Below are 60,129 nucleotides of genomic sequence, written 5' to 3'. Positions count from 1 at the left end.
AAAAAATCAAGTCACTGCAGCAACGTAGGCACACTGGATTTTAGATTTGGCTCAAGCTAAACAAATTCTCAAACCTTAAAGTGCTTGGGAGGGTTAATATTTCATACTGTCTCTGATTTTTACAGAAGCAGAAGAGCTTAGTCACACAATAGAGTTCTTTTACTGATGTTCCAGTGAGGACCTGCTTAAATTTCTCAGCCCTACTTGCCAGGTAGCTCCAAAGTGTGGTGGATGAGTATATCCATGTGGTTCCTGCCACAAAACTCTAGCTGTCAAAAGCATCATGTCTTTTCCTAAACACGGACTGTATGTCTGAACAAAGGGAGCACTCCGATGGACTGGAATGGATATCAGACTCTTGAATGGTATCTTGAATGGATATTGGGCTCACTGTATGAAATGCTGAGTCCAAATAAAGGATTAATCACTATAAATTGACAAAGCCATTATTTATTTTTCACCATGAAAGTGCAAATACTGCTCCTGTAAAAGAAAGATTGAGGGAGATCCATTGTCTTTCAGTAATCACTCAAGGACCAGAGCCCTTTGGCTGAAATTCATGCCTCCCAGTGCTCAAGGGCTGTGATGATCTCATGGTATCTGTACTTTAATGTTTACTGCTTCTGCATTGTTTAATAAGCGGCAGAGATACATTCCAAGACTTTTTCTATACCCCATGAACAATGCTTAGATACTACAGGCCAGGTTCTCAGCTGGTATATTACCTTACAGTCTTCTGTAGGACCATACTGATTCATATTTCCTGAGGATACAGCCTGCTTATCAGAAATACTTTGCAGAGAAGAGACTTGTTTCCTTAAGTTTTTCAGTTTGAAACACTCAGCCAGAAGAATGCTTTGGCTGGACTGTATTTTCTTATAAAAAGGTCTACTCTTATAAAAATGATACACAGTCTTTTCAAAAGTTATCCTCTGTAGCTCCATCCCGCTGGGATATGCATCCTCAGAGGAACTGGGGAACCACTGTCAGTATCTACCAAAGCCACAAACAAAGTAACTTAAAAAAAGACTTGATGAAAATGTACAAAGAATTGTCAACCACCTGTAGAGCAATATTCAAAGCTACAAATTGTGTAACTTGGCATCGTGCATGCATGTCTTTTTCATGGTCAAACTCTTCTCATTCCAATTACTCTCAGAATTTTTGCCTATGGAACTGCAAAAATTAAAGCCTGATGTGCGTGTTTAGTTTTGGTAAATGCTAACCACAATCATTTCACCAAAAGACAATGGGCAATATTTGACACATTTGCACGGTGTGATCTGACTGGAAAATTATTAAACATAGATTATATTCATGGAAGAATGATGGCATCCTGGAGGAAGGATGCCAAAATTTGGTTTATGACTCTTACTCTGGCAATAGCTACCTGTAACTGTCTACAAAGTGTCTACAAAGTATTTTGCAAATAAATATGAGCTCTTTCTCCCTGTCCTCTCACCAGTCACTGAACCCCAGCTAACAGACAGGTATTCTAGTGTTGGTTTAGGAATGCATTTAGCACAGCCACGTAATTCTTGGTCATTAAGAAGTGTGAGCTCATGCTTGTCCTCAAATGATTGTGCAAATATTCTTTCTGGTGCATTTTTGCAAGGTTGAGAAAAAAGTTGAATGATGACCATCATTTACTACATGAACAAGCTTTGAGATATTAGAGGCTAATATTATCCCTCCTGGTATGAACCAAATCCTTTTTAAGGCAACATCTGTTTACAAAGAATGCTATTCTCATAGCTTGTTCAGCTTATGTGACTTTGTCAAATAACATGTTTCTTTTCCATCCTTCATCTGCATTCTTCATGTGATGTGAACCAAATGGCTATATGTTTGGACAGCAAGGGACTCCTATTTATTACAAATGAGATACAATGGAATGAAGGTGCCCCAGTTCAGCAGCATTTAATCTCCTCTCAACATACCACTGTGGCCTCCTACTTTTTCCTGTAGCTCTGATCTTTCATTGCTTGGTTTTCCATTCACAGAGGTATAAATCCATTGGTGAAGTAGACCAACTCTTACTATACCCAAAGTCAATAGTTTTGCTTCATTATAAGCAATTTTGAATACAAGACATAAAAATACGTTTGCTTGAATGCATTCAAAAGGTTTATTTGAGCAATAAAAATAAAAATACAGACATATTTCAATGCCTTTTGTATCAAATTGTTTTGGATTTGTTTTTCTCTTCACTCTCAGTATAGGCTGCTTTGTCTCAGCAGTCTCCCAGTAATTCTCTTTTTGGCCCAAGAGCTAGTTGTCTGCTCTTCCTGGAAGTTAAATAAACTTCGTATTTCAGGGCAACTTTCAAGCACCTTTTAATTGGATGATACCAAACCCTTTAATTTGCTGACCCATATTCTAGCTGAAGACAACTGGGAGGTCCATTTCAGATAAGCATTTTGGCAGTTAATGTTGTATGGAAGTACTTTTATTAGCACTGAATGAATTGCTCAAAACACTTCAACAAGTGAATAAGAAAGAAATCATTAAATTATCCATGCAATTAGCTACCTTAGTAAATTACAAACAAAACTATTTCATGAGTTGCTGAAAAAATGAAGCCCAGTTTCCTATGGATTTGTGTTACATGCTTTCATTAACTCAATATCTTCACTGCAGTTTAATCATCTCCTTTGCTATCTGCTTTCTGTTTGATTGAACAAAAAGTAGCAGGGTGCATTGGTCAAATGGATGCTGCATCATAGAATAGAAACACAGCTATGTTAAAGTCGCCTTTCCTTCATAGGGGAACTACTTCGGTCTTTCTATACACATGGTGTTCCTAAAGCTTCAGGGAATAAATGTGTTGAAGGTTTCTCTCTCTCTCTCTGTCAAACATAATGAGATCTGTAATATCTTTTAAAAAATATGTATAAAATCTCCACCACTTTGTCAAAATAATGGAAAAAAAAAACCAAAAAACCAACAAACCAAAACCAAGAATCATAGATTCATAGAATCATAGAATAGTTAGGGTTGGAAAGGATCTTAAGATCCAACCCCCCTGCTATGGACAGGGACCCCTCTCACTAAACCATGTCACCCAAGGCTCTGTCTAACCTGGCCTTGAACACTGCCAGGGATGGAGCATTCACAGCTTCCTTGGGCAACCCATTCCAGTGCCTCACCACCCTTACAGTAAAGAACTTCCTCCTTATATCTAACCTAAACTTCCCCTGTGTAAGTTTGAGCCCATTCCCCCTTTTCCTGTCACTACAAAGAAGAGAGACAGAGAGGCTTGGTGTGTAAGTGTTGCTTCCTTGCAAAGACTGGCAAAAAATACTCACAGGAGACTACATGAACATTTCTCCAAAGTTCTCTTAGGAACACAGAATGGTTTGGGTTGGAAGGGACTTTAAAGCTCATCCAGTTTCAACCTCCTGCTGTGGGAATGGACACCTTTCACTAGACTAAGCATCTCAAAACCCCAGTCAGACTGCCCTTGAACACTGCCAGGGATGTGGCAGCCACAGCTTCTCTGGGCAAACTGTGCCAGCATCTTCCCAAAATATACCTTGAAGTTGCCAGAAATTTCTTCTCAGTTATTTGTGTAACTGCGTAATGCTGGACACATTTCAACGTTTAACATCTCTGTCTGAAACATTTGGGAGACTTCTGCCCACTTTTTATTTCAAAATCAAAATTGGCATAAATACGTTCCTATTCTTCAACGTAAAAAAAAAAAGGTAATTAAATACAGTCTCAATGCAACATATTCAAGAATTTATGACAAAGAAATTCTTTACTAATGTCTTTGGGCACTGTCTTGTGATTATGTCAGTTTCAGCCTGGCCAAAGTCCTGCAGGACTCCCTCATAAAAGTTGGTCCAGAACTGCAGCTGGAAAGGCTCCTGTGATTCTATGTTGCTTTCAAACATTAAATTAAGAAGTTTGTACTGCCACTTTTCTAGTAAACTTCCCATACTGATTTTCCAGATATTAGGGGGAGCCTTTTGCTGCTGGCAGAGCCATACAGAAATGGACATATTTTGAGGAGGAAGAAGCCATTGGTCCACTGTGCTGCTCTGGGAAGGAGTAGGGCTGTGGAACACTTGCCAGAAACCTGCTGAGAAGAAAGTGGGCTATTGCTACATCTATTCTTAACTGGACTGAGCACTTCTTTCTGAAGGTCTGCTGTGCTGTTAGAATAAAACTCAGTAAGAATGTTTTGGCCATTTCCAATCCTTACAGGGACCATTCACTGTTGCTGGAAATATTTGCCTCTGGGCTAAGAGCATTTGTGCATGTCAACTGGATCCAGCACACTTTGGCACAAAAAAAAAATGTGCCAGAATAAGGTTGAAGAAAAGATGTTAATTGCTATCCAGCAGAGAAAAAGTGACATTATTGGCACAAGAAAACATATTTCAAGAGGTGGTCTGGAATCTCATTTGCAGCCTACTTGAATTCCACTTCTTTATGAGAAGAGATCATGTTGGATTTTTTATTTCATATGAAGCACATATGTTAAATACAACATGAACTCTCAGCTTCAAATTCCTTTACACTAATGGAAGTCTAGAGTTGACTCCACAGCCTTCTGAATCTGGTTTATAGAGCTTAATCAAAATTGCTGCATAGCTCTTCTCATATATTTAAGAGGACTGCCATATAAATGAAGTGAAGGGAAAAGTGGATCACATCTTTGGCAACCTATTTTCTTTTCCTCTATTTTTTGTCTCAGAGTCAGTGCCTTCAACATTTCCTTGTATAGACAAAACAATTAATAAAAAAACAAACCTTACAGTGGAGTCAATCATGCAACTAAAATGGCCTCACTTTACTAGTGAGGAAAATAGGTAAAAATGGGCAAGAGCCTGTAAAAACCTCAAATATCTTACCACATATGGTGTGAACTGATAAAATTAGAGTAGGTGATCTGTAGATAATGTCTGGGAAATGTTAACAATAAAACTGTGTGTGCTGAAGGCCTCTGAAGTTTAAATAAATATTCCAAGTAAAGGTTACTAAAACTTCTACTCCCTTCATGAGCACCTGTTCCAAGACAGCTGAACATGGTAGAGTTTATTTACATGAACCCCGTTCCGATCTTCAGTAAAAATAAAGTACAGGCTGTGTTGGATAGGATAGTATCACACACCCAGCAGGATAGGGCACAAATCCCGATCACCTCAGAGATATGCCCAGCCTGTGGAAACAGAAGATATTGTTCCCCTAAGAAAGCAAGCAAAATTTTGTTCTATGAATGCTCCAGTTTTGTGTCCTCCAGAGTGCTTAAATATTACAGGTTTGACTGATCCTCCTGTAAGAGGGAATTCAGTTCAGTTCAGGAAAGCTATAAAAACCTAAAGGGAGGGGACCATGTTCTGTAATGCTGTGTCCACACACAAAACCAAAAAGGCCCCCTGGGCAGCAGGGAGAGCGTTCCCCTGAGCCTGGCCCAGCAGGACACTGCTCTTTGCTTTGCAGACCTAATGCTTGCCTTGAGTTAAGCACAGCCTGGCTTGGAAGCAAGAGAGGAGGTTTAGTGAGATGAAAGGAAGGTGGAGTTGGGACACTGAAGCAGGTCTGTAATATTTCTGGATCTGGTGGACCTAGCAAAGTTGGGGATGGGGACAGGAGGAGGTTTCAGGTACTACAAAATGGGAAATCATTTCCTGAGAGACCACAGGAACAAGGTTTCTTTCTTCATCACCCTTCTCCCCAAGAACTCTCTTCCTCATACAAAATTCCCAGATGCTCTGCTGTACCTCCCCACTTGTGCAGCATGTAAAGCCTAAGCAAGAGGACAGAGGAAGGAAAAAGGTAAGGTAGAGGACCATTTCCTCTGAGATCCTGGACACTGAGCTTGTCTCAAACACCACCTACATTCCAGTCAGAGACAGGAAATTGAGAGTGTCTCAGGCACCATTTGCATTTGACCATGGGAGGCCTTGAGCTTAAATGAAGCAAATAACAAGGATGTTAGCTCTCAATACTGCATAGATAGGATTGTTCTGACCTTTTGTTTGAAGCTAAAAAGCCTCCACAGGAATGTGAAAAATGCTTAACTCAGCGGATGAAGTTGAATAGCAGACACCACAGTATGAGGGCAATGACCCTGAGGACCCTCAGGGAACTCCAGCTTTGGAACTGCGCAAGTGCTCACTAAACTACGCCCATCATTACAGTAGTAATGCTCCTATTTGCTTCAAATGCAAATAACGGATAACACCCCAAAGAACATGATCATAAAAGCACAGAGCTCAGGTCAGAGGGTGATCTGTCACCACTGCCTATACCCTGGGTGAAGGGGACCAACAAAACGTCGCTGGATCCATGGGTGGTGATACTTGTTCTCTCTTTCTCTCCCTTTCTCTCTCTCTTCTCGTTTTTATTGAATATTGACGAGATCTATGTAAAACCATATGGCACTGGACTCGCTTATCCAGTTAATGGTTGTTTAGTTATATCTAACCACATGTGTAGTATTTTGTATTAATAAATCATAAAACTGGTTGGTTGGCATCATTTCACCTTGATGCAATGCAAGAGTATCACGAACTTGATCACTGGTCCCAGGGGGAGGAGGTAGTCCTAAATGACTCCTTTCTGGATGTGATATTTCCTCTCATCAAGGGAGAGACAGAAATGCAGCTGGGCTAGAGATCCAGCAGAAGAGCGCAGGGGTTTGTACTCAATGCTCACTCTGCGCTGATGAACCTTGACAGAGATCAAAACCAGCTGGAGGAGGGAAAGGCAAAGGAGGAGGCTTTTGCCAGCCTGGGGTGGACTGGCTGGGATTGGGGTGGCAGTGCCTCCACAAGCATGGTTCCATGGCCACCCTTGCTGGTTAAGGGCCAGGAGAAGGCCCCAGTGGGATGAACACAAAGAATGGCTAAAACCAGCTTTCTTATCATTGCTTACCTCCACCCGTATTGCTCCAGACTTCATTTATGATTTATTTGAAGTCCCACTGTTTTATTTAAGAATTAACAAATTCCTTAAAAAAAATTAACAAAGGTCCTTAATAGACCTAAGTTTCCATAACCCCTGACTTTCAGGTGGAAATGATCCTTTCAGCATGGTCAATCACCAGCGCACATTGCGGCTCAGGCAGTGGAATCAGATCTTGATACTGTAATTTCAAGACATTTTGACGTGAAATAGTGGTGGAGACAATGTAGAAAGCAAAAGCACATTCTGGGGCAGAGCTGCCTGTCTCAGGGCCAGCTTATGCCATTAACCGTCTGAGAGAACTAAGCCATTTAATTCACCTGAAAAAATCACTTTCTTATAGATACAAACCATAGCCCAACAAAGCAGGTAGAATCAAACCTAAGTGACAAGAATTTTCAGTTCTTGGTTTTTAAAGGCTAAGAAACTGAAATCCCAACTGAATCATATTTGTCAGGGTTTAGTTTAAATGAACGTCTTCAGTTTCATAAACCAGTTTGCTTTTGGCCTGATAGTGTGTCAGGTTTCATATTTATGACTGAGTTACAGACTCCAAATTAAATAAATAATATGGAACCGTAAGCATGTTCTACATTTGTAGCAATTTTTATTTTGTAGAAATATAAAAAGAAATACTTGCATTTGATTAATAAGTTTTAGCTTGGTTGCATAACTGCCATTAACTTTTCTTTGTGTTCATTTAGTATAAATTAAATGGCAAAGAGTGTCTCATTGCAACATGTAAATTACTCCAGCAAGAGTTCCTCCATTTACTGGATAAGCAAATTGCTCCTGTGCTGCAAAACTTCTGGGGAATACTGAAGGACAAGAAATACAGAAACTTTTAGTCTTTGCCAGGTTGTGGGTCTATCTATAAACAGGTGAAATTGATAGGGGAAGTAACAGTGAAGAATGGTCAAAATACCAGTTTTTCACACTCTCAAGCCTATTTTGTGCACAATACAGTTTTAAACTGGATGCTAAAGAGGATGTGAACAGTACGTTCTATCTGCGAACACCATAATACAATAAAATAATATCTGAGGATTTTTTTCCCCAATATAAACAATTCAATGGCTATATTTTCCACAGGTAGGGTAGGATTTTCTTTTATTTATCTGCATCATTACATATGACATTCCCAGATCATTTACTAAATACAGAAATTTTACTATCAGATGTGGTATCTTTTATAGAAATAACAGATTCATTTAACTTTTTGGGAAGCTGGTAGTAGGAAAAACTCCTTTGTTGTACTTACAAATTGCCAACCTCGATGACCCAGGGTTAAAAAAATATTAAGTTGAAATAAACTAAAAATACCTACAACTTGGGTATTACTGAAACATGCTTCCCTTGGCGCAAAAGCAATTTCAGTCATCTGCACCACTTCCTTTCATTTTTATTAGCTGTCCAAATCTTGCAGTCAGCTCTGCAAATCACAGCCCTACTTTTTTCAGTTTGATAGGTCACACTGAAAACTGATAAAAGATGCTTATGTTTTTCCCTGCTACATTTGCAGTGCTGCCAACCGCAAATTTAAAGAAAACAAGAATATAATCCCCATAGCATTGAAATGGAGTAGAAGCCATGAAGAAGAAAAAGAAGAGTGAGTTATTCATATCTGACTTGGGACTTCTCAGTTCTGAAACAATAATTGTCTCACATTCTTCATACTTTGCAAGTAAAAAAGACAGAAGCTTTGCTTTTAATGTGAGGGGAGATTCTTATGAAATAGAAAAGTTTTACCTTTCTCTCAGCCAGAATCTTGAGGCTTTAAGAAAAAACGTAAGTAGTGAGGCTTGTGATGAAATTGTGAGAGCTGGCAACACCTCAATCAAGCTTGTTCTTCATTTCCATTGAAGTTGAAAGGAAAAATGCCAAAACCATACTTCTGGTGCAAAAAGTGATAAACCAGCAGGAAATAGTCTTGCCCAGTCAGCCTTTTTTTTTTTTCCTGAAATGAAAGACAAGACAAGCATCTTATAAAAGGTCTGCTCAAAGTTCTAACGAAGTCAAATTGCAAAACTCACTCTCACTGACTCTGGCATTACAATAGTGTACTCATTTAAGGGGTTGTTCAAGGGAAGAGAAAGAAATCTGCAATCAAATTGAAATTTGGGTATTCTTGAACATGATAAGACTGTAGCTCTTTAGAAGCTGGCTGATGGAGACAAATCTTTTTCTTAATGCCTCCTCACCAATATGAGCTTCTGTTACTGGCTTTGTTGTGAAATATTCAAAAGCTATACTGAAAACTGTTCTTCTGTTTACGTTTAAGAGAAGATGAATTTACCCAACTAAATTAAATGTTTACTAGGAGTTGAATTTAGCAGGCTAAAGTTTTGTAGTCTGTAAAAAGGAAGCGAGTTGATTGAGTAAGTGGTAGAGACCTAATCGAATCGTAGAATCATAGAATAGTTAGTGTTGGAAAGGACCTTAAGATCATCTAGTTTCAACCCCACTGCCATGGGCAGGGACACCTCACACAAAAACATGCCACCCACGGTTCTGTCCAACCTGGCCTTAAATACTGTCAGGGGTAGAGCATTCACAGCTTCCTTGGGCAACCCATTCCAGTGCCTCACCACCCTTACAGTAAAGAACTTCCTCCTATATCCAATCTAAACTTCCCCTGTTTAAGTTTAAACCCGTTACCCCTTGTCCTGTCACTACAGTCCCTAATGAAAAGTCCCTCCCCAGCATCCCTATAGGTCCCCTTCAAATACTGGAAGGCTGCTATGAGGTCTCCACACAGCCTTCTCTTCTCCAGGCTGAACAGCCCCAACCTTCTCAGCCTATCTTCATACGGGAGGTGCTCCAGTCCCCTGATCATCCTCGTGGCCCTCCTCTGGACTTTTTCCAACAGTTCCATGTCCTTTTTATGCTGAGGACACAGAACTGCACACAATACTTCAGGTGAGGTCTCACAAGAGCAGAGTAGAGGGGCAGGATCACCTCCTTCCACCTGCTGGTCACACTCCTTTTGATGCAGCCCAGGATATGGCTGGCTTTCTGGGCTGCAAGCACACACTGAAGCCAGCTCATGTTCATTTTCTCATCGACCAACACCCCCAAGTCCTTCTTCACAGGGCTGCTCTGAATCTCTTCTCTGCCCAACCTGTAGCTGTGCCTGGGATTGCTCCGACCCAGGTGTAGGACCTTGCACTTGACATGGTTAAACTTCATGAGGTTGGCATCATAGGATGAGATAAGTTAAAACAGCATAGGTTTAAGGGTAAATACGACACCATGATAAAAAGCATACAATGCTGTGTACTCATTATCTTTAAAACATGATGGAAATCCTGGTGTCACGTTGTATTCCACATCACAATATGCTATCCACAGGTAGGGTCTTAAACAATGCAAGGTCAAATTACCATGAAAAATGCTTGTGCAATCACCTGTACTCCAGTTGTGTGTGCCCACCACATCTTTCTCATTAGCATTGTCAATTATACAGGCTCAGAGCTCTAGGATCTGCTTGTAAAACTGTGAACAAAGCGTGAAAGGGATAATCCTCAATTCCTGTAAGTGCAGACATATTGCATTAGGAAAGCTGTAGCTAACATGATAAAATAATACTAGTCTAACAGGACAGCCACAGGTAATCTAGCCCAAAGAGGGCCAGCTCCAAAGTTACATCAGGTTGCCCGAGGTCTTGCCCATTCTAATTTTGGGTATCTCTAAAGATGGTGGTGATGCCACAGCCTCTTTGGACAACCACTTCCAGTGCTTGACCACTCTCACTGTGAAGAATGTGTCTGTTCTTTCCCAGTGATTCAGTGACTCAGTTCAGGAAAAGAGGGGGTTATACCAAGCATTAGAGCAGAAGAAGAGGGGCAGCATGTGTGCTAGGTAGACGCTAGGTCAGGTGGCACCAAGGCACAGAGAAGATGTCTCCCAGAGCTGTGAGGTCATTTAGGTCACATGCTGGGTGGTAGCAGTGGGAATGTTAGGGATGACGCCTGGATCTGTAAGTAACAGAGTTACACTGGTAGGTTTTGCTTCTATTTGTTTTGAAGGTAAAGATATTCTATTTAAGGCCACTTCATCTTGAGGTCAAGATCGTATTCAAGGACTTCTGTAGCTTACACTATGTTGACGCATATGTAAAGGGTTTGCATAGCCAGTTGCAGCCTTTGTAAAACCCCTTGTAAACTTGGACTGACTATCACAAAAGGCCATTTACAGTTTCTTCCCTAGCCTGGGGGAGATTACTGGGTATTAGTGATCTGCTGAGCCACCCAAAGTGTGATGTGGCTTGGCAAATTGCTCTGGGGAGCTGTGTTGCTTACTTGGGGTCAGACTTCAAACACAGCATCAGTTGTTGAAGAAACTGATTCCTGACGCTGTGTTGCAGCAGCAGGGTTACAAGCCTGAGGCTCTCTCCTTGTTGTCTGCTTGCTTTTTTTTCTGCCAATAATTCAATCATATTAACGAACATGCTTTCGGTACTACATAGGTGCCTTAGGGCACAACCATAAGTTGGGACTGCCTTGTGCCATGTTTTCTGTGTGCACTGCCGAGACATACGCTACTCATTCAGGGGATCAGCTTTAGACCTGCTGCTTTAACTGAACTGTGCAGGGGAGTACTGATTTTACACGTTTAAATCTGATGATGTATAAAGAAGTAGAACCCTATTTTTGTCATTTTTTTTGATCCAGTTTCTAACAGAGAGAGCCCATTGTTTTCAGTGGAGTCATACAAGTAATTAATCTGCTTTTTCTGTAGAGTAAGTCCTATTCTGTAGACAAATGAAAACCCATTTAAGGGAAATGTTCACCACTTATTTTACCATGACAGTTCCAGAGAGGATGTGAGTTGATTTGTAAGGTCAAGAAACCAAGTAACACAACAAAGTAACATTCTTTTTTTTACTTTAGGTGTTTGCAGAAAAGATGATAGAGGCTCTTTTATGCATGCCAGACCAAAAATACCCATTTTAAGAAACCATTTTTTCCTACGGAAAAACTGTAGAAAAATCTGCTTAAAGCCTCATGGTTTGCAATACTATCAGCTGTTGCCTGTGGCACCACTTCCAAACTGTTTTTCTTTCCCCCATAAATAATCAAGTCCATTTTGTCTGAAGTATTTTACATTACTTGACTCATGGACACATATAAACCTGCACACAGAGGAATACACTGAGACAATTTTTTCCTTTGAGGCCACGACAAGGAAATGGGAGACCAAGTCTGAAGACTCTTGATGTCAGTGATGGAGATTCAAAGGTTACTGGATAAAGCTCTAAGCCTGTGATAAGCTTTGATGTGTGAATATATTAGATCAAGGGAGAATGTGTCGAGGTCTATAATGTTACCTAGAAACTTCAAAACCCTGTGGATTAGGAAAACCATTTCCATGGCTTACTTTGCCCCTTGGGCAAACACTGTTCTCTCAAAATTGGATAGCTATGGGACATTACAAGTCTAGAGGCTCTAGGTTATTTCCTTCTGACAGTGTAGTTTGGTCCTTATGGGGTATTAGATAATAATTTTTTTTATTTCATTTCTAGCTTCACCTTCATCGTCAGTCTTTGCAAAATCAGAAAATTAGACAAATCAGTTTTGTTGTACCTCTTGGTGCCCCCATGATTCTAGAAAATAGAGTTAATTTTGGCAGAAGACATACTTTCTTATCAGTTGCACTCCAGTGATGAAATGTGGATTTCTGTTAAGCCTGAACAGAAATAAATACAGGTGGTGGAGGTGGGGGTGGGAGTGGGGATGGGAGATGTAATTCTGCTAATAGTTTTTGTTTCCTTAGTAGTTAGAAGGGGAGAAGAGAAAGTGGGAATTGGGAATCCTGATACAATAATGATTGCAAACTTAACCCAGCACTGACCTTCAGGTCAAGTAGGATTACAGAAATTAAAGAAAAAACAAGTAGTCTAAGAAACATAAAACGAAACATACCAACTAGAATTATACCTACACAGAAAAAGCCTTTGTGTATGAGCTGTAAGGCTGATGCACCAAACATCTCAGGGAAACTGCTGATTATTCTTTAATTCCAAATTTTCTGATCACTTACCCTGAGATAAAACGTTTGTTGGAACTTGTTGTATTTCTACCAGACTTTTCATTATCCTACTGGGATGCTATTTACAGCCAGCATTTTAGGGCAAGTCTTGGAGGTGCAGTTGCCATTAACATTAATGATGTATGCATGCTGTGAAGATAACTATAATCCCTCTGAAGATTAAATACTTGGTGCTGTCAAACCTTTTCCTAATGCTGTAAATCTGAAGGCATTCAAAATGGGTGTAGGGGTTGTTTTGGGTTTTTTCTCCATATGAGTGGTTGCAGTATTTTTATTGCTTTGGACGGACGAAAAGATCTCTCCGAGACTGATGTCTGCAAAAAAGCACGGTTATGAATGGGTGACCTGGTTAGTGTAGGTGTTCAAGATCTTTGAAAGCCACACCAAAGAGTCTTTACACTATATTCTTGTTGGAGCTAATGTAGTTAAAATGCATAAAACCCTAGAAATTTTAATTCTTCAATTTAATTTAAACCCACTGTCAGATCGCTGGCAGCCCATTCTGTACTGATATTCATTTAACTCTGTGAGTTTTGTGAGTTGTTGATAAAACCAGAGTGTGATCCCATGAAAAAAATTGCCACTGTCCTTTCTGAATATAAGCTTCTCCATGCACTAAGTGCAGTAGTTTTGTTCTTGATGAATGGGTTCTATCTGTAGCTGAACACAAAACTAATGTAAAGAATTTCAGCATCAGACTTCTAAACATGCTGTGCTGGTCTATAATGAAATTAAAGTGCAGATAATTGCATGAGGAATTGATAAACATGTTTCAGATAGAGGGACCTAACTGGGTAGGTATCCTCTGCTCTGGTGACCTCTGCTTTGAAACTAACCCAATATGGGAATCCAGAGAGAGAGAAATACTGCTGAAATACTCACATCTTCAAGCTAGATAGTAAACCAAGGCATTTAAGAGAAAGATGTCTCCAGATGTCACTCTCAGTCCTTCGCTTGCAGCTACCATCTGCAAAGAAGGCTCTTCTTTAATATTATTTGAAAATGCCTTTTGAAAACGCCTTTTGAAAAGGGGAGAGGAAACGCACGTAGTGCATCAGGAAAAAACACCAGGAAGAAACCCAGGTTAATCCAGGGCCATTCTATGAAGTGCAGAGCACTCAAAAACTTTCTGAGTACATGAATTAGGCAAAACACAGAAGAGCAGATCCCCATGTAAAATAGCATATTCCCATGTAAGTCACACAGAGTGATGCCAGCTGAGACCGCAGATTGATCTTAAAGTTTATATTATTTATCTTTAAAACAATACACAGGTTTTGCAAGTGGAACTGCAAAGCACTCAAGAATATTTATATTGCAGCAGGAGGGCCTTTTGATTCTGTGATCATGGCTCTTGCCTGCACTTCTAGATAGCGTTTCTATAAATTAGGAAGTATCCACTACTGGTAGCCCAGAAAAGGAAGCACATAATAGTCCTCCCAGTGGGGTAAGTGTCAAGAAAACATCAATGCACTCCCAGCCCCTTCACGCGCACTCCTCAAGGAGAGGCCATGTACCTCCACAAGGAAAGCCTCTGAAGCTGGAGATGAGGGTATATTGGGTAATAAGTCATTCAGGTTTCCTGCAGAGAATTTCTCCCAGACCAGCCCACATGTCTCAAATCCATCGCATGCTGCAAGTACAGTGAGTGCAAAGGGTCCTTGGGCAGTGCCTAGCCATGCTGCGGCAGGAAGTGGCAAAGTGGGGGAAGTGGCAGGAGGGAGAAGCAAGTCACGTCTGGTGGGTGATGCAGTCCTGAAGGCACCTGAAGAGAATCTCCTGAGTGAAGCCTTGAAGGTCATGGGGGCAATGGAGGGACCTTCCTAAACTAGATCCTCCACTTGATACAAGGCTACTTGTTTTTTCAGCTTTATACAATGAGGCTCATTTTCTACCACGTGTATGTACTGTGGTTCCCTGGTAGCTGAGTCAAAGGATACTGCTATTAAGACAATTGTGAACACAAGAAGGAACAAGTGGTAACAACTGGACTAATTGCATATTTCTGAGCTTCCATCCCCTGCAGAGATGCCTACACATCCCCTGAGCACCTTCAAGTCCTGACCCTGGTACTTGCAGGTAGAAGAGTATACTCAAATCCCATGGTGTTCACATCTTGCCTCTCAGCTAAGACTTACATATGGAAAACCTTTTCCTATTTTTTTCCTTCAGACTGAATTAGGGCTCACAAAATCTTTCTGAACCTTTACCTTCATGGTGCACACACTTGTGCAGACATGGATAGAACTGAGGGTAGCGTACAGTCTGCCTACAATGCAGGGACTCTAAGATCTCTTAGAGTTGAACAGATGAGTTGCAAAGCGGTGCTTTATCAAAAATCGCATTTGCCTAAGCCCATCATCATCTGACTGAAAAGCTTTGTTTGCTGTTCTGCTTTTAAATAGCAAGATATGCATGGAATTTGGATGAACAAAATAATTCAGAATATTCTAGATGCTGCAGATGCTAGCTGTATGCTGTTCAGAATACATCTCTGCAGCCTGAGAGCCAAAATCTGCTCTGTAGACTGGCACAATTACAGACACTTACGTGAAGTGACAAGGCTGTAACTAATTGGACTAAGCATGCAAACTTTCACTGCACGCAGCCAAAGACAAAGTCTGGCTCCAAATGTTTTTCCCTGAATAGTTTTCACGGTACCTGGTCTCATTTAGCGCAAACAATGCATTTTTTGTCTACAGGCACTAAAAATAGTTCACGTACTAATTAAAAAAAAAACAAGCTGTGACAGAAAACAATAAAGGCAAGGAAATGGAAAAGCATTTTTACATAACCAGCAGCTTCCCTGGCACCATTTCTAGCTATGAAGAGGGTTATTAGCAAGCCCAGAATTATATAAACAGTTTCCTCTGCCAGCCAGTGTACAACAGAATCATCATTTACTTTCAAATAATTTAAGTCAGCAAAATCCACCCTTTCACCAGAGCAGTGGAAAGGTTGGCAGAAGTTCTTAAAAGTGGGATTATGATCAGAAAAAATACTCTCTTTCTCAACAGTTCAGTGCCCTAATTTCATAAACTCACTGTTATTCCTGATTTCTTCATTGACAAAAAAAGGAGTGCTTATTCCCACTTGCAGAGCACGCTCATCGGCTGCAGGAGGAGGAGCTGCATTCTTCTCTGCAAAATGCACCATCATCAAAATCATCCAATAAATCCAAGATGCTGAATTGTTGCCACTGGACTTGGTAACTGAGAAAGAAATAAACAGATTGAGTTTTGGACTATGCTAATACTGCTTGCAGTTTAAAGCAGGAGGGCAAATTTGTTCTGGAGTTAATGAGAAATAAACAGTCTTAGCCACTTTTTACATGAATTTAAATAACAATTTGAGGGTAAGCTCTTCATCTCTTCACCTTGATATCCTGTTGAACAAAGAGCTGACAGGGCCTAAATCAGAGATGATGTTTGCTCTAGATCTGGCAGAAACCCGTGGATGCTCCGAAGCAATGCAAGGAGGGGCTGGTGGCTGCAATGTGTGGCTAAGGGTGAGGGATCTGCATCTCAGGGAGCCCTTGGGCACACCAGGAGGTCCCGGTTCAGTAAATCTTCCATGATTGCATAACTTGGAACGGGTGAACAGTCCTACAGTGGGGTTATTATGTGCCTCAGGTTATGCAAGTGCTTAAGTGTTTTGCTGGATGGGAGCCCTAATCTCTCAGTGTCATTTTCTCCTATATTGAAAATGGTAATAATGATGTCCCCATAAGGAAGGGACGTAATTGACTTAGTCATGATTACAGAAAAGAGAGGATGTCTCACTACCAAAGAAAATAACCCAAATGCAGGAGAAATAGGGAAGTATTTGGAACAATATTCTGGGATGCTTATTTTGTAAGAAGCACATCCGTTCTGGAAAGTTTATGTTAAACTGCCACCTTCTCTTACTCTGGCTGATCATGTGCAACTAAAAAGGAAAGCTACCCAGCAAGCCTTGCAAGGAAGCTACCTTACAGACAGGCTGTCTGAATAATAAACTGACTTTCCAGGACCAGGAGATAGAAAACTTTATGCATCAGTGGTTATGCTACAAATTCTCTTCTTCAAACACAGCCAGGTACTCAGAATGCTCCCCTGTGGGTGATCCTTGGGGAATATTGTTCTCAACATCATCAAGACAAATGACAATTGGAATGACATAAAGATGACACTTTTAGATTATAACAGCATTTATAATTAAAATAAAGTAAGATCTAACATGAGAAACTGCAACACTATTATGCCATAAGCCATAGGCTGTTTAGACAGACAGAAGATGTAGCTGTATCCTGCTAGAGTAAGGGGAATGTTGTACCATGTGCACCAGCTGACCCAGTCTCATCATTAATTGCTGCTGGTGGAGGCAGTCCTGCTCTGCCCACTCTCCCTTTCCACATGCTGAGTCGGGTGCTTCATTTCAGTTCAGAAACCCTGAACCTGTAAAAAGAGGAACTTGGGGAATAAATAATAGGAAAATGAAGTTTTCCAGCCCTGATCCACTTAGGTTGGGCATACAGATTTGCCTTGTTCTGCATGGAAACTCAACAGCAGCACTGTGTTCACCTCAGTAGTAGGACATTTCTTCAGTAACTTATAGTGACTTACATATGAAGGCCTTTATATATACTTCAGTAACTTATATATGAAGGCCTTTAAAAATCATCTACAAATAACCTGAAACATAGATCTGCTATGCTACCACTAACCTCTAGAATTCAAGCAACTTCATGCGTCATTACCAACCCCAACCAAAATCAGTGGTTGTAATTGAGACACAGCAAGCCAATGTGTCTCCCATGGCAAGGCTGCACCCAACAGGACTGCCTGGGCAAAGTGAGTGGAAGTGTGCACAGTGAAAGTGCCAGGTATTTAAATATAGCCAGATACTCAACATGCTCTTTCAGGAGCGATTCAAGGTAGAGCAGCTCAAACTCGTCACTGAAACAGCATTGTGCTTTCTGTGTAACAGCACAGGCTATGAAACGATGCAAACCTTCTTTTATATATCATCTGCTGTGGTCTTATACAGGCTGATTGTTACTGAAGACAAATTACTCCTCATTTTTCTTACATACAAAATGTTGCTATTGCTTTAAGCTGTCAGCTACACTAGCAAACACCATGATTCAGTTACTCCCCTTAGTAGGGATTATATCTTATCAGGAGAAAGTCTACTTTTTCAGAACAAAAGGGCCTCTTATGTCAAACTCAAGTTGTAGCTGACTGTGGTGCTCTCAGGAAGCATGATCCTGCATGGCAGGATGGAGACAGCCTGTAGCCTTTGTAGTCAGATCAGTCACCGTGTTGTCTCAATACAAAATGTGAGCACGTTGCTTTTTGGAAGGTATTTCTGTAAAATAAATAGAGCTGTATGCAAACATGGGTCTAAAAGAAAAAGAAATGCCCCGCAGGATCTTTGAAGTCTTGGCATTTTGTTGCCATCAGATTAACCTCCCAGAAGCAAAGAAAAATGAGATCTATTTGTGCAAGTTAGAACCTTCCAGAGAGTTTGCTCATGAGGAGGTGTGGGCATATGGAATGCTGCGGGCTGACAGATAATGTATTTGAAAAGGACTTTGAAGTTGAGCTGAATAGTCCTTATATCAGGTTCTCAAAGTCACTGTGGCTGTAAGTTAAACTTGAAAAATAAGAGAGGTATTTTGCTATCAAACGCGTATTTTGTTCCCAGGCTGAAACTTTTCCCAGTTGCAGGTATTTTCAGTCATCTGCTTAATATTATGGGTAGATGTGCACCATAGGAATGGACAGAACAAGAGCTTGGCTCTGCTGTACATGCTTTATAGAGAGAGAGCATAAATAACCATGGTAGATAGAAGAGTTGGTAAGCATGGTAAATAACAGAAAGTAGTTCTCTTTCTAGTTTACTGTTGGAGCTCATCTGGCTTAGTTTTGTCTTTGTGGTATTGCAAACCAAGGAGAACTCCATGTAAGGCATTGAGAACACTTTGGTTGGAAACAGGGAAACAATGGAACAAGACTCAGTGGAACCGTTTATGTGTTGGAGAAATTAGTTGAAAAACATATTTTACAGTCTTGTTTTCCTTCTCCTTTCTTAACATATAATACTGCAGTTATATTTGAGCTTGGGAATTGGAGTTCTGAGTACTCAAAGCTAAAATAGGGCAGAAATGTCAGAAAAGTACAAAAATGTCCGGCAACTGGAGCTAGACCCCGGGTTTCAAAATCTGAGAGCCAGAAGTAACACCTGCTTTTGAGAAGACTGCAATAGTCCTGAGATTTCCCCTTACCTCTGGGATTAAGCAGTATTTTGGCATAGAGGGCACATGTGAAACAGATGACTCTTTCTCATGTAATGCTCCTCCGTGGATTATGAGGAAGATGCAGCAAGTGCTCTGCCCATTCCCTAAACTTACCTACACATGTAAGGCCTTTTGTATCAGCCTTGCCCAAAACTGCTTTCCCTCATAAAGACATCTGCATGACAAAAAGATGACCAATAGCAAGGCATGAGCAGCACCTACTTTCTGTGGACCATCTCATGTAAAATTAGGAAGAAATCTCTGCCTATTTGTCTGTAGTTGCCTGTAAGGGTTTCAATGCCCGAGAACACACCATTGTGTTTCTTTGTCCTTACTCATGAGTTACCTAAGGCTACTCCTAATAGCAAGGATCTACACTGAAAGGGAAAAAAACAAAGTATTTGCTGGAACAAACTGGGTGAGCTTGTTCTCTATTTTAATGAAGAGTCTTTTTTTTTTCCGGTTGCTCTGAGGAATCTGTTTGACTGCATCTAGTAGAAACCTGAACATTTTTCCATTTGCATTCTGGGCTTTTTTTACTAGACCATTGCAGACATAGTTTCTTGGTTTTCTGTAAACATGCCCACTAAGAGAAAGACATTCTTCATTCTGTTCCAAACTGGTGCAAGTTTTACTGATTTATCCTTCAGCATAAGTTCTCCACACACAATTTATCTACTTACAAAGGTAGTTTCTACATTGATTTGGTAATATTTTGCATTTCAGGTGATCCAAAGGAATCCAGCAAAGCAAAGGAAAACATAAGGAAGCATTCCTGCTCTCACGTTGCCTCTTACTGAGGCAGGCTGCAAGCCTTGTTCTGCTCTTACCCACCGCAGGAACTCCCCCAGCAGTCATTGTTCACGGGTTCAAGTTTTAGGCTGGCGACAAGCCAGTGAGTTCATTAGTAGCACACTGGATAACAGTGCAGGCCCAACCCATCGGGATTTAAACAGCACTTTAACAGCAGTGCTGTGATGGCTCGGAGAAATTAAACTCTGGCTGGCCTGAGCTGTCTCGGGGGGTCCAAGCACCCGCATGTAGCAGGTAATATAACAGGCTGTTACCTCCCATCTGTAGGCAGCTCTGGGAGACCAGATGGCTCTTGCCTTAGTAGCTAACTATCTGCAAACTGAAGTGTGCAAAAGCGACATATTTTTGCAGTCACCTCACTATGTACTTTTAGGATTTGATTTCTTTGGTTAACCGATCATATCCCATTAATCCTGAAAACCTCTTAGGACTGAAGATAACTGAAAACTAGAATCCAAATCTTTGCGTTTAGGATCCATCCCACTTTCCTTGTGCACCTGCAAGTACAGCTTCTTTTGTTTGTTCTGGAAACACATCTTAACAAAAAATAGGAAGAAAAGGAAAAACATAACACGAGCAAATGCTCTTGGCTGTGTGGGATGTGTCCTGAAATGAGAAAGAGCCTGTACCAATAAACCATGTCCGGTGGCCCCAGGCCATCCCCATGCGCTGGGCTGTGTGGAGGTGGATGGGGGTGCTCTGAGATAGCTGTGTGGGTCACTGCTAACAGAATATGGCTGCATAGGTCACAGTTCTGCGTGTCACTTGTGTAGGGCACCGCTGGGTGGGATGTGGCCGTGATCAGTCCTGTGAAGGCCACTGCTGTGCAGGGCATGGATGTGTGACAATGCCATGCAGGACGTTGCTCTGTGGCTCACCACTGTATGGGACATTGCTGTGAGGATCATCACCATGGGAGACATTAAGGTGAGGGACATCACTGTGGGAGACACTGCTGAGGGGATATTGCAGGTCACCACCATGTGGGTCCCTGCAGTGTGGAACACTACTGTGGGCTATAGCTGTGTGGGACACGGCTGGGTGGGTCATTGCTATGTGAGACATCCTTGCATGGTGGTGTGGGACACGGCAGTATGGGAAACGGCAGTGCAGGATATATCTGTATAGGACATCACCGCAAGGGCCATCGCTGTTCAGGACATGGTTGTGTGCGATGTGCTGCGTGGGTCACTGCTGTGCAGGACATCCCTGTGCAGCAAGCACATCGCTGTATGGGACATCACCGGGTGCGTCACTGCCACACGGATCCTGTGGGAACATCCTGGCCGGACACCCCCGAGGACACGCACCCTCCGCATCTCCCGCTCGCTACACCCCAAAACTACGCTGCTGCCCGGAGCCGCCCGGGGCCAGGAGCGGGAGCTGCCGGGCAGGGCCCAGCGGGACCGCGCCGCCCCCCCCACTTCCTCCGCTCCCTGCCCGCCCATCCCGCACCGCTCCGTCGGGTGCCTGCGGCTGCCGGAGCGCGCAGCGGTGTCAGGATCCTCCCGTCGGGGCAGCACGGTGATGGGCGGCGCGGCGCTGTCGGGAGCGCTGTGGCTTGGGCTGCTGTGGGCAGGCAGCGGGGTAGGGGGCAGCTGCTCGGGAAGGTGCTGCGAGGGTCGGGACGCCGCCTGTGTCGGCGAGGGATGGAGGGAGGGAGGGGGGTACGGGACCTGCTACTGCGACGGAGGATGCCGGCGAGCCGGAGACTGCTGCCAAGACCACGGCCAGGCGTGCCCGGGTAGGTGCGTCCGACCCCAGCGCCGGGGGTCGGGTTGGGCTGTAGCCTGGTGCGAGCCCACTGAAAGGCGAATGGGGGTGATGTTGACCGAGGGCCCCCAGCGCCCCCGGCCCTTTCTTCAGGGCTGGGTGCCTGCTGCGGGTGTTCCTGGGGCTTGGAAATGGGGCTCAGCTGTGAAGGAGCTTTGCGCGGCTCAACTCCCCCCCTTCCCTCAGCATCACCAGCTCTGGGGTGAGGGCATGAGCAGGGGCCAGGCTGGGGCTGGGCGAGGGTAGCAGCAGACAGAGAAATGTGAAGAGCAGCTTCTTCCGCACTAGGCATGTGCGAGGCGTCTGGGTCAGCTGTAGCACAGTGCCAGGGGCTTGCCAGCCTGAAGTTATTTTGCCTCTGAAATGTGTTATTTACTTTTCACTCATGCTCCTGTCAAATACACACCTATTACAGTGGGGGTGCAGGATTACAGGCGCAGCAGGAAGATTGGTTTAGACACTGTCTGTGTCCCTGAGCAGATTCCTCCTGTCTTGCCAAAGAAATACGAATGAAAACATTGAGGAAAGCATCAGGGTGAGGTTTCTGTGCTCACTCCTTGGGGCAGGAACCAGCAAGTGTTCACCATGAAGGCAAGGACTTCAAAACGAACGTAGGGGAATGAGTGAGAGGGTCCTCTGCCAGCCTGGCTCCCAGGGGAGCAGTGGCAAGGAGGGGAATGTGGCCCAGGTTGTCCAAACTGGACCTGGCAGCCTTGTAGGCATTGACACCCTTTTTTTTTCCATGGTACGTCTACCCTTTGTGGTCTTACAGTTTGTCCTCCCTCCCTCCCTCCCTGCACCTGCACTGCAGGACACAGCCCTTGCTTTACAGGTGCAGCACTGGCACTGGGGCAACCTGATGTCTCTTCTCAGGTGCCTGGATGCACATCGGCCTGAGCCAAAAATCGCGAGTCTCCCTGCACAGTCCTGCTAACCAGGGAGTATTTACAGGCTCAGTGCTGTGCTGACAGAGCCATGTACCTTTGGGACTCAAGTTGTCTGCGTCTGCCGGGTTTGAGGAGTATGACTGAGGGACAGCGTGGACCCGTCCCAGGTGATGTAAAGCTGCTCAGAAAGACTCAACAGAGCAGAACTCTGACCCCAGGTCTCCAGAAGAAACATGTTCAGTTCTCTGCTAAAGAATCTCTGCAGAATAACAGAATGGGAAAGACGTGCACCATGTGGTCTGACAGGAAGTAGCATCTTTAAAATGAGCATTTTTTTAATGCAGGGATCTTTCATTCAGGGAGGTCAGTAGGGGGAGAATTGACAAGATGCTTGTCATAGAGTCACAGCATATTGTATCTTTTCAGTAAATCTAGTAATTTTTAGTGTTCATAGAAGGGAAGAGAGCTAGCAGAGATGTGTAGTGTTAGCATTAAAATGGAGATGTAAAAATTACTATGGTTTTCAAAAAGAAGCTCAAAGTTGGGCTTGAAAAGTTCTAGTTTAGGTACTTTTCTTGCCATGAATTCTGGCACCTATTGCTGTCAAGATGGTATTTTTTGTGTCAGGCTCAGTGGTGGTTGCCTCAAAAGGCAATGTCTGAGCTGCCTCTCTCTTGTGCCCTGCATAGACAGTGGGTGCCCTAGATCCAGGCAGGAAGATGTAGTCTCAGCTCAGTGTCTCTCTCTCTCCATCTCCTGCACCAGAGCTGGGATCTGGCAGTGTGTCTGGTGGCCCAGCACAGGGAACTAAACCCACAGGAAACTGCTTCTGCTCTCTGATTGCCCCTTTCTGCCTGGTTTGACACCCTGCAGAGCCTCACTGACTGCTTGTGTGAGCACCAATGCTAGTGCAAGTAAAGGGAGTAGAATGATTTATGTGGTTTGGCATGGGAGGGCAGGATTTTGGCAGCTCGGTCCTAGAACTCTTGCACCTAAACCCTACAAAACTGATCACAAGAAGTCATTCTTTTGAGAGCAAATGATCATCTATCCTCTCTTGCAAGCAGCCAGTCAATGTTTTGTATAAGCAGAAATTCCAAATAGTTCCAGCGGGAGTTTTTATCAACTTAGAGAAGTGTGGCTGGAAATTCTGAAGTATTTTTGTTCCTGTTGGATGTTGAGGTCTCACCATCGAGTGTTTCTAAATTCTGTCCACCTGTTCAATGACATCAGGGGTGTTTATTGGCATAGTGCATTCTGAAATACTGTTCTGAATGTAGAGTTCAAAAAACTAAACCAGAAATGTGAAGGTGACCAATGGTTCTCATGCTGTAGCTTGTTTGTTGGGCTGCTCAGTGCTCATGACTCTAGCACCTGCCGAAATGACATTTCATCCTTTTGCAAATATTTAACAGGATGAAGTACTTGGGGGAAGCATAAAGTGCCCCAAGTATATGTAATCAAGAAATGTGCTAGGAGCAATAAAAAACCAGTGCTCCCAAATAATATAAACCAGTGAAAGGAGGAGCATCCTACAGCTCCAGTGCCATGGTTAGATTCTGTTGTGCCTAAAAATCATAGTGGCTCTGGTACTTTACACATGGATGGGTCAGCAGAAGTCCACAGGTTGCTGAACCTAAGGATTTTAAAATGAATTACCTTATAGTTCTAACAATGGAGAAAGAATATTTTTGTACACAGAGAGCATTTTAGACAGGAACTACTGTACCATGGGAAAGCCTGGGAAAGGAATGATCTTGTCATTTGAATGGAAATAGTTACTCTGAGAGAATCCACAGAGCCTTATACATGACAATGTATGTTGTGCAGTGTTTCAGTGGAGATACTGTAATCCTTTTTTTTTTTTTTTCCCAAGAGATAGGGAAAAAGTAAAAAGTGTGACTCAGAAAAAAAAGAATAAAAATCTATGATTCACAGTGCTGCAAATGGAAGAAAAAAATTCTGAGCACCAAGCTGTGTTCACTGGAATGCAATGTAATTTTTCTGTGTGCTTTTGAACTTGCAAGAGTCCTGTTAGCTTCCACATCTTGGTAGGTACTTGAGCACATATCCTGTTCTTCAGGTTCCTTTGGCTTGCATCTTTCTCATTGTTTCAATGAACCATCATTCACCATCACTGTTAACTAAGCTGGAGCAATAGCAAAATAGACAGAGACCATGAAGTTGTAGCTACGGGTCCCTGATACTTTTTGTATTTCAAGAGATGTACCCATTCATTCCTTTTATGTCAGCTGTGGGACCCATTCTTTGTTAGGCTGGGGAATTTGACATCTTTCCAATGAGGCACAAAACTGTCCCTTAATAGTTGCTGGGTACTGACTGCAAGAGTGATGTTATCATCCCACTGGCTAACTTGGATTCAAGCAACCCAATATTCTTATTTTTCCACATCACTAAGGACATTCATAATTCTTGTTCTAAATCCTAATGGCCATGAAATTGCCATGTTTTGCTGCAGATGACCAATACTTAACTGTCAGCTTCGTTTAATTCCAGTAAGATGTGAAGTCATCATTTTGTTATGCAGCTACTCAGTCCCTTTGGGAGTTTTCTGCATGGAAAATGTGATGTTAGACCTGATGTTATCTGCATATCAAAGCATAAATATGGGCTTAAAATTAGGTGAAAATCCTTGCTTCTGCAGGTCATTCATACAGACAGCTTGGAAGAGAAGCAATAGCTAAGGAAACAGGGTTAGATAACACTGTCCTTTAGTACTCTGGCTAGACCTAAGATGTGTGATCAGGCATTGATATCTACCCTTGTACTATTAAAACAACTGGGGCCAAGAACTGTCTTCTGGTCCTGTGGACAGGTAGCAAAGATTGTGAGGCCCATACATTTAGTACTTGTCCTGGGTGTCCCACGGCAGGGTCCAAGACATTTTTACTGTCACTAGTTTTCTGGTTTTCTAGTTCAAAATGCTTGAAACATATGTCTGAGGGTTGTGCTGCAACATGTTAGAGCAGTGCCTTCATAGCCAGAAGACTACCTCATGCCTTGAGGTACTTAGATGCATCTGAGGGCAGTGCCTGGTGCTGCAATGTCAGGTATCTGCATGTGGCAAAGGCACCCATATGCTGTTTTGAGAGCAATCAGGGTAAAACAGAAGTCTTGACTACCAGTAATGCTTCAATACTGCTTTGCAGCTCTTCCCTGTGCTGTGGGGGAGTGGAGTCACTGGAGTGGCTGTGCAGCACAATGTCAACCTGACCTGCGGATACGTAGGCGCTATGTACAACAGGAACCTAGAAATGGTGGGGAACCTTGTCCTGCTCTAGAGGAGAAGGCTGGCTGCCTGGAATACCTGACTTACCAGGGAGAGGACTGCGGCCATGAGCATGGTATTCTTATTTGATTTCATAAATTTACTGATCATAGAATCACAGTATGGTTTAGGTTGGAATGGACCTTAAAGATCATCTAGCTCCAACCCCCTGCCATCAGCAGGGCACACCTTCCACTAGACCAGGTTGCTCAATGTCCCATCCGACCTGCCTTTGAACACAGCCAGGGATGGGGCAGCCTCAGCTTCCCTGGGCAGCCTGGGCCAGTGTCTCACCATCCTCATGAACAGAAAAAAAAGCATCCATCTGCATCTAACTGCTTAACAGTACAATTTAAAATCTTACTTTCTACTGTCATATTGCACTTTATTATATTCTTATATTTTTTTTCCTACTCAGGCTTTTCTTAATTTCTATTAAGTAAACAGCAAAGCTGCATGCATTCCTTCAGTTTCTTGATTTAAGCCCCTCAGGAAGTATCAAATGATCTCTGCGCAAAGTTACAACAGGAAACATCTCGCTGCAGGATCCCATCACATTCTGTTTCTACAGAAACTAGATGGCATGTGTTTCTAGATATAGTTCTTTTGAATAAGGAGAGAGCTTAGCTGGAGAGAATGGGGTTGAGGTCTGATGTTGCCAACATTTTGCCACTTTTTCAATACAGTCAGTCACCATCACCATCCACAAACTCCTGATTCATTCACCCACTGTTCCAGTAATTGAAACATGACTCAGTTGCCTTGCTGCCTTACTGTAACTGTTTTCTTTCTCAGTCCCTGCTTTCATAACTACCTCTGAATATGGTAAAGAAAGAAAACAACGAGCAGCATCTTCTCTCTGGCCATCAGACAAAGAAGAAGCTGGGTAATCTATTTATTATATTCATGTGGGTCATCTTGCTCAGTAGAAAATAGCTGGCTACAGATAAAAATGTAACTGAAAGCACAGTAATTAAACAGTAATTTATAGCTTTCACTGATTCCCTCTCCTGCAGTTCATTTGCACTTTCCAGATGTTGCTTTTGATTACACTCTTAATTGTCCTGGATTAGACATTGGGGTCACAGCAAATCAGGATAGCTGCTTTTGAAAGCAAACAGTAATTAATGCTAAACCAAAACTGAATGTACCCATAAGTGTCTTAGAAATTCCATATAGTTCTTTCAACAAATGAAATGGGCGGAATCTAATCAGTAATGAGAGACCATTTTAAAATTGACACAGAACAAAAAAAATTGTTTACCAGTAGAAATGTTGATTTAAATTAGGTTGTTACTGGGTCTGTGATGCTCTTAATGCTTTGCTCTGTGCTACTTCCCCCAGAACAATAAAGCCATCAGTATTCAAGTTTCTTTTCCACTTTTAGCAGCATAAAAGAAAATATATGGGTTACCGAGATCTCTTTTCAACATAATTAGAGAATATAAAACACAACCAGAAACTGAGATCATACAAAAAGCACTGGACTGGGGCATGGAATGAAAAATATTCTTTTTTTGCAATGTTTTTAAGAATTCACTGATTAGGTGAGGGTCAGAAACAGATTTGTTAGCAATGACCATGTCTAACTTGCGCTTCAAATACCACACATATGCTATGTAAGTACATTTAAAAATGTATACCTAGCTTGTGCTTTATCTATTGTAACTTGGTACTTTTCCTTCTGAGCAGATACTGTGTGGAATTCAAAACAGAATCACTTTCACAGCACTGTGCTTTGGAGAATCGGCCGTACGCTCGATGGATGCAGTACCTCCGAGTAGGATATACTGTGTGTGTAGCTTGCCAGTCTCCAGCTATGAATGCTGACACACTTCGTTGTTCTGGAGATGGCCATAATGCAGATGGGTAACAAGTCTTTTTTCTGCTGTCTTTTCTGTAGCAAAGACTTCTCAAGGTGTCATTAAAAGCTGCATTTTATATTATTATACCTAAAAATTGAAACTTGTAGAGCTCAGAAGATTTACCCTTTCAGTTCTCACATGAATTGTTACCCAGATAAAACTGGGGAAGAATTTCATTATTTTGAGATTTCAATTCTTCAAAATGTCAGAATTTCAGTATTCAAGAGTTCAGTGCTTTGAATGATTTACTGTTGTGAAAGGGTGATGCAGGTCTGTAGTGCAAGAAGTCTTTTTACAGCAATGGGCACTTTTACTTAAACCCAGTCTTCCCTGCCATAATCCAAATCTTATTTCAGGTTTAATGGTGGTGGAGCACAACTCCTCTCAAACCTGGAAATCTCATTTCTAGAACAGTAATTTTGAAAATAGACATTTAATATTCAGAACAGATTTTTATTTGCTTTATACATTTATTAATATGCACAATACTTAATACCTGTACAACCAGCTACTCAATCCACCATCCCGTATACTAGACTTAGGAATACAGTGTCTGCTCCAGAAAGCATTTTAAGCGCTAGAAGAGATAACTAAATATAATTAAGCAAATCTAATCTTTGACGTATTATACAACACAATCTAGTAACCTGAAATACAGATTTTTCAGCTTTTTAATCCTCACTTATTGTCACATTTCAGAGGTAAAATCTTACACTGGGAAGCAGTTGGCAACTCTCAGTGCCAAGGAACCTGGAGGAAGATTCGGCAGCTGGAGCACTGCTCATGTCCCCTTGTGCATAGCTTTATTTTTACATGAAAGTCTAAAAGACCTTTAAAACAGCAACAACAAAAAGGTTAAGAAAATTAACCAATGCCAAGAAACCCACATCTTTCTGCTGCACTGTCTGGAGCCTAGACAAATTTTAAATGAATCGGAACTTTTGAAGAAGCATTTTGGGAAACACTCTCTGCCTTAACACAAAACACTAAGACTGATCTTTGTATTAGAACACTAGAAGCATGTTTCCATGTTTCTCTTTTGTAATTAAAGAGGTAATGTTTTTAAACATAGTAGCTGCTTTTCCTGAAGTTCTTGTTCTTTACTGGCCACAGTCCTGTCTACAGGCATTGTGCCTACTCACTAGAGAGCCAAACATTTTCAAGACAGAACAGTCACAGTCATCATTAAATAGCAAGGTGAATAAAAATTAATGTTGGAGAGCTAAAACAGGATTTCAGTTTAGATCCTTTGTTCCTTCCCAGTATCATCTAGACAGTTGTTTATACTACAAGTATTCTTCCTCTACATTGCTGTTTTCATATCCAGTCACCTTCATAGAAGACATATGACAAACCAGCGTTGTTAAACAGCCTTGCTCAGAACTTCATGTCACTAATACATAGTGTGAACTTTATGGCAGATGAACCTAAACAAAACTTTGTGACTAAAGCCTTGGCTGACATTAAAAAATTACTTATTACTAGTTAAAACTGCTCACGCACAATGATTAGCACAGAGCATTAATGTTAAAGCACAGGCAAGACTGCTACTCAGGTAGCTCAAATCCATGTTTTGCTATTACTTACCTTGACTTATTGTTACAGCATTAAAGAGGCAGCATACTGCACTTTCTTAGTTGTCAGATACCTGCTAAGACTTTTTCAGTTGTTGGCTTACAGCTGCTCTAGCATTCCCTGCTGAAGGACAATGCCTGTATTTCATCAAAATCCTGAAATTCATAATGTTTGCTAAAAAAAAGAATAAAAAAAATGATGACTTAAGGTTGAGAAAATGTACAGTTAAGATATGCAGCAGCTCTGTGAAACCTATAGACTAGGCTGTTTCTACCAGCTGCAAGAAGAAACTGTAGCATCTGTTGGAAAGAATGAGGAAGATGATCTGGCTGAGGTCTTGTCCACAATAGAGTGTGAAACAAACCTTTGTAACTGTACTTGACTAAGTATATAATCTTAATGGAAGCAGGCCTCCAAAACAGAAAGCAGAGAGATTTCTTAATACTTCCTGAACATTTCAGCCTGCAGGAATATATGTCTTCCTTGTAGCCAGGAAAAATATCTGGGAGGTTTATTATGACCAGTATGGACAGATGCTTTTCCTTGTAAGGTTCTTGTAAAAAAAAAAATCTTATCCAAGGATAAAGGTACAGAAAACCTCTGAATTGATTTCCTTTTTGAAAGAATGCTGTGATATGTTAGTTTAAGTCCAAAGATTCACACCAGCATGACAGTGAAAAGTATGGGTTTTCTGAGGTTGTGGAACCTTCTCTACACAATCTGAATCAAGAGAGACAACCTAGTACCATTATCCATTATAGTCTTTCATGAATATTATTAACAGTGACACCTTGATAGTTACCTCTATGAGAGCATATCTTAGTTTGCTATAACTGCATCCAGAGACAGTGGAGAGCACAAATGAAACATGTGTCATGAGCTGTGCTACCAGTGTCAGTACAGACTTGTTATTGAGCTCCACTTCGGCCATCTGTTTTCAAGCCTTCCTCTTCCTGCTGGTCTAGAAGAAGCCACTTCTTAAGACAAGGAAGGTGACACAAGATAATCAAGAGATGTTAGCTGTTAAGTGCTAGCATCATACTGTTACTTTCCATGTTTTCCATCTCTCCTGTGAGATGAGATGGTATTAAGCCAGTATACATAAGTTCAAAGTAACCTTCCACCTACAGCTTAAAGCTTCATTCTTAATCCCCCCGTCCAAACGAACCACCTCCCCCTGCCCTCACCTTTACTATTTATAAATAAGAAATTACATGGAGTATCACATTTTTGAGTGCAAGAAAAGGAATTGGTTTGTAAAATGAGCAATACCAATACATACATATTTTCTTTGTATAACTTGCTGAGAGAAATGACAAATCTGATCAAAATTTCAAAGTGAAGCAAATCAGACTGGCAGGAAGTAAAATACTAAAAAGCTCAATCTGACTAGAGATACACCACTTTAAAAATACAGAACATTTGACTATCAATCCAAACATGTTGCCAGGCATTTAATACTTTTATGTACATAACTGACCTTTCTTAAACCACTGCAAGCATTTTCCCATTTCAGAAATTAGGTCATCTATTGTAAAGCATGGCCTTTTACCTACACACATTTAAGTCATCACTACACAAGCAAACAAGCTTACATGAACGTTTAATATCTATTACTTTTCTGTTCCATATTTTAGGACAGCAACACTGCTGGACACTCTGAGACTGAAATAAGTTAGTATTCTGAAAAGACAGACTAGGTCCTTATGTAGGGAAAGGTTAATAAGAGTTGACTCCTCTAGTCCAAATTAGCCTTGATGGATCTTGCACAGTGTTCTCCATCGGTCTTTTAACATGACACTAGTTCGGTTGTTGAAGTCACCATGGACCAAAATTTTAGCCCAGTTACCCACTCCAAACTCTTTTACTCCTAATTTCAGTTGCAAATCTTCTTTGTAGGTCCATCGCTAGGGGAAGAACAAAGAAAAATATTAGATATACAGAGAAATGTATTAATGTAAAAGCTAAGCTTATAGAAAACATAAAAGCAAGTTCTTATACAGCTCTCTAGTTATTAGTAGACTATTACAGTGTGGATGTCTGAGGGGTCAGTAGGGTCATTTTGATTTCTTTTGAGCTCTATAACTTGATGCTAAACACAAAAGCAAAGGTTACCAAGTCAAATGTAACAACACAGTAGCAGACATCACCTGGAATGATAATCACATGCTTCAACATTCACATGGAGGAGGAAAAGACAAGAAAAAGAAACATCAGGCAAAGTTTTGCTTTGTGCAAAACTTGCTTTCCAAAATTGTACCTTATTACCTAGTTGAGCCAAGACAAATCTTGATTGATCCTAGTATGCATCACAAAAGAGAAAGCATTTTGTAACACATTAACCTACAGACTAAGGATCAAGACACCATTTACCAACAAAGGAACTTCAATGTACTTAGAAAAAACACCCTAGTGTCTAAAATGCTGACAGAAACAAAAATGATATATACTGCATTTGAAAGTGAGATCAGCCACATCTTCAGGTTAACAGCTATGCATTTGTTTTTTGCCATTTGTTGAGACAACCACCTAAGTCTCACTGTCATGACCTGCAAGTTTTAGGGAATGACATTTCTCTCACAGGAGAGAGAAAATTACTTGCTCTTATACATCTGTAAGCAATCCCTTCCAATGAAGTCTTCCAGTGTACCAGTTCTTCTTTAGTTGCTTCTTGATATAAATATCTCAATACAATTGTTAAGACTGCACACAGAGTGAGGGGAAAACTGATTTAAAAAAAAAATAAATACTCAAATACTTGATTTTTGAAAGCTTGTCGTTAAAGTAAAGTGTGAGGAAGAACTGAGCATCAACTCTTTTATTGTAGCTTTATAGAAACACATATATATTTAGATAACAAAAGTTTACAAATCCTACATATCCATCATGCCTATTTTTAACCACTGAATTACAGAGTCATTTTTTCCACTCTGGAATAGCAATAAGGAATTTTAGTATGAAATGATTTTAAAACAACTTATTCTGCTACAATCTGATCCTCTGATAATGTTTTCAAATCCTTGCTTGCTTAATACACAACTAATCATACTGATTTACAATCGGTACACCTCCTTAGGCAAACTGAATTGCGTATCATCAACGAAAAACCAGGAGCTGTATTGTGTAACTGCTCCATTTAATCTATCTGTGCTCACTTCTGCTTCTTGCACTGGAGATGTCCTGCCGCTCATGATGGTCTCATGGACCATAGTAATTTATGAAAAGAGACAAATGGTCAGGGGCACGTGTGCTTTTTTACCAGTGAACTTACACTTCCTACCAGAGAAGAGTAAGTGACTTGGCTGGCTGTGTATCTTACATGGGTAACCACATGTGGGTGGCATTGTGGGTGACTGTGACCACTCCATGTCAGCATCCTCTTTGTGTGTCCCCCTCCCTCTTCCTTCAGTGTCAGTGCGCCTCTAGGATTTGTGCTCAGCTCCACTACCAGGTAAACCTGCAAATGGGAAAGCAGCAGCGATGTCTTCCAGCCTGAGAAGGGACCCTGCGTGAGATCCCAGAAGCCAGGCAGGAGGGTGCTGGGTCAGGGTTATCAGAGGAAACAGCCACTGCTAACATCCCTCAACGGTTCTGTAGCCAGGAGAATCTGGTTGAGCTGTGAGTATTCCCCAGACTGAACGTGTATAATCCTTATGTAATGAGGGACCGATCCTTTGCTAATATGCCTACAACAATAAATTCATAACTAAACCTGTAGAGCCTTATAGGGGCTCCCAAAGAGTACATGTGCTAATAAATCCTCAGGTATCTATAGAACACTAGAAGAGTGATAGGAGCTGTAAATGCCTGAAGCTGAAGGTTGGGGGATGAAGAGAGAGGTTTAACAGAGTACATACAAGATGTCCACCCGTAAGTAACAGATCACTTCCAACTATCAAACGGATAAATATATACTTTTTTTTTTCCTGTCTCCTATTCTAATGACCTAGAACTCTTCTCAGGATCCTTAAGAAACTTGGCTCTTAAAAGCCTTAATTCAGGCATCAAAGATGGGCCAGGTGACAATTTGGGTGCCATTCTACATGCCTCCTCCCTTCCCTTGAAATCAAGCTGCTAAAAATGGCAGCAGCACTCAGAAGTGAAAGGCAGGAGGGGTCTCCTGGGGTAAGGCAAGGGGAAAAATGTTAGATAACATTCAGCACTATCAAAACTGTATTCTGGTTATCCTGCATCAAGTAAAAATTTGCCATCTACAAAGTGTAAGCTGAGGTATATGAAGATCAAAATTCACATCTGAAAGTTGGACTTATCCCAGCTTAATGGAACTAGCAGTGCTTCTTCAAGAAACTATGATCACTGATAAACCTTACTAAGCAGTGAAGGAACCATGAGTGGTAGTAGTTCAGCTGTATTTCTAAACAGTTAAAAACCTAACCCATTTGTAAAGTAGTTCAGCTTTTATCAGAAATACTTGCTTTTCCCAATACTTCCTGTTCCACAGATATTCTGCAACATTAGCAGTGAATGGTAGGTTTTTTACTCTTATTAAAAGGCCAGAGATTCCACTGGAACCATCTAGTTAATCTCATTTCAGAGCATGCCAGAAAACTTTCCTAAACAAAAATCTTTACTCAAGTAACACAGTTATACTTGACATACAGCAGCAGATAACTCAAACACTTCCAGCAACAGAGACAATCACAACCTTTGTTACCTGTTACATTTGCTTCTAAAAGGGTTGGATTTTGCTTGTTTTGGTTTTAAATTGTTTATATTGAATATTTTTAAAAACAAATTTCTTCTGCTTTAACATATAGATGAAGAACCTGCCTAACAGGTAAACCAGGAAATAACTCATTTCCTTTCCACTGAGTAACTGCATTGAGCAGTAACTTATTCCCCCCAGCACTGCCACTGCCTGTGCGCTCTGGGGTGGCTGTTATGTAGACTCTTGCATTCCACTGTTAAAAGCTACCAAGATTGGGTGGGAGACTGGACATAATACAGCACTATACTTGAGCTAACATAACCACAGTGCCTAGTCCAGAACAATATGACATTCGGCTAGCTCAGAACGCTGGCAGAGCTTAAGTTTGCCAGACAGACCTTGTAGACATACCCCAACATATCTGAAAATCTTGTTATTTCTTAAGAGTCAGTTCTACTCTAGTAACCTGTCTTCTTTTGGTTGTGCATTCTGGGACTGCTCTGATTTCTTTTTTTCTTCCCAATTTAAATACATGGATTTTTTTTCCATACAAGTGTGATTAAATTCTGAAAACCCAAATTGTCAGACACACTCTTTAAGCAAACTGTCAGTCAGATTTCAGACAACTCACAGGACTTACCATACACATACAGCATATAAAGTTGAGTACAAACAGTTCCCCAAATCCTATGACACCTGCATCCCCTAATTTAGGAACAAGAAAATAAAGTACCATTCCTTTCAATAGCACTGCAGATTGTTGTATGCAGCTAACTGAAAACACAGCAATGAAAGGGTGAAAAAGGGCACTGAACCACTGCAATGAAATGTCATTTACAAAACGAGAGAAAACAATGCCAACATTGAAAGAGGGACTACATGGAAAAGGAAGTTCTAGAAGTCAACAGCTCTGCCACTCACAACACTCTTTCATGCATGCAGACACGTAAGACAGATTATTAAGAGGAGGAGCAGATTTATTGTCTAAAAGACCAATTATCATTGTTTTCTATACAATATTTATGAGGTCCCACTGTCAGGGCGTGTGGCTGAAATACCACACAGACAGCAAATGCCTACTTTTCTAAGTGTTTAAAGAAACAGTTCTGAATCAATTTCTTTCAAGTTTTTATGAAATTTTAATGAGTTCTTTGCTACTATCAGATGGTAGCTTTCTATAAATTTAGCGTTTATAGTTCAGCTTTAACTGAAATGTAACCACAGAATTAAACACACAACACCTCTTTTTTGTTTTCTAGTGAGATGTGTGGATCGAGAACTGGCTGAATGGCAGGTCTCAGTGTTGTGGTCAATGGCAGAGTCTAGCTGGAGACATGTAACTAAAAGTGTCTCCCAAGGATCAATACTGGGTCCAGTATTGCTCAGCTTACTCAACAATGACTTGGATGGAGGGGTACTGTGCCTCCTCAGCTGGTTTGCTGACAATAACAAAACTGGGAGGAGTGGCTGATACCCCAGAGTGCTGCGCTGCCGTTCAGAAGGATCTAGACAGGCTGGAGAGATAGGCAGAGGGGAACCTTTTGAAATTCAAAGGAAAGTGCAGGGTCCAGCACCTGGGGAGGAATAATCCTATGTACCAGTACAGGCTGGGGGCTGACCTGCTGGAAAGTAGCTCTGTTGAGAAGGACTTGGGGGTTCTGGTGGACAACATGTTGTCCATGAGCCAGCAATGTGCCCTTGTGGCCAAGAAGGCCAATCCTGAGCTGCATCAAGAGCACTGCCAGCAGGGATGCTATTCTCCCTCTCTACTCAGCCCTGGTGAGGCTGCATCTGGAGTAATGTGTCTAGCTGTGAGCTCTCCAGTTCAAGACGGACAAGGAACTACTGGAAAGGGTCCAGCAGAAGGCTACAAAGATGATTAGGGGACTGCAGCATTTCTCCTATGAGGAAAGGCTGAAAGAATATAAAACTAAAACGGGAAAGGAAAAAACAATAAACACAAGTGATGCACAATACAATTGCTCACCACCCCCTGACCAATACCCAGCCTGACCTGAGCGGTGATCTGCCCTTCCAGATGACTCTGCCCAGTTTATATACTGGACATGACCTGTTGTGGGATGGAATATCCCTTTGGCTAGTTCAGGTCAGGTGTCCTGTCTCTGCTTGTTCCTGCCCTCTTGTGCCACTTCTCACTGGCAGAGCATGAGACTGAAAAGTCCTTGATCAGGGTAAGCACTACTGAGCAACAACTAAAACCATCAGTGTGTTACCAGCATTGTTCTCAGACTAAAGCTGAAAAACACAGCACTGCACCAGCTACTAGGAATCAGAAAAATGACTATTACAGCTGAACCCAGGGCAATAAGAAAGCGAAAAACTGTTTATATATAGCAGGTGGCTTCACCTCCAAGGACAGATAAGTTCTCATTAGGACTTCAAGCAATTTGAGGACAGCATGTAACTGAAGATTTAACAAGTACTTCAGTAAAAAAAGATCAAAGAAATAGGAATAAGTACGACCCTCCTCAAGGACAGTCTGAAAAATGTAAGAATGGTTGTCCTTCCCTGTTCTGTGAAAAACTAAATGTCAAAATACACAAGAGAAAAATGAAACCGATGGAGGTATGTTGATAACTTGCACTGTCATCTAAACAGAGACTCCATATTGCTTCCTAAGAGATATTATCATGAGGAATTCAAGAACAGGGATATATTTAATATTAATTTCATTCAGAAGTGCTTATCATTTTATCATGAGAAGTGAATAAAGTTTCGTATATGCAAAAATCAGTCTGTAACAGTGCACCCCAACATCAAATCAACTTCAAATTGCCTTCTATTAAGGCATAGACTTCCGTACTTCCCATCAATAGGGAATTCTGTCATCAGCTTCCCAAGAAAATACATGTTTTCACTTCATATGAACAAAGTATTGAATTATAAAATTGCCAAATCTTTAGCCTTCTAAGTGGGAAAACAAAAAGCCCTTGATATTTGCCCAAAACTCTCAGGGGTGAATGACATTCTAAATTGTTTAATCCAAACAGTCGAAAGATTTTTTGTTTTTTCCTAAGTTTTAAAAGACTCAGACTAAGCTTTAGTAACTGTATTTCAACAAATTAAAGGCTCATAAGCATTAGCAATAATATGAGACTGCGCAAGAAAAGGCCTTTACTTTTTTAAAGACAGGAATTGGAACTTAAAAAAAGCAGTTTCAGGATCTGCAGCACAGATTGAATAACACGGATAATCTTAAACACAGGCATTTTGGAGACAGTCAAATGAGGTTTGGGGAGAGGGGGATAAAATTTTATGCAGCAGAGATTAATTTTTTATCTATTTAGATTAAAGAATGGATACAAACCTGTCTTTTTCGGACAGAAACCAAAGCATGCCCATGTTTTTCCACATTTTGCAAGCCATTCAAACCTAGAACACAATATACATCCAGACCAATGAGGAGTCAACATTAGGGCCGCAGTTTTTCATTCTACCATTTAAATGAGACAAGAATGTACAATGTATGTGCATACATAATATGCTTTGACAGACTGGGAAAATTTCAGTCTGCTTATACATGAATATACTTTTATATATGTATACACATGAACCTTACCCAAGGACTCAAAAAATAGGTTGCTCAAAAAAGTCACTACACTTTCTGTGCAGAAAAGCTCACAGAAGAATTGTGTTTTAAACAATTAGGTAAAAAGTGGCACATAATAATTAAACATTGTTACTTTGGTAAAAGTATTTTTACTATACATCCTGCTCTCATTTTACATAGCGAGAATGGAAACTAACCAGAAGAACTATGATACTTTGTATTCAGGTTCCATCATTTCCACAGAACAAGTGACAAGTTCTTACTGTGCCAAGCATCCAAGGCACCTTAAGAGTTCGCCCTTCCAAGTACAACACAGCCACATGCAGAAGCTACAGTGTCATCTCTTTGCAGTAAGAGGATCCAAATGTTTTTCAGAACCTACTTATAAACAGTGTATACATAATCCATGCTGTAACTTTTTAAAAAGTTATACCAAGAAGATGCACGAACATCATGACTTTGTTTTGATTTGGTTTTCAAACAATTTGGTTTTTGGTTTTCCCATCAGCCAGCTTCTTTAGTTCCCTACCCCTCTCCAAATTACCTAGGCCAGAAGTGAGAGACAAGTTTCAGTACTTCCTCTGGCAGCTCTTTTGCACAGAATGGCATAAATGCCAGTAAAGCAAACAAGCAAACTAAGCCCCAAGCAAACCAGAAAATAGTGACTGATTTTGCAAAAATGAGTTGCCAGAGAGCCTTAAGCCACCTCATAGCTTCTAAATGTGACAACCATGAAATCCACATTTGCAGAAACCTCACACAAGAATTGAGAATGGTTTTTCCCACCACAGTAATTTTTATATTAACCTAATCACACTAGTTAGCAGTTACCAAACCACCAACCCATTTATTGCAGGGTGGGAAGGGGGGAGAAAGTGTCTGTCATGACTGTTTTGAAAGTGTAAGAAATAAGCTAATACTCACTCTGAAGAACAGTTCTCTTTTTGAGTCTCCCTCCTGAATGAGGCCTGCAAGGAACACAGAACTGAAGTAAAAATGTTCAGAACATGAAATGTCTTTGAACAAAAGCAACAACAACAAAATTTTACCTTACTGCTGGGTCTCTTACATCTCCAGGTGACTGATCTGTAGTACTGTGCTGCTCTTTCGTTAACCTTAAAAAAGAAAAAGCCCCAAAATAATTTCCTAGGCAGCAGCTTGTCATTTACATGATTTAAAAATATTTAAATGAAAGAAAATCCCAACATTTCTGCACAGAAACAGTGGCACACAAACACTAACTGCTTCTTAACCTTGCCTCCCTATATCCAGAAGAGAAATATACAAGACATTACACATTAAAGTTGAAGATTTGTGGCATTCTGCACATGTATTTTTTCATACCTTCTTCACAATCTAGGAATTGGTTGGATTGTTTAATTGTTTTTGGTTTTTTGTTTGCTTTTTTTTTTTTTAAATCAAGTCTTTCATCAGACCTCTCAGATGTAATTGTGTCAGGAACTGTTCTTCTTAAAAAAAGTCTTACGATTTGTCTTCCTGCATACTGTCTGCATCAGTCATTTTCCTTAACTAAGCAAGGGCTAGTACTCCAAGTATAAAACAGCAGAAATACAAGCTCTATCCCAACTAAGGACTACAATTTATTCTCCATGAAAAAAGTAGCATTGATAAACCCAGAATATTAGTATTTTTTCAAAATGAAGTCAAAGGCGGGGGAAGGAGCTGGGCTTCAAGTGCCCCAACATTTCTTGGAAAAGTATGTAATCGTTCTGAGGGTTCATGTTGCCAGAATCATGAAACAATATATCCAATTCCTATCATCACAGTAATCTCACTAAGAGAAACTTGGGTTTAGCTGTAAGGAGAAAGTAACAGACTGATTCCCTTTCCTTATTCTCTTTCTTCTGCAGATGAGCTGTAGTCCAAAGTTTGGAGGACAGGACTAAAAGAAGCTCAATCAAACATGAAAAAAAAAAAAAAGTAAAGCAATCCTATGCTATGTCTATCCCCAACAAGTACTTAAACTTAATGCCAAGCTATTTGAGGTAAATGCCAGAAGTTAACCATACAAAAGTCCATACTTAAAAATAGAGAACGTGCTCATAGTTTTCTATTAGACAGCAGTTTGGAATTAAATGTTGCTCCTTCTACCCACTCTTAGTTCTATGAGTTTCAAGTTACTGTCCAATCATGTCCTTCAGCAGGATAGTGCTTAATACAAACCTTTGTTTTGTTTCGAAATTCTCTTTGATATTTTTATCAGCATTCAGAGTTTTGCTTTGCAATGTTATTGCTCCTGGTCCTTGAGACTCTACCTCTTTTATGGCTGCCTGTGAGAGATGGAATCAGAAGTTTAAAATCAAAGCCAGCCATCACCTAGACAGTAGTTTACACTAAAATTAGTATGTGTGCTTTCTATTAGAACTAACAGTATGTATCTCATAGACCTTTCAGACATACACCTACTAGAATAAGCAGTTTCAAAACAACTGCAATGTGTTAATCATAAAATGGTTTGGGTTTGAAGGGACCTTAAAGATCATCTAGTTCCAATCCCCCTACCACAAGCAGGGACAACTTCCAGTAGGCCAGACTGCCCAAACCCCATCCAACCTGGCCTTAAACACAAGACTGTTACCAGTTAACACCTCAAGAGAAATTTTAGTCATAGCACCAAGTGATATTTATACAGACACACAGAAATACAATGAATATTTGCTTAACAAGTGAACATGTAGATGTGTGAAACACATTGCAGAGATTTGCTAAGACTGCAAACACTATCAAAGTACTCCAAAGTTTGTTTAATGTAACTAGATTAGAAACTGAAAACTGACAGGCCTTGCAAGTTCATCTAGTTCTGTAGCACGTGGCAGGATCAAGCATAACCCTTCCTGTGTTAACAAAAGAATTTTGTTACATCCTGCCTAAACTTCTAACTGCAGATTATTTCTTCTCAATTCCCAAGAGGAGGAAGAGGTCATTACTGTTTATAGAATGCCCAGATAATTGTAAGATTCCTGCATTTCCCCAGATTCCCCCCCAGTTACTTGCTATAATAAATGACCCATTGCTTCCCCACCCCCTAAAATTAGTCCACATGATGTTGCTTTTGCCACTTTGCTATCAACTTTCTTCCCTAGCATCTTAAGATATATTTACTACCTAAGCCATAAAATAAAACCTGGTTGTGCACAACCAGTACTAAGCAGAGCCAACCATCTTCTATCCAACACTGTCTATATAACCCCAAGTGATATTTAGGTGTTGCAAAACAGATCAAAATGTTACTAAGTTGACAGATCCATTACAGGCTAAATATTACATCTTTTTCTGCTTAGCCAGTTGCTCCTGTTTTCACCTATTTCTTCTTCCAGGGCTTGCTTTTGCCTCCTGTTGTTTTTCTGTCATTCATCCAGTTTTCAGTCTTCTTGAAATCTTAACCTGTCCTTCACAGTAGCTTGCAGAGTCTCTCAACATTTATAAAAGTCAGATAATACAAAACCTTTCCCTATTTCACTCATTCATCCATTAAGTACTAGAAGGTATTCTGGTTATAGAATACTTTCAATCACAGAAGAAAATGTTTCACTGTCAGAAATCTCATAACTATCCAAACTTCCACAACTTTCAGCTGTAAATTTTCAAAACACTGGCTCTTTTACAGTGGCTGATGGTAGTAATAAAAATCCACTATATTGTGCTTTAATAGTTAAGAGTAGGCTTCAAATTGTACTTATGAAATAACTGTGCTTAGTATAGGTTTTTCTTCCTTGTAAGGTCTCCTGGGTTTAGCAGTAGCAGTCAGTTTTTCTCCTCCTTGGTAGCTGGTGCAGTGCCGTGTTTTGACTTTCAGCCTGGGAACAGTGCTGATAATACCCATGTTTTCAGTTGTTGCTGGTTTACCCTGACCAAGGACTTTGTGAGGCTTATGCTCTGCCAGGGAGGAGGGGAAGCCAGGAGGAAGCCAAGACAGGACACCTGACCCAAGCTAGCCAAAGAGGTATTCCATACCACAGCACACCATGCCCAGGGGGGTAACTGGGAGTTACCTGGAAGGACACAGGGTCTTCTGGGTTGGACTCATTTTTCGGTGGGTAGTATTGTAATCTCTTCCCTTGTTATTTTCTCTTATCATTGGTGTCATTGGTGGTAGTGGTGATGATTTGTGTTGTACGTTGTCTGCTGGACTGTTCTTGTCTCAGCCCATGGGAGTTGCATTCTTTTGATTCTCCTGCCCATCCCTCCAGGAGCAGGGAAGGGGAGAGCCCCTGGGGGGGGGGGGGAGGGGGATGCAGCGGGACCTGGGCCTCAATTGCTTCCAGCCTGGCACCATTCAGTGGGAGTGAGTGAACAAGCTGTCTGGCTAGGTTTAAATCATGACAGTTCCTTTTTTTTGGACCCAATGTGGGGCACAGAAGGGTTGAGATTACAACAGATGTGTCTGGATTAACAGCCACTTGTCACAGTGCTGATTTATTGGCTCTCAAAGTTGTTCTTCTTGACCTCACGGTTTCATTATATGGTACCTTACTTTGAGCCCGTAGTTGTTGTATTAAGTGTTTTTCAAGTGTGGGGCTTGGGCTAAGGTTCTTGTCTCATTGTACTTTATGGTAATGACTTGTAATACAATAGAATCATTGATCATGAAACTGATCTGGCATTGTGTTCCCAGTGTCATCACCACCTTTATACTTTGAGAGGTATATAATAAAAGTGCTTAGCAATTACACATCTTTTTTTCTCCTTCTCAGGGGGTCAACCTGTGAAGGAAACATTCTTTTACCCTCCCAGTCCCACCCCCAGACCATTTACAGCATCATTTGAGAGTTCTGAATTTTTTGAATGGCCTTTTAATGCTGTTGAGACGTGTTTGCTGATCGTGATGGGAATCACCATGCTGGCATGCATACAGAGTGTGTTTTGCCCATGACTGATTTCAAGAGTTAAGCAGAGTCAGGTTTGGGTCTTGTCTGGGGTCAAACGACAATGTAGGAGGACCGAGAGATTTTCCCTGAGGCTGGACAGCCATGAGTGGCAGGGTGTGTGGGATAGTATGGGCAAGTATCTAGGTCAGTGGGCCCCTCCAGTACTTTGGAATTTCACTACTGACCAACTGCAAAATCCAGAAGAATTAGTAAAACACTTAAATGAGGACGATGTTATGAGTCGTTCGGCCAAGTGGACTACTATAGACAAAGGCATCCAGTCTCTGAGGGAATCAGCCATCGTAGAGATGATCTATCACATCAAGCTGAATAACGGGGATACACCTATAGATCCAGATGACGTTGAACGTACATGACCCATGTGGCGAAAACTTACACGGAATGCACCATCATCATATGCCCATTCATTGGCAACAGTAACCTGGAATGACATAGTACCACTAACAGTGGATGAAATGGTTCATAAACTCCAAGAGTTCGAAGACAATCTCACCCCTTCCATCATCTCAGCTGTGGAAAAACTGTCCCAGGATCTCAAACAATTGAGGGACGATCTATCTGATTTATCCAGTACCTCACGTGTACCAACACACATCTCAGCTATTAACAAAAGGCATCCTATTGTTCGAGAGAGGAGATACAGGAGGTATACGCCACAGGCTACCCTATAGTTTTACCTGCGGGAGAAGACATGACAAAGTGGGATGGAAAACCTACTTCAGCTTTGGAGGAATGGGTGAGTGAATTGAAGAGGGGAGCAAGGGCCAAGACTGATCGTCCCATGAGAGCTACGGCTTCAGTCTCTGGTGAGCAGTTTCCCAGATGGAGTGGAAGAGCTGATTTTACTCCAGCTCCTGTGATAACGAAGAATAATCCCTTTCAACACGACTTAAGTGTCCAATGCTGTGATGACCATTAGAGGGGCCCTGCCTCCAGCCAGGTGGAGGTAGGGGACAATTGGATTTCCTGGACTGTGTGGATGAGATGGCCTGGCACATCAGTCCCACAGAAGTATAAGGCTCTAGTAGATACCGGTGCACAGTGTACCCTGATGCCATCAAGCTGTCAAGGGGTGGAACCCATCTATATTCCTGGAGTGACAGGCGGATCCCAAGAGTTGGCTGTACTGGAGGCTGAAATCATCCTGACTGGGAGGGAATGGCCAAAGCACCCTATTGTGACTGGTCCAGAGGCTCCATTCATCCTCGGCATAGACTACCTCAAGAGAGGGTACTTCAAAGACCCAAAAGGGTACCGGTGGGCTTTTGGTATTGCTGCTTTGGAGACTGAGGAAACTGAGCAGCTGTCCACCTTGCCTGGTCTCTCAGAGGATCCTTCTGTTGTGAGGCTGCTGAAAGCTGAAGAACAAGAAGTGCCAATTGTGACCACAACAATGCACCAGCGGCAATATCGCACCAACTGAGACTCCCCGATTCCCATCCATCAGCTGATCCGTAGACTGGAGAGTCAGGGAGTGATCAGCAGGACCTGCTCGCCCTCTAATAGCCCCATATAGCCAGTGAGAAAGTCTAATGGAGAGTGGAGACTAACAGTAGACTATCGGGGCCTGAATGAAGTCACACCACCATTGAGTGCTGCCGTACCGGACATGCTAGAACTTCAGTATGAACTAGAGTCAAAGGCAGCCAAGTGGTATGCCACGATTGATATTGCCAATGCATTTTTCTCCATTCCTTTGGCAGCAGAGTGTAGGCCACAGTTTGCTTTTACTTGGAGGGGTGTCCAGTTCACTTGGAACTGACTGCCCCAGGGGTGGAAACACAGCCCTACCATTTGCCATGGACTGATCCAGACTGCACTGGAACAGGGGCAAGCTCCAGAACACCTGCAATACATTGATGACATTATTGTGTGGGGCGACACAGCAGAAGAAGTCCTTGAGAAAGGGAGGAAAATAATTCAAATCCTGCTGATTTTGCCATAAAACGGAGTAAGGTCAAGGGACCTGCACAGGAGATTCAATTTTGGGGAATAAAATGGCAAGATGGACGTAGACAGATCCCCACAGATGTGATCAACAAGATAACAGCAATGTCTCCACCAACATCCAAAAGGAACTGTCGTGGTTTTAACCTAGCCAGACAGCTTGTTCACTCACTCCCAATGAGTGGTGCTGGAAACAATCGGAGGCCTGCGTCCCGCGTCCCACCCCGCCCCCCCCCCCCCAAAGCAGCCCTCCCCTTCCCTGCTCCTGGAGGGATGGGGAAGAGAATTGAAAGAATGCAACTCCCATGGGTTGAGACAAGAACAGTCCAACAGACAACGTACAACACAAATCACCACTGCTACCACCAAAGACAACAATGGTAAGAGAAAATAACAAGGGAAGAGAATACAATACCACCCACCGAAAAACGAGTCCAACCCAGAAGACCCCGTGTCCTTCCAGGTAACTCCCAGTTATCCCCCTGGGCATGGTGTGCTGTGGTATGGAATACCTCTTTGGCTAGCTTGGGTCAGGTGTCCTGTCTCGGCTTCCTCCCAGCTTCCCCTCCTCCCTGGCAGAGCATGAGCCTCTCAAAGTCCTTGGTCAGGGTAAACATTACTTAGCAACAACTGAAAACATGGGTATTATCAGCACTGTTCCCACGCTGAAAGTCAAAACATAGCACTGCACCAGCTACCAAGGAGGAGAAATATTGACTGCTACTGCTAAACCTAGGACATAAGGCATTACATGCAGACTGTTCTTGGGGCAGCTAACCTACAAGAGCTTTCTGAAGTGCAATAGCTTCATCAACAGTAGGAGCTGCAAACTTAGAATCATAGAATCCTTAGGGTTGGAAAGGACCTTAAGATCATCTAGTTCCAACCCCTCTGCCATGGGCAGGGACACCTTACGCTAAATCATATTGCCCAAGGCCTAGTCCAACCTGGTCTTGAACACTGCCAGGAATGAAGCATTCACAACCTCCCTGGGCAACCCATTCCAGTGCCTCACCACCCTAACAGGAAAGAATTTCTTCCTTATATCCAATCTAAACTTCCCCTGTTTAAGTTTTAACCCATTACCCCTTGTCCTGTTACTACAGTCCCTAATGAAGAGTCCATCTCCAGCATCCCTATAGGCCCCCTTCAGATACTGGAAGGCCGCTATGAGGTCTCCACGCAGCCTTCTCTTCTCCAGGCTGAACAGCCCCAACTTTCTCAGCCTGTCTTCATGCGGGAGGTGCTCCCGTCCCCTGATCATCCTCATGGCCCTTCTCTGGACTTGTTCCAACAGTTCCATGTCCTTTTTATGTTGAGGACACCAGAACTGCACACAATATTCCAGGTGAGGTCTCACAAGAGCAGAGTAGAGGGGCAGGATCACCTCCTTCGACCTGCTGGTCACACTCCTCTTGATGCAGCCCAGGATATGGTTGGCTTTCTGGGCTGCGAGTGCACACTGCCAGCTCATGTTCATTTTCTCATCGACCAGCACCCCCAAATCCTTCTCCGCAGGGCTGATCTGAATCTCTTCTCTGCCCAACCTGTAGCTGTGCTCGGGATTGCTCAGACCCAGGTGTAGGACCTTGCACTTGGCATGCTTAAACTTCATGAGGTTGGCATCAGCCCACCTCACAAGTGTGTCAAGGTCCCTCTGCATGGCATTCCTTCCCTCCAGTGTATCGACCGAACCACACAGCTTGGTGTCATCAGCAAACTTGCTGAGGGCGCACTCAATCCCACTCTCCATGTCAGCAACAAAGATGTTAAACAAGACTGGTCCCAACACTGATCCCTGAGGGACACCACCTGTTACTGGTCTCCAGTCAGACACTGAGCCATTGACCACAACTCTTTGTGTGCAGCCATCTAGCCAGTTCTTTATCCACCGAGTGGTCCATCCATCAAATTGATGTCTCTCTAATTTAGAGAGAAGGATGTCGTGTGGGACAGTGTCGAATGCTTTGCAGAAGTCCAGGTAGATGACATCAACTGCTCTACCCCTGTCCATCAGTTCTGTAGCTCCATCATAGAAGGCCACCAAATTGGTCAGGCAGGATTTCCCCTTAGTGAAGCCATGCTGGCTGTCACCAAGCACCTTGTTGATTTTCATGTGCCTTAGCATGCCATCCAGGAGAATCTGCTCCAAGATTTTTCCAGACACAGAGGTGAGACTGACTGGTCTGTAATTCCCCGGGTCATCCATTTTCCACTTCTTGAAAATGGGGGTTATATTTCCCTTTTTCCAGTCATCGGGAACTTCACCTGACTGCCATGATTTCTCAAATATGATGGCCAGCGGCTTGTGGATTCCAACCTTGACAATAACCTAGAAAAAGCAGCCTACTAAACCGTAGTAGGCAATATAGATCCACCAGGTGGATGAAAAACTGAACATGACCCTACAACATGCACCTGCAGCCTAGAAGGCCACCATATCCGGAGCAGCATTCAAAAAAGCGTAGCCAGCAGGTTGAGGGAGGTGATTCTCCCCCTCTACTCTGCTTTGGTAAGACCCCACTTGGAGTACAGCTCTGGGGGCCCACAATATAAGGAGGACATGAACCTGCTCGAGCATCATGAAGATGCTCAGGGAACTGAAACACCTCTCCTAATGAGACAGGCAGAGAGAGCTGGAGTTGTTCAGAAGGCTCTGTGGATACCTTATTGCAACAGGCCTGTAAGAAAGACGAGGACAAACTTTTTAGCTGGGCCTGCCTGCTGCGAAAGGACAAGGGGTAATGGGTTTAAACTGAAAAAAAAAAAAAAAGTAGATTTAGGTAGAAGGAAGGGTGTTTTTTTTTCCCCCAATGAGGGTGGTGAAACACTGGAACATGCTGCCCAGAGAGGTGGTATCTGCCCCCTCCCAAGAAACATTCACAGCCAGGCTCAAGGGGCTCTGTGCAATCTCTGAGCAGAAGTGTGAATGCTCCACAAAGTAACTCAGTCCAATGTAAAGGTTTCAGAAGTAAGATATGCAACATTAGCAAACAGCACGACAAATGTGCAGGCAATGGGGGTGCAAAACAGAGGGCCTAGGTAAGCTAATATGGAGTTTCAGGCCTTTCCTGATACCTCCAAATCTCCACTTCCTCTCAGACTCAAAGAAATAGCCTTGAAAAATAAATGTGGAAACTGACAGCTGAAACTATTAAAAGGTATTCCTTATTAAATGCATTCAAAGTATAAGTTCTCTAATCTCTCTTTCTGGTAAGAAAATGAAAACCCTAGAGGAACTTCAAGTTTGTTTATTTAAAATGCACTTCTTATTACCTTTAGATGTCTGCACTTTTGTAATTGAGTAATTCAATATTCTTTTATAGGAAGTAAACATAAGAGAAATTCTTTACAATCCTCCTGAAGATGAGCTGAAGGAGGAATGTTGTTCTTGCCCATCTTAAACCACTTCTGAGCAAGACTGTTTGTAAGGAGTTTTTTATGTACAGGAAAGCAGCAATAACAATCTTCCATCTACTAACTCCTCTGACATTCCTAAATCTTTCAGTCAAATTAACAGGTCTTGAACTTTCAGTTTTTGCATGAAAATTCATATAAACATCAAATATATAGTTTATTATCTTTTAAGTAGCCTGAGATCAAAACTGCTTCTCTTAAGCACACAGTAATGATGGACCTCATTTTACTTATTTTTTTCTTAACTATTTTTTCTAATCAAAAGTGGTGGAAAAAACATTCATGAGAGATAGTTTAGAGGAGTCTTACTCCTACTTTCTCCTAAACATACATTCAACCTTTCTTTTAATTGAGACAATACAAAGAAAAACTTCCTTTTCTTCTAATACAGTAACTGAATATTGTCTAAACAACCTATACGAAAGTATAAATCTATTTAATCTTATCAGGCACCTCTTCTGAAATAAGATTTGAAAATGTATTTGACATACCTGTAATAAGAAGTTAGTTTCATTTTCTTTCATGAAAAGTTCAATGTAAGACTTGATTTTACTTATCAAAACATTGTAACTGAAGGTTTGGAGAAGAGGAACATACGGATCCTTGCTTTTAATTACAGTTGCCAGCTTCATCCTTAAAGGCTAAGAAAAACACAGATTTATACAACACAAATGTATCCTATAGTAAACTTGGCATCTATGCTAAACAGGACATACAGAAAGCTAAACATGATGATTATAGTTTTCTGAATACACCTATCCAACTTCATGCTACCTTTTGAAAGGGTTCTGAAGTCAGTTAGGCACAATACCAGTTTACTCAGTAAGTGGTTAAATATAACTTTCCAGAGATCCTTATTTTCATACCCTTTAGGTGTAACACCAAAAGCAAGATTGTCAAAGGAGCAAAACCACCAAGAAAAGGCCATTCATTACTGCGTTCTCTTTTCTCATTTACTGCCTCAAAAAGACTGCCACTGAAAGGGGTTCACAATGTTCAGGAAAAGGACTATTTAGTACCATAGCATTAAGGACACCCTGATATTGACAAACATAACTTTACATCTTGTCTACCAACCACTTTAAATCTTAAGAGACAAATACATCCAACAATCAACTTCCATGTACAGGTTGCATTCTTATTTATGAACGAGTACTTTACCAGACTATACTTTCCAAATATCTGAAGAGTGTATCTGAAGATTTTGTTACAGACATGGAACTATTTATATAGAACACGTGTCCCAGTATACCAGCGGAAGATAGAGGCAGCATTTTTAACTTTTCTTTTTGCCTATAGTCCTTTGCTCTTTTCTCCACCCCAGCAAATTCAGGTGTGTGCACTAGCTATTCTTTTAGAGATATGCACTCAAACTTGTATCTTTCTGAATTATGTAGTCAACATCAAACCAGGAGGTGGCCTGACCTACGCATTATCTTTTCCAGATAAAGGAATACTAATATTCACTCTATACTACAGATGCTAACAATATGTAGAACAGTAATCAGAATGCATTAGTATGTAGAACAGTAATCAGAAGAAATAGAGTGCACTGTAATGGTTCAGAGAAAGTCAGACTGATTACTTGGGAATTTCTATGTCTCTATCAGCATGTTTATACTGTCTTTACTCTGAGAAAACAGCAATATCAGACTCACAGAAACCGTAGTGACACCTTATGTGAAATGGGAGATAAGTTCAGACTGATGCTGTCCACAGTGAAGAACAACTGCTGCTAGAAACATTTTACTCCCCCACACCACCCATCATTTCTATCAGTCCCCTACCGACAGATTTCTTTTTGTATCCATAAGTGCCACAGGTGTGTAGGTGACTGCAGAAGCAGCAATCACAACAGAGCTCTGCATGTATTGTTTGCTAGCTTTGGAAACTCATTCTCTTTTCCTCTTAAAGTGAAAGAGCTTAATGAAAGTTATTACCTTATCCGATTCTGAGTCTGTAAACAGCCTTTCAAGAGCTTCAGCAGCCTCCTTGAAATATCCATTTTCCATATAGACTGCTACAATCTACAACAAATATAATTACAAGACATGCTGAAATACATTTCAGAGATTAAAAAACAGAAAATTCAAAAAGAAAAAAAAAGAAAATTCACACTTAAATAGTAAGGCTTCCAAAATCCAGAAGATTATCTATTTAAGGGTTACCAACAATTACCTAGTTTTAAAACTTCTAAAATAGCATTAAACCTCACTTATAAAGGCCCAAAGCCTTTTTGCGAGGCTTTTAAAAGGACTCTCACTGATTTAAAATGTCCCATACTTACCTACCAAGTATTGCTTTCATCTTTCCCAGATTTTCAGTCCCAGTACCTGTCAACATGTTTTCACATGTTCAATAGCAAAGGTTTACCAATACAAATAATTATTTTTAAGCAAAGAAAAAACAAAAAAGCTACTAATAACATATTTAAAAGCTCAAGATACAAATGGTTTTAAATTTATTTTTTTTAAGATTGGCAGCTTTTGAAACAATTTTGAACTGGGACAAACAGGAACCAACTTAGACAGGAAAAGGTCTGCTGTACAGATCTATTTACTCTGTACTGAAAGTACATCAAACTTAGAAAATTTAGTTCAGCCTGCTAATAGCCCAAACTTTTTGTAAAATGAGCCCTGTTTTAGCAGAATTAATAGAATACCACCCTAAAGCATTTTAAGTCACACAAACCTGAATTTGAATCAACTGACGAATATCTTTATGAAGCTTTTCCAGTTCGACTTCTTCCCTTTCAAGTAAACTCCAGAAAGACAGAGCAGATTCCAAAGGTGAAATTCTTTTAGAATTTTCAAAATAGCATTCTTTGGGAGGGGAAGAGAAGAAATAGAAAAAAAGTACTTTAAAAATTTGAAGGGTAAAGCTAAATATATTATTCACCCACAATAAAGTAATATACACTATACATTACTTCAATTCTTTTTTCCTCAATTTTTTAGTCTCTCTCTTCAAGTGTGTTTAAGAGACCCAAGTTAAATGCCTCCTTTTCAGAGAGACTGGTTCTTCCTGCCCTTGCTAGTAACATTACTGTTGCATTTTTAAGGGAGGTTACGTCTTGTATTTACTGTCCACTTAAACTTGCAACAGCGTTAAGTTTAGCATCTTGTATTTGGGCTGGCGTTAGCAATACTCTTGCATTAAGTTTGGCATCAGATATCAAAACACTTGGTATTGATAATTGTAATTTTGTAATGTAACCACTGTCTTAAGGTTTGCTTGTTTTTTGTGGTCCCTCTCCCTCAAGTCTATATATTTCTGTGTTTTTACTTTTCATTATATTAGAAGGGGTTAAAGTGAGAGGGAAATTCAAACAGCTTAACACAGAAAAAGCAGAACAACCTCCTGTGTCATAGTGCTGCTGGGCCAACATCAAGGTTTGTGCAAACTCCCAGCAAGCAGGATGCAGTTTTGGCAGAAATCTAGCCCAGCCAAATAACCCTCAACACTCTAGGAACAGTTTCCCAGTCTGGTCACTGCTCACTTGCACAAGTGAGTATGCGAACATAACAGATGCAGTAGGAGATGGCAGATGCACAAGTCTGCTTTTTTTTTTTTTTCCCGTGACACTGCCAGCTTAGCTTAAGATGTTCACTGAACCACAGCCTTACTTATTCCTTAATTTTAGATGACATAGCAGAATCTCTCACAGCAAAATTATTTCTTACAGTAATTTTCAGACAGTTTGAAAACAGTTTAAGCAATGCTGAAAATATAAAAAATATTTGACACCCACTACAGTAGAAGACAAACACTGAAAATTTAAATAGTATCATATGTATAGATATACATATTTAAAAAAAAAGAACAAAACCTAACAGAACAACAAAAACCCAAAAAAACAATAAAAAAGCACACTTCTGGTTTCCCTACTTACTGTTTCAATAAAGTAATGACACTTCATATTAAGGTTATTATAATATTGTAAAACCAAAGTGTTTAACTTAAAGAGCTGGCATCTGAAGCAGCCTACTCTACTTTAAGGCTCAATAGAGATTAATTATTTTAATAACTGGAAACAAATGAGGAGAGCTACCACACAATGTATTAGCTTTCCATGTATATTGTGCAACTACATCTGATGTAATACCCACTTAAGCACATGCAATCTTCCTTACCATACAGGTCATTCTCTACACCGCTAGACAAAAACCAGACACTGAATTTATATTGACAAGTGTTATATACAACAATATAGTTTTAAAGCATCATCAGCAAAGTTGCATAATTTGTATATGATGAGAACCAGATCTGAATATTTAAAATACTTCAAGTTGAACTAAATGAAGAAGTGAATTATTACTTGACAAGTAACATCAGAAATTTAATTTTATAAAAACAATCCTTTCTGTCACACTTTTTTTCTTCCATGCTCATGCTGGCAAGACTGGTTTTATAGACCTTAAATTCCAATGAGCTTTTTCAAGCAGTAAAAACTATCAGCAAAAAAGTTAAGTTTTCCAGAAACTTGAGCATGGAAGCAAAGTCAGTCTGGCTAAACCAGCAAGTTGTAAATACAGCCAAACAGAAGACATGACAGTAAGAGTCCCAAGGACCTGCAGCCAGCTATAAGCCTTAACAGTTAGCCTTCTGTAAGAAACAAGGGAAGCCATCCTTTTCATCCATATTCTTATTCCCACTGCTTGTAGGAATCACTCAGCACAGAATACCACTGGTCCTGCATACATGTGGAATAAAGATAATCCAAAAGGTAGAGTTCAGACATTTTATTAGATATACATAAACATATGTACAGTAAGACTATGTGAAACATAGCCTTTACTGTAGATAAAGGTATTAGCATATATAATATAGCTCTGTGCAAATTCATGCAAATCTATTTACACATGTGAAGGAAAAAAAAAGTATTTACCAAGTTTTTTTCCTTTTGCAATCCTTATCAAAAGCTGACAGAGATACACCGTTTTTTCCTGATGTGTAGGTATTTTCGAGAGGCCATTAATAAGAGCTAGAAAAGAAAAGTTAAGTCAGTCTTGCTCCAGCACTGCCACAGTGTGGCTAGAAATATGCTAGGCACTACGTTATGAGATTTAATAATCTACTAAATTTCTAATTCGTTACGAAACAGATGAAAGCATTTAGTTAATATCTGTCAATGTTAGAAGAACTTAAATCATAATAAAGTATTTGACCTGAAAAACCTTCCTCTCTTGCAGTTCACAACAGTAGCCTAGAAGTGGCAAGATGCATCACAGGCATGTATCATCAAATTAGAAGACCACCATATTTTGCATACATAAGTGAAGTTTTATTTTCCTGGGCAACTTACTATGAAAGACAATTGCCTGCTCCAGGAACATTCATATGGAATGCTCACAAAACATGAACCATATGCAGATGGACAACATTTACATGTTGCCATAGCAACTGCCAGACCAAAAGCAGCAAAAGCTACAAGATTAGTCAGAAAAGTAAACCTACAAGGGAAATCTTCCTTGCAAGGTTGGAAGCTCACAAGCATTATTATATATTTTAGAATAGGAGCCATCACGAGATTATTTCCATCATGCTGGCTTACTGTGAACTTCATATTTTTTGTGTTGAATATAGTAATTTATCTTGACAGCATAATACACAAACACTCAAAATGAAAAGTGAATAATATCTCAAGTGGCTTATCCAAGTTGCAGACTGAACACCCTATTTCAGGAAGCTTTTATGTATACATTTCTGCGTCAACCTAGCAAAAGCCAGGATTCCAGGGCATGGGACCCCCAAGTTTTGCAATGACAACTAGGGCACATAACACTGTTCTACTTGAAAGCAGTACTTAGCCTGCTTGCTTATTAGCATACAGTCACCTATGGACAATGGATAAGCATGAAATTACAAAGTAATTAAAACAGCCCCGAATGATTACCAGGATAATGTCATTTGGGCTTGGAAGAACACATTTACAACTGCTTCAATGATGACAGAGCTTTTAATTCCTATAGCCAAAATAGGAAGTAAAAGCACATTGCTTAGAACAGAAGTGCCAGTCATTATAATCACAAATTCATGCATCTTCCACAGCTGACGAGAGTTCAATTTCAAAGAGTTTGGATGAGTTCAATGATGGAGACAAGCACTCTCACAATGCCTGAACATGGAGCCAGGGCTTGGAGATTTTGGAAGCCAGCAGAATACTGCAGCTGAAGAATTCCACAAGCTAAAAGCTGCCAAATAGCTTGAGATCTTTCAGTTTTCTCTGTTCTTTTAAGATGCACCTACATTAATGCTTTAGTTCAGAGCAGGGGTGCATTTTTAAATTTAAATTTTGCACTTAAAATGCAAACTTTCTGTTCAGTTTGTACAATGGAGCCATCTTTAGTATACACATTGAAGTCCTTTAGCGCTACTTCAAAGGGAAACAGAAACCTTGAAGGGTTTACTGTGTGGACAGCAGGTCCGTAGCAGCAATTACCCACAGGTAATGCAGACAAACAGAAAGAAACATAGCCTTAGTACTTCTCTAGACTCTTCTACTTCTCCACCCCAAGGCAGTTTCTGTTATTTAGTTAGCAGTGCCCTTAATTATATGACAAGCTTTCCTCCCCATGGCCACTCAAATCTATTTCTCATCTTAGTCTTTCACTAGATACTTTACAAATCCAGTTCCTTACCATGTAGATACCTACACAAGCTCGTTCAGATATATTGACCACAATACCTTGTCATGGCAGGATGACATAGGCAGAGCATATGACCTTCCCATGCTGTCTTTAAATCCTTAATTCCAGCTAAGTAGCTATTTCTACTTGGCAGTGTACTGAGCTATATGGCAATACTTTTTATTACCTAACAAAATAGCTCGTCCTGTTCCCTTAGCCACCTTGCTTCTCTGCACTTGCTCCTGTTTGAACTGACAGCCAAACATTATTACAGTAGGGTCTCCCTGCGACATAAGCAATAGTTGTACCTCTGTATTCTCTGTATTTCTATGAAAAAAACTACACTGACTTTTATAATGCAGTCTTATGCCTGTGCTTAGTTTTTTCCATAGACTTTTACACTTATGACTTTGTAATCCTATAGCATGAGTACACCCAACTTTCCTCTGTTGCTAAACAAAGCAGGAACAAATTCCAAAGTCATTATTAGTTTCCAGCTCCATGGGACATTGTGTTTTGCTCAGTTTAGTAATTTCCACCAATATGGTCCTAAAAACTCCAACTGTTCTTCTCAGGAAATATTCCAATCTGCTTCTGTGGTTACAGCGAGTGCTTCCATCCTACATCTTGGTGAAATTTCAATACAACTTCCCCACTGAGCCACAGTCCCAAAGCCAAATGGAAAAGCCCCATTAATCATTTAATGAAGCAGCACCCCATTCAATGTACTTTGTTATATTATTTTTAGATTTCTTACCTCTCACATGCCATTGTATTCCATTCTTTGCAAAAGTTTAAATAAGTCACACATTCACATTAACCTGAACCAAGAACACACGCACGACACAGAAAAAACAAAACCAAAACAAACCAAAAGCCCCAAAAGCTCCAGCCTAGTATCTTCAGGAAAGAAAATTTCTAACAAAATGTCAAAAGACATGGATATTTGCTTCCAGCCGTTAACTACTCTCAAGTATTTTTCATTTAAAATGCATGTTTACTCATTCAAAATCCAGTCACTAGACTTTATTCCACCTTTATCTGCTAGATAAGAGTTAATTGAACTACCTTTTTCTAGGTTTTGTACCGTAAGCCTGAATACAAACTCAGGGAACTCTGTGTATTTAAGCAATTCCACCCTGTTTTTTAGCACATTTACATCTCTTCATCAAACCCTCTTTAACTTTTCTGTAGTTTTGAACTCTCAGCATATGAGGCCTCAGCTTAAATAAGCACTGACAGTACATAGGTAACTGCATTATACATTTAAGCTTCACAGAACTGAGATGACAGATTAACACCAATGCCTGTATTCACCTCATCATCTAAAAGCCCTCAACCCAGCAGCTCAGTAACCACAGGTCACTGGAATAGTTCAGCTTGTTTCCCTCCCTGGAAACATTCGACCAAAACATTAAAATTCCCCAAACCTGCGATTAGTTTACACCACTCCAGCACAGCGGCCATACCGCACACTAAACTCAAACACCAGTGGATTAAGTAAGTGAACAAAAAAATCAGCCTCCACTGTTTCATTACCACCATGTGCAAACGTTGCTGATGCCAGCAGATAGCCTCAAGAGACAACCCTGTACTGTAAGAATCTTAAGTCCTCAAAAGAGCTGAAAACCTTCTAGCGACCACAGTCATTAGAAGGCTATAAGCACGTATAAAACGTGCTTACACGAAATACAAAGTGCAGAAGCACTATTAGTGCTTTAGGACACTCTTTACTGTGATAAAAACAGCTACTCCTCACACTCCGCAGGGACACAGTGCTTCCAGAGCCGCGGGCTCCCACTTTCTCAGAACCGCAACAGATGCGCCCCTCACCATGCGCCACGTCGCTCCACCGCTGGAACTCTGCGGAGCACCCGTCCCCGAAGTGCCGGCACAGGCAGCAGCAGGAGAACTCCAGCATCCAGCCCGCGGCCACCGCCTTCACCTCAGCTGACAGGACCGTGCTCTCACCCGCCACCGCCATCTTCAATCCGCGCACCAACGGCAGCGACGCGACCCGCCCCTTATCGCACAACAGCCAATCAGCACTGCCACCTACTCTCCGCGCCGCTGACGTCACTTCCGCTGGTGGGCGGGGTTGCGCAGCTCGGAGGTGGGAGCACGGTGGGGAGTCGGGTGCGGTGTGGGGTCTCTGCGCGGTAAGGGCTTGTGGGGGTGCAGGAGGTCTGCCGCAGGGCAACCCGCTTAACTGCGAGGATACAGAGGGTTGACCATTGTACAGGGGGGTAGTACAGGGGGGTTGTACAAGGGGGGTTGTACAGGGGGGTTGTACAGGGGGGTTAGAGGAATTTGTTTAAACAAAAGGACTATCTGTTGTAAATGCCTGCTAAGCAGAACAGAGACCTCCGGTCCTGTTAATAAGCAGACGCCTGAATCTACTGATAAAGGGGAGAAGCAGAGGATTTACAGCTGGGACACTGATCAAACACTACTGATAAAGGGGAGAAGTAGAGGATTTACTGCTGGGACACTGATCAAACTCTACTGATAAAGGGGAGAAGTAGAGGATTTACGGCTGGGACACTGACCAAACTCTAAGGCCACACGTAAAGACTAAAAAAGGTGAAAAGTGCAAGAAGAGGAAGACTCATTTACTTCATCTTGAAGACCCCTACCCAGAGGAGGAAGACTCATTTACTTCATCTTGAGACCCCTGCCCATGACCAGAGGGGGCACTGCACAGGCGCAGAGGACCTTCTGGCTCATTATAATACGAAGCGGGGATAGGACATGAATATGTATAGGCGTATTGTGCAACCTTATGAATATATATAACTTTAGAGAATAAATGTAGAGGGAAACAACACTGAGGTACGCATGACTTTGAGGAATTATCCCCGTGCGTCTCAGCGCTGAATAAAAAGCATACCTACTTTACAACTTTTAACGAGTTGTGGAGTCAATCCGCGCATCAATTTGGCGAGCCAGCCAGGAGGTCTCTGTTCGGCTGCAGGATCGGCTGAGGGGCGGACATCCTAGGCGCCCCAGGCCGCTTGCCTGGAGGAGCTCCGCTCCTCGTCCGCTCACTGCGAGGACAGACAACAACCTGTGCCGGCTGCGGAGAAACGGTATGCTTGAAACTTAGGGGGCCTGTAAGGCGTACGCGTGGCCCGGGGCTGCTGGTAAGGCGCGCAGAGACGTCTGGCGCACAGCGTAGTTCCCCTTGGCAGGTAGGGCTTGCAAGCAGGGGACTCGCCGACCGGTAGAGCGGCCGCTAGCGATCCTGAGGGTGGATCGGGTGAGTTCGGGTTTTCGCTGCATCCCAAGTTTTGGGAGCCAGGAAGGATCTGCTAATGACCGTAGTGGAAGCAGATGAACCGGTAGGCGAACCCACCAGGTCTCCGCTGCATCTCAAATTACAGACCTGCTACCATAGGAAGCAGGAGAAGGGTAAGGCGGAACCATAGTGTGAGTGTGTGGGATCCCATGTGTGTTTGTGTTTCTGTGTGACTGAGACGTAGCACAGCTACGAAGCGAGTGTGGAGTCCTGATCCGCGGTTCCGTGTTCTCCGCGAGGAGAGCGGCCGGAGACGGACGAAGCGTCTTTGTTTTGTGTTGTGCCTAAGTGCTTTGTGTGTGTGTATGTCTGTCGTTAGTGTTAAAGATTAGCGTTTAAGCGGTGGGGGAGGAGTAGACAAAAGTAAACTGTGGCTAATGGGGGTTTAAGAAGAGTTCCCTCTCTGCGCCCCAGTGGCTGTATAAGAAAAGTATAACCTCTAATATCTGTAGTCCTATTCTTGAGATCTGGACTTTACACTCAGTACCAGAGGCTTGTAGCCTCACATATGGGTGCATATTAACTTCTGAACAGTGGAACCTGCCGTGGATACTAGTGTAAATTTTGCTGGAACCGAAACTATGATCTAACAACAGGGGAACTGATCTGCAGAACCCAGAGATATTATTTCACTGAACCCCTGAGAATATCATAAAACTTGTGTGTAGGTGCTCTCATTTTTAAGTGCATTTGCAGAGCACTAGGAAAGAGAAGCTATAGATTTGTAAAAGATTGTTTGAAATGGGAGCCGGTCGAAATAAGGGAATTCTGAAGAAAAGCCCATTGGGTTACATTTTGGCACATTGGAAAGAACTGGGAGGGTCTTCTGGGGGTTCGGTAAACAAGAAAACGTTGATAAAATATTGTAAAATTCTCCATTCCTGTAATTTTGCATGATGTACACCCCTGTTATTTTTAACTTGTAAAATTTGATAGGAAACTTCTCTGGATAAAATTGAGTACTTGATGCATACGTATGGAATATCAGGTCTTGTGTGCAGGTATATAATTTTATGAAGACTGTGATGTTCCTATCTGTAAAAATATTGTGAGTGTAAAAAGCTTACTTTTGAAAAATTCATTTGTCCTGGGTTCAGCAGTAGCAGTCATGTTTCTCCTCCTTGGTAGCTGGTGCAGTGCAGTGTTTTGACTTTCGGCTCGGGAACAGAGCTGATAGTGATGTTTTGGTTTGGCCAAGGACTTTGTGAGCCTCATGCTCTGCCAGGGAGGAGGGGAAGCTGAGTGTAAAAAGCTTACTTTTGAAAAATTCATTGCCAAGCTTGTGATTGTTTATGAGATTGGGAAAGTATTAATTGGGATTTTGGTGTGAAGTCTCTGAAGTTGAGTACCAGAGGACAAGTATTAGCCCCCTATTTATTATATGCTTATCCGTAAAAAACCCGTAAGACATTCAGGAATGATATGGAAAGAGAACAGTGTGTCAATGAAATGACTCTTTCCCATGGTCATCATCTGTATGTGTTTGATTTGCCTTTCCAGACTTGGATTGCTCTGGAGACTGCTAAGCATTTTTCCTATTTGATATGGAATTTTCCCTGACTTGGATTCCTCCTTCTGTCTGTCGTGTGTTAGGGTTTGATAGCAGTTCTTTAAGGATGTTTGATGCCTAAGGCAGAGGATCCTCTGGCAGTGTGTACATGTATAATTTATTTATTTTAAATTTATCAGATCAGAAAATGGGGCTACAGCTCCCATTGTCTGTCTGGTAAATCTTAGTGAATTTAATTATATAAAGCAATGAAAATGGTTGAATTATAGGAGAGAGGTTAAAAAAAAAAAAAAAAAATCACATTTTAATCTCATGTCTCAAGCTGGGCATGGGGAGGCTTAGTCTGGGTATTAGGAAAAATTTCTTCACCAAAATGTGATCAAGCATTGGAACAGGTGGCCCAGGGAAGTAGTGGAATATGTGTCCCTGGAAGCGTTCAAAAAAAAAAAAAAAAACAACATTGAGATGAGGCCTTTAATGGCATGGCTTAGTGGTGGTTTTGGCAGTCCTGGGGTAATGGTTGGACTTTATGATCTTAAAGGTCTTTTCCAACCCGGTTAATTCTACAATTCTGTGATCAGGAGAAATGGCCTAAAAATGGAACTTTAAATTATAATACATTGCTACAATTAATGTTGGTTTTGAGGGGGCCAGGAAAATGGGATGAAGTACTATATACAGATAGGGATCTGGCAGAGCTAATTTCACATCCTGTCTGCCACTCCGG

The 60,129-nt window shown here is 41.4% G+C and overlaps 2 protein-coding genes across 3 annotated transcripts; one reads left to right on the top strand and one right to left on the bottom strand.

The window, feature by feature from the left end:
• Positions 1-21,533: 21,533 nt before the first annotated feature.
• SBSPON (somatomedin B and thrombospondin type 1 domain containing) lies at positions 21,534-28,978 on the top strand. Its single transcript, XM_057426215.1, has 5 exons — positions 21,534-21,806; positions 25,893-26,087; positions 26,807-26,897; positions 27,704-27,880; positions 28,576-28,978. Exons 1-5 carry the CDS (start codon positions 21,590-21,592, stop codon positions 28,691-28,693), a joined length of 798 nt encoding a protein of 265 aa, XP_057282198.1. The 5' UTR covers positions 21,534-21,589; the 3' UTR covers positions 28,694-28,978.
• A 1,900-nt stretch (positions 28,979-30,878) lies between these two features.
• On the bottom strand, positions 30,879-56,576 carry TERF1 (telomeric repeat binding factor 1). Of its 2 annotated transcripts, XM_057426197.1 has the most exons (9): positions 56,428-56,576; positions 52,854-52,949; positions 50,657-50,787; positions 48,457-48,606; positions 39,876-39,982; positions 38,741-38,806; positions 38,616-38,659; positions 37,449-37,513; positions 30,879-31,358 (listed from the first exon to the last, which is right to left on the bottom strand). In XM_057426197.1, the coding sequence occupies exons 1-9, from the start codon at positions 56,513-56,515 to the stop codon at positions 31,200-31,202; spliced, it is 906 nt and encodes a 301-aa protein (XP_057282180.1). In that variant the 5' UTR covers positions 56,516-56,576; the 3' UTR covers positions 30,879-31,199. The 2 variants fall into 2 exon arrangements, with proteins under 2 accessions (XP_057282180.1, XP_057282181.1); XM_057426198.1 differs by lacking the exons at positions 30,879-31,358; positions 37,449-37,513 and adding an exon at positions 49,906-49,992 and having other exon boundaries at positions 38,648-38,806.
• Positions 56,577-60,129: the final 3,553 nt, after the last annotated feature.

This window comes from Pezoporus wallicus, unplaced genomic scaffold (genome assembly GCF_028554395.1).
Source record: "Pezoporus wallicus isolate ANWC-B61680 ecotype Strahan unplaced genomic scaffold, APGP_CSIRO_Pwel_v1 contig_4131, whole genome shotgun sequence".
In the NCBI taxonomy this organism is placed as follows: Eukaryota; Metazoa; Chordata; class Aves; order Psittaciformes; family Psittacidae; genus Pezoporus; species Pezoporus wallicus.
Note: the sequence above shows the minus strand (reverse complement) of the source record. Positions and strands in the feature narration are given on the sequence as shown.

Excerpts from the sequence above, each read along its gene's own strand:
- SBSPON (XM_057426215.1), top strand. The coding sequence starts at position 21,590 with ATGGGCGGCGCGGCGCTGTCGGGAGCGCTGTGGCTTGGGCTGCTGTGG. Across the intron at positions 21,807-25,892 it reads CCACGGCCAGGCGTGCCCGG|CTCTTCCCTGTGCTGTGGGG; the intron begins GTAGGTGCGTCC and ends ACTGCTTTGCAG. Across the intron at positions 27,881-28,575 it reads GATGGCCATAATGCAGATGG|AGGTAAAATCTTACACTGGG; the intron begins GTAACAAGTCTT and ends GTCACATTTCAG.
- TERF1 (XM_057426197.1), bottom strand. The coding sequence starts at position 56,515 with ATGCTGGAGTTCTCCTGCTGCTGCCTGTGCCGGCACTTCGGGGACGGG. Across the intron at positions 52,950-56,427 it reads GTGGAGCGACGTGGCGCATG|CTCTTATTAATGGCCTCTCG; the intron begins GTGAGGGGCGCA and ends TTTCTTTTCTAG. Across the intron at positions 37,514-38,615 it reads AAAGAGAACTGTTCTTCAGA|GTTTGAATGGCTTGCAAAAT; the intron begins GTGAGTATTAGC and ends ATTGTGTTCTAG.